The sequence below is a fragment of the Gastrolobium bilobum genome, unplaced genomic scaffold (genome assembly GCF_033153095.1).
Source record: "Gastrolobium bilobum isolate Gb01-03AN ecotype WA unplaced genomic scaffold, APGP_CSIRO_Gbil_v1 utg2193, whole genome shotgun sequence".
Classification (NCBI taxonomy): domain Eukaryota; kingdom Viridiplantae; phylum Streptophyta; class Magnoliopsida; order Fabales; family Fabaceae; genus Gastrolobium; species Gastrolobium bilobum.
This window is the reverse complement of record NW_026897609.1, coordinates 1,506-73,594: the sequence shown is the minus strand read 5'-3', so window position 1 is coordinate 73,594 and position 72,089 is coordinate 1,506. Positions and strand designations below refer to the sequence as shown.

General features: G+C 36.0%; 5 protein-coding genes across 5 annotated transcripts; all 5 read left to right on the top strand.

The window, feature by feature from the left end:
* The first annotated feature begins 8,375 nt into the window (after positions 1–8,375).
* On the top strand, positions 8,376–9,686 carry LOC133308549 (protein SHORT-ROOT-like). Its single transcript, XM_061509184.1, has one exon. The coding sequence runs from the start codon at positions 8,376–8,378 to the stop codon at positions 9,684–9,686; it is 1,311 nt and encodes a 436-aa protein (XP_061365168.1).
* A 4,935-nt stretch (positions 9,687–14,621) lies between these two features.
* Positions 14,622–16,200, top strand: LOC133308543 (large ribosomal subunit protein eL38z/eL38y). Its single transcript, XM_061509173.1, has 3 exons — positions 14,622–14,748; positions 15,370–15,553; positions 15,920–16,200. The coding sequence occupies exons 1-3, from the start codon at positions 14,746–14,748 to the stop codon at positions 15,940–15,942; spliced, it is 210 nt and encodes a 69-aa protein (XP_061365157.1). The 5' UTR covers positions 14,622–14,745; the 3' UTR covers positions 15,943–16,200.
* A 21,788-nt stretch (positions 16,201–37,988) lies between these two features.
* Positions 37,989–43,593, top strand: LOC133308529 (uncharacterized). The gene is made up of 4 exons (XM_061509155.1): positions 37,989–39,815; positions 40,043–40,351; positions 40,744–40,835; positions 42,441–43,593. Exons 1-4 carry the CDS (start codon positions 38,814–38,816, stop codon positions 43,306–43,308), a joined length of 2,271 nt encoding a protein of 756 aa, XP_061365139.1. The 5' UTR covers positions 37,989–38,813; the 3' UTR covers positions 43,309–43,593.
* A 1,850-nt stretch (positions 43,594–45,443) lies between these two features.
* Positions 45,444–62,884, top strand: LOC133308540 (eukaryotic translation initiation factor 5B-like). Its single transcript, XM_061509171.1, has 7 exons — positions 45,444–45,535; positions 54,958–55,023; positions 60,037–60,096; positions 60,220–60,777; positions 62,133–62,252; positions 62,643–62,762; positions 62,861–62,884. The coding sequence occupies exons 1-7, from the start codon at positions 45,527–45,529 to the stop codon at positions 62,882–62,884; spliced, it is 957 nt and encodes a 318-aa protein (XP_061365155.1). The 5' UTR covers positions 45,444–45,526.
* Positions 62,885–67,779: 4,895 nt separating this feature from the next.
* On the top strand, positions 67,780–68,517 carry LOC133308548 (uncharacterized). Its single transcript, XM_061509183.1, has one exon. It carries the CDS (start codon positions 67,780–67,782, stop codon positions 68,515–68,517), a length of 738 nt encoding a protein of 245 aa, XP_061365167.1.
* The last annotated feature ends 3,572 nt before the right edge of the window (positions 68,518–72,089 follow it).

Genomic DNA, 72,089 nt, shown 5'->3' with positions numbered 1-72,089 from the left:
CAAAGAAAATACTAATTATAAAATATTTTAAGTTTGTCCGCATTCCGTGTTCGTTGAATGGTGAGTCCAGATAACGTCTCAATGACGTATGCATCTTTCTCAGTTTTACTCTGGATGCGATATGACCCTTCCCAATTTGCGGCCAATTTACCTTGTCACACGTTCTTATTTCCAATATCTGCTCTTCGTAAGACTAATTCTCCTACGTTGAAACTATGTTTAACAACTTTTGAGTTATAGTGCGCCACTACCATTTGTTTCAAAGCTGCCTCTTTAACGTGACCAATTTCGCGCATTTCATCTATTGTATCTAAATTATGCAGTAATGCCTGCGAGTTGCCTTCTTCATTTGTGTACATCCTTCTCCAAGATGGTTAGCCAATCTCGACTGGGATCATTGCTTCACTCCCATAAACCATGCGAAATAGAGCTTCACCAGTAGTAGAATGTGGGGTTGTTCGATAGCCCCAAAGTACGTAGTCCAATTGTTCAGGTCATTCTCCTTTAGCTGCTTCTAATCTTCTTTCCAGTCCTCGCTTCAAGACTCTATTTGCGGCTTCTACCAAACCATTCGTTTGTGGATGTTCAACAGATGTATATCTGTGTTTGATGCGTAGATCCTGAAGTATTTGATTGAATCTTTTGTCCACAAATTGTGTACCATTATCAGTTATAATGGTTTTAGGAACACCAAATCTGCACATGATTTTTCGATAGAAGAATCGTCGGATTTTGTTGGCTGATATCGCGGCCAAAGCCTCTGCCTCAATCCATTTGGTGAAATAATCAATCGCGATTACTAACCATTTTACTCCTCCTTTTGCGACTGGAAATGGTCCTAAAATATCCATTCCTCATTGATAAAATGGGCATGGAGATACGAGTGAAGATAACTCTTCAGGAAGAACGTGGTGTATATCTGCGTGCTCTTGACACTTGATACAATGTCGCACGTGTTGCTTTGAATCTTCTTCCATTGTGGGCCAAAATTATCCTGCGCGAAGCAGCTTTCTGGAGAGAGATTTATCTCCCTAGAACCGGTGCCAAAACTGATACTGGCTATGAAAAGCGCGTACCGGAAAGGTGCTGCGAGAAATATAAGGAAAATATGTTAATTCTTGTAAAATTGAGTAGGTTAAGAATCCTGAGTTTGGGATTAAAATGCTAAGCATAAAAATTAAAGTTAATATTGTGTGTTTAATGACTTAAGTGGCCTATATATACTCTTGTGATGGCTCAAAACCCTAGGCACATCAGTTTTCTACGTGAGACACTTGGAGGCTGAGTGGTTATCACTGTTCCACTGCTCTTCCTTCATCATTTGTGATCAAACCACCATTTTCTATTGATTTTCCTTCTCTTTAACCTTGCAAACACTTGGGTGTGTGATGAGTGAGGGTAAAGAAACCATCTTCTGAGTGTGGGTGTACTGTGTTGGTAGTTTAGGGGATGTGTTCTTTGCTCTTGTGGAGTGTGGCCTTGTATATGGTGTTTTGAAGCTCCAAGGAGCTTTCTTGTTGAGTTTAAGAGCCACCTTCATGCTCATTTTCGTGGTCTTGGGTTGCTGCACAGTTAAAGGGCTTAGAAACCATCAAGACACCTTCCTTGTTGTTGTCTTGAGCTTGTGGTATGATCACCACCCTTAAACCTGAGTTTTTATGCTTAAAAATGGAACCTTGATGCAAGTAACAAGATAAGATGAAAACCTAACATTGGGTAATGCTTAACACACTTAGAAATGCAAGTGTAAGCTTCTGTAATCGATAAAAGTTGGACCTTTGGTTTGGATTTTCGCGAAATGCAGAATCTGGATTCTGACTTCCAATATCCGGATATGGATATCCGGATATTGGAAGAGAGATATCCGGATATTGATATTCGGATATGCCCCCGACGAATATCCAGAAATTCTGGGATTTCGAAGAACAGTAGCTGCATTGTTCATGCAGTGGGCTATTGGGGGTTTGTGGACCCTAAATTGTTGAAGTTGAACTTTTGTTTTAATTGAACTAAGTCGGAATCAAGTGATTAAGGACTTATGGCTCTGTATGAAGCCTTAAGACGTAAAACGTGAAAGAAAAGGCGTTGTCTTTTGTCAAATGCTTGTAGAGTATGATTTTGATATATTATTGGTCCATAACAGATTGTGATACTGCTGTGTTTGGACTTTGAGATTGTGTGGACTCTTGGCTGTGATAGCTAGCTTGCAACGTAAGCTTTTGTGTTCTCGGTTTAGCCATGTTGTGGTTCCACCATGTCCCATGGGGGTATGGTTATATGCATGCTGTGTTACGATGCTTTTGATGTTTTGAAAATGCTATTGAGCTGTTTTATGCTAGTTCCTTTATGATATGCATGTGGTGTTCCACCTATACGGTAAGCCTGAGTATGTAGTACATCTAATATTGAGGCTGTGGGTGAGGTGTAAGCGGTGTTCCTTGTACTATCTGTAGGTAATAGACGTATTCCTATATTTCTCTGGCCAGTAGAATAGTTTAAACACACATGGGATGAATATCTGTTGCACTGCATAGTTTTGAGAACTTATATTGAATTTCTGCTTTTAGAACTTATATTGCACATGTAAGTGAGCTTAGGGTGGAAGATCCTTGAGGACCCCTTGTCTTACTGAGATTTCTGTTTAGAGATCTCACCCCACGTTGGGGCACCATTTCAGGTTCAGGTAATGCGGGGGTTGAGACCTCCAGCGGCAAGAGGCCGGAGCTTAGCTGATTATTTGTTGTTATGATGATTATGTTGGATGTTGGATCCTGTTTACTGTCTTATGCTCTTAGCTTCAGTTTATGGATTATTATGTTGAGACTTTGTTGGTTATGTTGTTGATTTGGTGAGCATGGGGATTGTCCATGCCACACAGACTTGATTATGTCTTGCTTTATTAAGAGTTGTAATAATGTATCAGGATATTGTCCGGACTACGTGTTGTAGATCCGTGATTTTAGTTACTCACTTTATCTATATTATGAGATATTTCAGTTAGATGTTTATTTGCAATTTACATACAGGCGATATTTTATGAAAATGATTAAGTAATCAACTCGGCTAAGTATAATGACGTCATAATTGAAAAGAAAAAGATATTCCGCATTTTTAATTAAGCGCAGCTTAATACGATGATATGTTAACAAACCGGGTATAAACGGGGTGTTACAGGTTTGGCTTTTGGATCAAGGGTTAGATGGTGGCATATTACACCAGGGTCTATTCCTGGCATATCAGCTGTTGTCCAAGCAAAAAAGGTCTTTATTTTTTAGTAATACTGCTACCAATTCTTTCTTTTCCATCTCCGGGAGATGTCGTCAAATTTTGGTAACATTTTCAGGTAACGGACCCAGTTGGAGGTCTTCTAATTCCCCATCTGGTTGAGGTCTTGTATCGCGTAGATATTCGCGCATGTCCAAATCTTTCATATTGATGGATGTTTTTCCTTTGCCATCGCGCGGGACGACAGACTTGGTGCGCAAACTAGTGTTATAACAACTGTGCGTTGCCTTTTGATCGCTTCCAAGGGCAACGATAGCGCCAGAAGAATCGCGAAATTTCATCAAGAGATGAGGCATGGAAATGATTGCCTTTAAAGAGGCAATGGTTGGTATTTCTAAGATAACATTATATGCTGATGCATATTCAATAACGTAAAAATGTACTTTGATAGTACGTGCCAATGGCATGACACCAAAAGTTACCCACATTTCAATGGTACCTTTGGATTGCACGCACTCTCCAGAAAAACCAATTAAATCCGAACATCCAGAAATTAGATATTCTTCTGGGATATTCATCGCGCGAAAAGCATCCCAGAAAATAATGTCGGCAGAACTGCCGTTATCAATCATAATATGTTTTACCTGGAGATTGGCCATGCAAGCAGAGATCACTAGTGGGTCGTCATGATTAGGAATGATGTCGCCATAGTCATCGTCATCAAAGCTTATGGACTGCCATTTGAAATTGGATGTGGAAGGTTCTGCATGATCACGAACTGTCATTACGGACTTCAAGTGCTTTTTGCGTTGTGAACTAGTCGCGCCACCTCTCGCAATTCCGCCAACAATGATAGCTAATACTCCTGCCGCGTTATTGGGCAATTGGCGCTGCAGCTGTTGTGCGCCGTGCTGTCTATTCCGTGGTGGAGTTCCTTGGCGTCTATCCGTAGGATCGTCACGCGCGTTCCTACGATCATTATTTTGGGCGATATTATAATCTCTCCTGGGATATGCCCTTAACCGGTTAGGATTTTGATCGTGATCTGAGCTTCTATCACGCCTTCTTTGTGCTTTATATTCCCTGCAACTAGAAATAAATCCCTGGAGCTTCCCAGCTCTGATAAGTGTTTCGATTGTATTTTTCAAATCAAAACACTCATCAGTGGTATGTCCTGTATCACTATGAAATTCGCAGAATTTGGTTTCATCGCGCAGGTCTCCTTTTTTCAATGGTGGAGGTTTGTTAACGCGTACGTAACCCGTTTGAAAGACTTCCTTCAAAATTCGTCTTCGGGATGTGTTCAAGGGAGTATAATTATTGAACCTCTCCCAATTTCTCTTGTCGCAGAATTTTCTTTGAAAATTCTTTTGAACATCCCTCTCAAAGTTATCTACCTCCATTTTAATGTTGGAAATATCCTGCGACCGTTTATAATCCTCTAGATTAATGAATTTTTCTGATTGCGCTCGTAGTTCTTATATGGTCCGCGAACGTTGTTTGGCCAACGACATAGAGAAAGGACCTTCCAATAATCCTTCAATGATGAGATGTAAGGAGACTTGTGGATCTAGGTCCCGCGCTTCATCAAAGAATCTGTTGAGGTAATCGCGCAATGTTTCGTGTGGTCCTTGTCATACAGTTTTCAATGCATGTGTGGATTTGTATTGCGCTTTACTTGTTGCAAACCGGATAAGGAATTGGCTAGTTAAATCTTTCCAACTTTGGACTGAATTGGGTGGTAACGCGGAGTACCACCTAAGTGCTACCTTTTTCAGGGTTGTTGGGATTAACCGACATGCTATTGAGTCGGCTACATCTTGTGCCATCATGTTGGTCTGGAATTGCTCCAGATGCTCTTGCGGGTCTCCCTTCCCGGTGTACTTCTCAGTTGTAATTTTTACGTCTCTAAGAATAGGGAGGTTCATGATACATGGGGTAAATGGATGAAAAATTCGAGAAACTGTTCTAGAATTCCCATGAGAGTTTTCGTTCTCGTTAGTGTCTTTCATTTCTTCACCTTTTTTATTTTTGTGACCTGATGGTTCAGGATCTCCTGTTGAATGTTCCTGCATCGGCTCGCTTTCACCGGAAATTTCAAGATCTTTTTCTTTCTCGAGCTCTTTTTCTTTTTCTTTTCCTTTTCCCTGTTTTTTCTTTAGCCTTTTGTGCTTTTTTCAATCGAGCTAAATCTCGATTCTGTTGGGCAATCTTTTTATTCTGCTGCGTGATAAGGTTTAGCAAGTGTTGGGTCGTTGGAGGGTTATCTTGATGCACAGAAAGTGGTGCCACCGACGAGGCTGATTTTTCGCGGGAGGCAGGGGTCTCCTTCTGCTTTCCTTTGGAGCCATTCTGGGATTTGCTTCCGGTATCAATCATGTTTTTAAATTGAGAAAGGATGGGTTCTAAATGATAGATCCCACAGACGGCACCAATGATCAGATCAAATACAATATGGACTAGCCAATGTATATCAGGCCTAATCACACACGGTTGATGTGGTGAAGATACTTCTTCTTCTTGGGCTTGAGGTTGCTGATAATAAAATCTGGACTTTGATCCTTCGTTAGCGTGATCCTTGAGCCTTGATAGGGGGTACCTGCGATGACACTCCGATGCTTAAATCAGTATCAGTTGCAGGTGTAAGTATATTCTTTATGAATTAGATGATCTGGGCTGGTACCCCTTGCTTATATAGTAGTTGTGATGCCGCCTTGAGAAGGAGGTATGGCCTCTAATTGGCCATTTTCGAGCTGCAGGTTTGGCTAGAGCGTTAATAGCCTTATCTCTTACTGCCAAGCTACCCTGCTAGACTAGCGGCAAGCTGGTGCTGTCCTCTACGTATTTGTACAAAGACGCAGTGGGTTCGTATTAGTTCTTGAGGTTACTTCCTTACTTATATTTGGGTGGTTTCGTGCGCGATGGGTGCACCACATCACGCTATGCGCGATAGTGGTCATCGCGCTTTGTTCTGGGTCTTCATGAGATTGGGCTTCGCCGTAAGTTTTTGGGGCTTCAATGAATCTACTATATTTTATCCAGATCAGGTACCATATAATTTTAAGCTATTACTTTGATAAATTCATCTTAATGTAAACACGCATGGATGCTAAAGTGCATAATATCAAACATCTTCAAGAATTGAAGTATTTTTATTTATTTTTTAATTGATGATGAAAAATCATTCTTTTATCTAGAATGAATACATTAAAGCCTAACAGTTTAATTGGCTGTATGTCTACTTACATAAACAAGACATGTCTCTTGCAAGCTCCTCGCTTTGTCTTTTGCCATTTGACATTTAGTAATAGGATCATAGTTTTTGCAGATTAGGCAGTGATAACTTATTTGGTGTTTTAAAGTACAATAAGATAAAAGGATAACATCATACCTGAATTGTAAGCATTTAATTTCTAGACTAATTTTGGATGCATGCAATCAATTTATTTTGATATCTGAACTTTACAAGGTGATATATACCCTCAAGATGCCAATCCAAGCGAGAGGGGGAGGAGGGGTCATCGTCAGGCATCTCTGTCATTATCATCATCATCATCTTATAGCATCATGTAATTAATAAGTAAGCAACTACCAATATATATAAGAACATATATTAATGCTTAAGGTAAAAAAATAAACATAGTGATTCCTAAAATAAAAGTGAGACAATGAGAGAAGATACAATTAATTAGTACCAGCATGGAGTATATATATCTATAAATTAAGATTAATAGCAAAGTCAACAAAGTTTTAATAATCTAACAACTCAAGTCACATTATAATACAGTATTTATCTATATCCTTTACCATCATCTCTTTGTTTTCATTCCCTAAAAAAATATTTTGTTTGTTATCTTTCTTTTAGAATGATCTGATTGCCATTCAGTGACTGAGGATTCCTCACCCACATATTTTATGTGTGGGAATTTATGTTCTATCCTTTCCAAAGCAACTTATGCGATTAAACTAGACACATATGCCTGGCTTTTGCATAAAAACTCATAAGGGAATAATAATTCATTGGAAATATGGAGCCGCAATAAGCTTTGTCGGTGTCAGTTCATAGATATTTACTGAATTGATTTCTTAAGTTTATAAACAACCAATTCAAACTATATTAATGATTTTATATTTCTTTAATATATTCCCTTAGACAAGAGTTCAATGAATTTGAAGGATAAAAAAACTCTATAATACTTAATTATTAATTAAATAGGAAATAATAAGAATCGAACTTGTGACCACTTAATTATTAAGGTTCTAATTCTATGGAAAGAACCATTTCAACCAAAAGCTTAAGCTGCGTAATGCTACATTAATAATTTTATATTTCTTTAACATAACTCTTTCTTTTTTATTAACATTATTTTAATATTATCCACCGAACTCTATTATGCACAAACAACTATATATGTAAGTCTATTTGAGTTAAAGTCGTTCGTTTATATCACTTCAAAATTATATATAAAATTTTCGTATGAGTCATAAGTTCTGTACTGATCTGTCTTGGGGTTCAGTATATAATTATATCAAATATTGTTTATTTGAAAAAAATATATTTATTTTCTTACTTTGATATTTATAGAAATAAATAATACAAAAGCCGTACACTGAAAAAGAAAAATAAGCATAATTCTTTAAATAATAGAATTTTCAAAGTGTGTATATACTAATATTCGAAGTAAAGAAAATAAATGCATTTTCCAAATAAAAATAAAATATCAAATGTAATTATGGAAAACCTAAGAAAATATAACTGTAATTACCCTTAAAAAATAAGAACAGCTCGATCACACCTTTTATTGGAATGTGTCAACCATTTTGTGCAGGCTATAAGAGAAGGTAAATAAACAATAGATATATAAAATCTCTAACACAACCACACAAAGTCTCTGTACTCCAATATACATATATATATATATATACATATGCTGTAATACACAAGCAAAGTAATTAAAAATACTAGAGATGACAAGTTAAGACAATGACCCCATATAAAATTTCCAAATCATGGTTTTGTGTTGGCCATTTCTGAGAGCAAAAGAGATATGAATTTCTCTTATCACAGGTTCCTTTTGAGTTCAAAGAGTGTCCCAGAGTCAAAGGGGACCAAGTCCATTGATTGTTCACAATCCACACCATAAGAAAATATGGACATTAGTCCTTACATTTCAAAGAAAAAACACTTCAATATTGGTCATATTGAAGCAGCAGCCATAGACATGCACCGAGGCAACCATCCCCAACACAGTAGTCACACGTCAACAAGCCGTTCTTCTGATTCCAGCGAGCCATGTGAGGATGGAAAATGGGCCTCAAAACTTCTGAGGGAGTGTGCTAAAGCAATATCAGAGAGAGACTCAAGCAAAATCCAACATCTTCTATGGATGTTAAACGAGCTCTCTTCTCCCTATGGTGACAGTGATCAGAAATTAGCTTATTACTTCTTGCAAGCTCTATTTTGCAAGGCCACAGAATCTGGCCTAAGATGCTATAAGACTCTCTCCTCAGTTGCTGAGAAAAACAACAACTTCGATTCAGCAAGAAAGTTAATACTCAAGTTTCAAGAGGTAAGTCCTTGGACAACTTTTGGACATGTGGCTTCAAATGGTGCCATATTAGAAGCCTTAGAAGGAGAGACTAAACTTCACATAATTGATATTAGCAACACCCTTTGCACTCAGTGGCCTACTCTTTTGGAAGCCTTGGCCACAAGAAATGATGAAACTCCTCACTTGAAGCTCACGGTTGTTGTTGTAACTGCCAACATAGTAGGATCCGTCATGAATGAAGTTGGACAAAGAATGGAGAAGTTTGCAAGGCTAATGGGTGTTCCCTTTGAATTTAATGTGATTAGTGGGTTGAATCATCTAGGAGAGCTCACAAAAGAAGGGTTAGGAGTTCAAGAAGATGAGGCTATTGCTGTGAATTGTATTGGGGCATTGAGAAGAGTTGAAGTTGAAGACAGAGAAGCTGTGATTAGCATGTTCAAATCTCTTAGTCCAAGAGTGGTGACAGTTGTTGAGGAAGAAGCTGATTTTTGCAGCTCAAGAGATGACTTTGTGAAGAGTTTTGATGAGTGTCTTAAGTTTTACACACTCTACTTTGAGACGCTAGAGGAAAGCTTTCCCCCAACAAGTAATGAGAGATTGATGTTAGAAAGGGAGTGTTCAAGGAGCATAGTTAGGGTTTTGGCTTGTAGTAGTGATGAATTTGAAGATGGTGAAGGTGATTATTATTGTGAGAGAAGGGAGAGAGGAATCCAATGGTTTGAAAGGCTTAAGAATGCATTCACCTCAATTGGATTCAGTGATGATGTTGTTGATGATGTCAAAGCATTGCTCAAGAGGTACCGAGGAGGGTGGTCACTTGTGGTGCCTCAAGGAGATGATCATCTCTCAGGAATTTACTTGACATGGAAGGAGGAACCAGTAGTTTGGGCATCAGCATGGAAACCCTAGCTATTCCTATTTGAATTGAATAATATATGTATATCTACTGTTTGTTTCTGTTAAAGTGCCATTGATATACATATATATATATATATATATATATATATATATATATATATATATATATATATATATATGATCATATATGGTAGCTAGCTAGCTAGCTATATAAGCCTTATACCCAAGGGACTTATGAGTAGTACACTAGCTAGCTAGAAATGAAGGATATGGCTTGCTTTGTGGATAGAAATTAGCAATGGATGTATATGGAAACCGATCTGGATTTTCCTTTTAACTTTCTCTCCTGATTCTTGCATACTTTGTAATCTTTCTACTGTCCAATTTCACTAAATAGCCAGCTTTTTGCTTGGGAATTTGTGTTGTTATATGGGGCTCTTTGCACTTTTATTATAATTATAAGTTCGTTGTTCTTGTTTGAAGGTGTTTGCACTTGTGCTCTTTTTATGAATTCCATGGCTTCTCCTTTTTGCACTTTTATTACTTTCTTTTATTTCAGTGCATTGGTGCCTTGTCAGATTTTAAAGTGATCATATCTCAATAATGTGTTTTTTGCGCAAAGTATTTTATGCATAAACTTTACAAAGTTTAAGATAGGTACCATTGGAGGGATTAGAGGAGGAAAAAAGAAGAAGAAATAAATGTTAGTGATGAAAAATTTGTGATGATTAATAAGAAAACTTCTTATATTAAGTTCCTTTATCATAAAAATTGTGTTTATCTCTTTACCTCTACCATAGGTAATGGTCCTATTATTAGAAAGTGTCCTATCATACGAAATTGCACTATTATTTTTTGACCGATCAATTATATTAACATGGATGAAATGGTTAGAAAAATACAATTGTCTCTCTACTTTTTTAATTTGTTCTTCTGATTATATTAGTAACATCTGAAAAAATTGAAAAAATGGTAAGAAAGGTGCAACAACTTTCTCTCTATTTTTAAAATTATTTTTCTAAAGAAATTTAAATTTTATAACAAGATGTGTTGTGGGCAATAAAATTTTATTTTATTTTATTGGTAGAAATGGGCAATAATTTTAATAATGTTACACTATCGTTTCAATTAAGTATGCATTTTAAATTTGTTTATTTTGTGTTTAAAATAACTCATAATTAAAAAAAATTCTTAAAATAAAAGTACTTTTTTACTAAAAAACAAACAAATCCAAACATGTATAGTATATAAGTCGATTGCTATCCGGTTCAAAAAAGAATAAAGTATAAATAAAAAAAATGAGTTTATTTTTTATACTGCACTTTGAAAACACACAATGCTCTCTACAGAAAGCATCATTCTCTTTATTTTTTTTCAAATAAAGGAAATAAATAATCGAAAGATTATGTATAATTACATCACGACATTAATATTATATTCAATCACTATCTCGTCATAGTAAATTAGTTTATGTTCTAAAAAGAACAAAACACGAAGATAAGCTAAAATCGCAATTAACATGAGATGTAGATTCTATTGATCATGATATATAGAAATTAATGGTTCCCGCGAGAGCACAACTCAGGCTTATGCAGTGACCTAATAACAAGAATAATATAAACACTTGCTGAATATGATAGCCATTATACATGGCATATTATATGGATACTTAGCTACTTATTATAAGATTTTAAAATGAAATGAAGGAGAAGGGGTAAGACATAGAGACAAGAACACATATGTAATGAATAAATGGTGATAGTTCAGTTGGTGCATGTGAGCTCAGTAGTGGAAAAGAAAGGATTTCGGTTCGATCTCTACATGTTACCTTTGGGAGAGACTTAAAATTGTTATCTCTAACCTGACTCAAAAAGTCGAAATTTGTGGAGATATCGATAAAGATAATTAGAGTATATATATATATATATATATATATATATATATATATATATATATAGGATCCGTTTACAATTTTTTTTTGCAAATTATACTAAGTACAACCGGTCGTACACTGCATGATTAAAGTATGACCGGTCATACTTAATGTAGTTTGTAAACAAAAAAGTTTGTAAATATAACCTGTCATACATATATATATATATATATATATATATGAGTGAGGATATTCTAACTACCAAAAAATTTTACTACTAACTTACTACCCATCACATCACCATTGGATCAAAGAGAGAGAATGTTAAAAAGTTTTTGAAGAGAGAGAAAATGTTAATCTAATGGTGATTAGATAGGTAGTAAGTTAATAGTAAAAAAATTTAGTAGTGAGAATATCCCTCCTCTATATCTATATATATATATATAGGGGTAGGATATTCTTACACCAGTGTAAGAGTTATAAGTCTTACACTCAATCTTGACCATTGATCCATTTGTATCAAATGGCTCACATTACTAAAAAAATTTGAACCCTTAGATATAAGTGGAATCAGTGGACAAGATTGAGAATGTAAGTTACACTGGTATAAAATGATCCTGATACATATATATATATATATATATATATATATATATATACATATATATAATGTGTGTTGGTACATGAATATATTCGAGATAGGCTCGAAAGAGTTCCGGATGTACCGTACAGTGACTCTAGCACCCTACCAAAGGCTTTCGCTTTAAAGGAAAGAAAGCAACTTGGTGGAAAGAGAGAACTCAGTGGCAAACATGGAAACGTACAAGTGCTATAACTTTCTAAAGTTATCACCGTCTCGAATTTTTTCCGTGGCCCACTTACCCATAGTTTTCCGTCCCTTATAATTTCACTTTGTTTAGCTAGCCTAATGGGATTGCTTTTCTAGCTGCAATTATATGATCAGTATATGATTATATGAATGATCTCTATACAATTTTTTTTTTTATTTCTCTTATGATTTATCAATTACTTGATTAATTCGGTTCAAATAAGATAAAATTAAAAGAAAGGAAAGTTCTTCCCTTACTGAATTTTGAACACAACTACATTTTTGACAGTATATATGTCCATTCTTTTTATTTTCAGTTATTATTATTTTTTGATGCATGATATTTTCCACCAAAAAAAACAAATTAAGTTAAATTGTCCAAATTAATTACTTGTTTACAATTGGGAGGTAGAATGAAAATAAAGAAGGGGGCCCATGAGAGACCTTGGTGGCTAGCAAGAGGGCTACCGACTGAATAGTAAGAGTGTGCCATTTGGTCCAATGATTTGAATAGCATATTTGCCTTTGATGACAGTGCTCTTGCCTTGCCTTGCTCTTTAATTTTTTATAGGCCAACATTATATAGTGGCAAGCAACTTTTTGGATTTAGATTGGACTTGTTGGTACTATTAGTACTCTTTTAAACTTACTTGCTTAACACACCCGTGGAATCACTTATATTCTTGGTTTCTCTCTTTCGTACACATAGATATATACATGCACAAGAACGCAAAACATAGCATTCACAAATTACATGCATGACAAGGAATGCATATTTACATATTTTCCGATCACTTATAACATTGCTTATTACCATGATTGCGTCAAATTAATGGTCTAGAAGAAGAACCTGAAGTAGCTTCGAAGGAGCATACTTACACAATTCAAACAATCAATAGAAGCCACGTGGGTGGGCGTGATGGTTCAGCATCTCGTCCCTTAAACAAGTTGTTGGGGGTTCGAACCCCAACTCTTGTGAATGGAAAGCATTCTGTGGCCAGCTCTTTACCGCTTTGTGCGCTGACCCGGGGCGAGGGATTAGTCTCATGACTATCGGCTGTGGGGATACTCGGATGTAATCCAAAAAACAATCAATAGAAGGAAGAACAATGTCAAAGGGATGGAGGATGCTTATAAAGAACTTGGATCCGGGGGGGGATGCAACTTTTAACACTGAATCAACTTTATTTATATAGTTCTTTTAATCGGTTCAATCAGCAATCTACTATTGATATAGTGATCCATTAAGTTAGTATTTTGGCCATGTTAATAACGCTGATCTTTTGTGTTCTTTGTCTAGTGATTGATATAGTTTTGTATCTTAAAAGTTTGAAGAAGAAAAAAAATCATGCTCTATCTTTTTTTTTTTTTTTTTTTTGGAGGTTTGCTCTATCTTCTATTCCTTTCTTTTAGAGTTATAAAAAAGGGTTTCAATTACTTGAGAGAATTTTCTCATGCTATAATAAACACATTTTGTGTGAGCCCACTTCTATTAAAAAATATATATATATTGTACAAAAATCAAAAGGTCACTAGTAGTTATGAAGCACCGACATTTCAAAAATTCTGACGTGTCGTGTCCGACACTCCCCGATACTCCGACAATCCTACACGCATTCTAGAGACTTAAAAAAGAATTCAAATGTTGCGTTGCATTGCATTTTTAGTACCAACTATTAGATTCATTGAATTACGATTACCATTTTATTGAGTTTAATATAAATATTTAGAATATCTTATGTTTTTTACAAAATTGATTGGTATTATAAGTCTAGCTTCACTTTTTTGTTAAATTATTGAATATTAAATATAATATACAGTACATAAATTAAAAATGTTATTTAATATCAAAACGTATCCTAACGTGTCAAAATCTAACCTTTTTTAAAATTAACGTGTCGGAGTGTTGTGTCGTATCGTATCCCGTGTCCTGTGTCGGTGTCGGTGTAACATAGACTAATAGGAGAAAATAATTCTCTTATAACATGAACAAAATTTTTTCCTATAAACAAATACATGAAAATTAAATAATTACAGCGTATGATTATTCGGTTAAATATTTTTATTTGCTTCCCCTTTTAGTGTGTGTGCGCGCGTGTGTATGTAAGTCCAATATCAAATAACAACAGCCTCGAAAGTTACGCGGAACAACGAGTGAAAAGAGCCCATATATTTCTAAGCTTAGCCCAGATTAACAGACCCCGAATTGTGACCAGAAGAGGCCCATTTTAGTGAAGGATATCATCGTCATTTTGTTAATACTTCAGGGTAGAAATGGGTAAGAGAAATTTCTAATCTAGGGTTTAGGTTATGAACCCTAACAAGGAGGATTCTGAATCTAAAGTGGGAGAGTGAAGTTGAGAGGCTGAGATCGAGCCTTTGAGGAGGGAATCGCAACGAACTCCAAAATGGTATTTCTTTCTATTCCGATTATCTTCATCAATTGCTGTAGCCTTTTGCAGTATATATATATATATATATATATATATATATATATATATCTCTCTCTCTGTAATTGATGCGCATTGTGCGATGTGAAAATAGAGGGCTTTGGCATTCTCCTCTTTCAATTTCTCAATAACCAGACAACGTAGATCTCTATTTGGCTTTTGGATTTTCATCTGTTTCGATGTTCCACCAATTATAAGCTATTAGGGTAACGAGATGGCATGGCAAGCCCCTTGATAATTTTTATGATTAAATTATTATCATTAAATTTTTTTTGGCGGAAGATTGAAATCTTTTGTATAGGTACAACTGTGATTACGAAGGTGAAACAAAGTTTTTGAATTTACTCACCAGAGGTTAAACCGTTTTGCTTGTGCAATTCTTTCAGCAGTAAAGATTAGACAAATTTTTGAATGTCTTAATTTTTATATTTTCTGTGTGTTTTGCTTTAGGTTTCTGTGTTTTATTGTCACTGTTTCTGCATGTTTGTTCAGATGATGCCTTCTCTTTGTATCTATATACTATGTTTTTCTATGTTGTTTTGGTAGTTGCTGATCACCTGTGTTCTCTGGTGTTTTATGCAGCCTAAGCAAATTCATGAGATTAAAGATTTCCTTCTCACTGCAAGGAGGAAGGATGCACGCTCTGTGAAAATCAAGAGGAGCAAAGATGTGGTCAAGTTCAAGGTCCGTTGCTCCAAGTACCTATACACACTATGTGTGTTTGACTCTGATAAGGCTGATAAGTTGAAGCAATCACTTCCTCCTGGTTAGTTATTCATAACTATTTCTGCTGATTTGTTTGACTTTTTTTCTTATAAAGCTCTTGTGGTGCTACATGTTAAGATGTAAAAAAATGTAAAACTTTAGATAGGTGAATTGCATAAATGGTATATTTCTGCTTTTGGCCATAAATTGAAACTTTCGAAGTTTTTAGGTGTAATTTATCAAAATGGGAAAGCAAAGGATAAGCTTATGACCAGGAAAATAAAACGGATTACATTGAATGTCTCAACTATATCTTTTATCTTTCTTTCTTAGTTTTAGACGATGTTCTTTGATGAGGAAGATCTATTGGAGATTTGAGTATTTTGTCATTGTCTACTCCTCACATATATATGTAACACCTTTGCAGGTTTAAGTGTGCAGGACCTGTGATTCTGACTGAAAGTAGGTGAAGATCAAGTTTTGCTTTGGAGTTCAGATTCATATTTAGTAAATCGGCTTAGAGATTGTTGTTCTTTTTGTTGCTTATGATTGGGATTATGTTTATGGCGGATTCAACTTGCTTCTGGGTTATGTGGAGTTGATTAAACCTCGTTAATGTTACATTAAAACATTTCCAGTTGTTTCTTCGTTTTGGTTTTGAGCTGAACTATTATGCTGTTGCTATATACAGTTATGAAGAGAAATTAAAACACCATTTTCTCGAGCGTTGCTATTTGTCACGAAGAAAATCATACAAATTTGACTATAAAAGCAAGAATGCATATGAATACATGTGTGGTCAAACCAAGAAATGCGATTTTGAAATAACTGTACACAAAACTATCATCTATTACCAAGTCGCCAACTCAGATTGTAACACTTCCTACTGAAACTTATCGTAGAAATTAGTATTTTCATTTTTTCTTATGATTCATTTCCTTCCTGCACCATTAGTTTCTCCAGCCAAAAGAGCTCGTGCATGACATATTCATATGCATAGATTGAAGCATTTGATGCTCACTGTGGCGGACCCAGATTTTTTACGAGAGGGGGCAAAAATAAATATTAAAATTATAAATATTATTAAGATTAATAAAAGAACTAATTATTATGAATATTTTCTAGTGAGGGACTAACTATTAAGACTTGTCAACTATTATTATTACAAAAATATAATTATATATATATATATATATATATATATATATATATATATATATAATATCAAAGTTAGGAAGGGGTGACCGTCGGCCCACGTCCCTCCCTTGGGTCTGCCCTTGATGCTCACTAGGGCGGACCTAGAATTTTTTACGAGGGGGCAAAAATAAATATTAAAGTTATAAATATTATTAAGATTAATAAAAAGAATTAATTATTTCGAATATTTTCTAAGAAGGAGCTAACTATTAAGACGTACAAACTATTATTATTATAAAAATATAATTATATATATATATATAATATCAAAGTTTAGGGAGGGGCTACAGCCGATCCACGCCCCTCCCCTCGGTCCGCCGTAATAATCCACATACGTGTTGCAATAAACTGTTCAAAAAACAAATTATGGAATTATAAAATTATGGAGAAGTTGTACATAGGGTTGTTCCGTGTATTGCTGCTTAGCAAGTCAAACCATGCTGACAAAAAATCTCTTAGGCATGTTTGATATCTAGTATAGAATAAGGTCTAAAAGTATAAGATTTGATTATATAAGATTTGATTAAATTTTAATACTATTTAGTGTTTGGCATGATATTGTATAAGATAATATATTGTATAAGATAATATCATTCAATATTTGGTAATACACTGTATAATATTAGATAGATTAAAAATAAATATTTTTGTCAAAAATACCTTTTAATAATAAATTTACATAATTCTTCCAAATATATCAGATGATATTATTTTTTATAGAAATATATTGATCAGTGTGTCTAAAAAATATATTAATTTTTATAAAAATAAGAATCTCCAAGATTTTAAAAAATTATATGAAAAATTATTTTTTATTTTAATATACTAATATTAAAATAATATATTAATTCTTGAGAATTGCATTGGTTAATACATCAATCTCTTATTAGGTCTAATCCTACTCTCGTAGGCCTTATTAAGTTCTACATCATTTTGATGTATAAAATGATCATGCTATATAAGCTTATACTATACGATGGTTATACCAAACAATTAAAAATGTCGTAATATATAATATAAGCTTATACTATCAGATCTTATACATCACACCAAACACGCCCTTAAATAGTTATTGCAAATATGATTTGGGAAAAGTGTTTGTCCTTTTAAATGACACAACTTATATTATTTCACTCTTACAAAGAGATATGACCCACATCTTTATTTTTTTTGTTCAGTCTCTCTTACTTTATCTATCTTTTTCTCTCACTTAAAATGACATAACTTTACTTCCTTCGAAATAATACACACTTTTCTCATATGATTTAGTCAAAACAAAAAATAACATGACGCTGAGTGGCACTGGAAGATTCGGAGTTTTACGATATAAAACTCAAGACAAATACAGGTGGAGCTATAAAATCAATTGACAAGGCACAAAACACCTGAATGAAATAATTTCAAAATCCAGTAGGTCAGAAAATAAATGATAATTCAATGAACGAAAAATCACCTTCAAAATTTAGAGTACATATAATAATGAGACAAATGTTCATGGAATGGTCCTAAAGAAAACTGATATTGATTGTAACAAGAAATAAAGGAACAGTAACCAATATGTCATATTTTTGGAATTTATATATCAAATTGCCACGTAAACACTAAAATTTACTAGACTGTCATGCGTTAAAGTTCGCTACGACTATTAGCATATTTGGTAGTCAATGATTTCTTGACATGTGACACTTTCGCAGAAAAAGTTGACTGTCACGTATCTAAGTTCGCTACGACTGATAGTGAACTTGGTAACCAATGATTTCATGACACATGGCACACTTTTGCAGTAAAAGCTGACTGGACTAAGTTCGCTATCAGGGGTAGCGAACTTGGTGTACTATGTGGCACAATCTCGTTATCCGATCAGAATTAATGTACCAATCACAGTCGAAAAAAGAAAACAAAAAAAAGCTATTTAATTAATGTACCAATCATAATTAATGTACCAATCACCAATCACAATTAATATATCAATCACCAATCACAATTAATTTTGATTTTTACGTTAATTGTGATTGGTATATTAATTGTGATGGATAATTGGTACATTAATTGTTTGTGATACCATTGTTACAAATTCGAACGATGTTTGTTAGAGAAAAAATATGTCAAATGAGGTGTCATTGCATAGATCTCGAAAAGTTATATAAAATAAATAAAAAAACATATGATTTGGATATCTGAATCAAAAGTTATAGCCTTCCAAAGTGATTGGTAATTGATACATTAATTGTGATTGGTACGATCGAAAGTTAATCCCATTGTTACACAAATTGTGATTTGTGATTGGTACATTAATTGTGATTGATATATTAATTAAATAGTCATTTTTCTTCGTTTTCTTTTTTTTATTGCGATCGGTACATTAATTCTGATCGGGTAACAAGATTGTACCACATAGCAGACTAAGTTCGCTACCTCTGGTAGCGAACTTAGTCCAGTTAGTTTTTCCAGCAAAAGTGTGTCACGTGTCATGAAATCATTAGCTATCAAGTTCGCTACTAGTTGTAGCAAACTTGGACATGTGATAGTAAGCTTTTCATGCGAAAGTGTGACACGTGTCACGAAATTATTGGCTACCAAATTCGCTAACAGTCGTAGCGAACTTCAACGCGTGATAATCTGGTAAAAAATATTGTTCGCGTGGCAGATCAGTAAAAAATTGCCAAAAACATGGCAGTCTGGTCATTGTTCCAGAAATAAAGCTAAAGATTAAAAAAAAAGAGAAAAAAAACGCTAGGACACAAAACAATTAATTCCTTCTAGAATATTATAATTTTTGGGTTGTGTTATTTTAAGTAAAATCACCATGTTTTAGTATATATTTGTCTATATTTTTTCTTCCAGAAAATTAGGAGAGATAAAAAGAGAGTAGTATGGACTAGAAAAATATAAAAAAATCAATAAATATACCCCAAGATAATTTCCCTTTTAAAGTGATGATTACATTATTTAAATTTCGCAAATAAAATGTTTTGACCAATGTTAATAAAACCGGCCCGGTCCGGTTGACCCGGGAACCGGCCCATCAACCGGTTTTGGAAAAAATAATTTTCAATATTGCAGCCACAAGGATTGGAACTCAAGTCTCTTGAGGATACCTAACAACAGCTTACCACTAGTCTGTGTTAGTTTATTGGTAAATATGCACCATTTAATATATATATAACATATCATTTAATAGAATTATTTCAAAATTGCAACTAGTGGAAATCAAACTCTTGTTGTGAAGATATAAATTATAGTATTTGTCACTAAGCTATACTTGTTTCTTGGTTCTCTTGCACCATTTAAAATATATATTATATAATTACGTATAAAATATAAATTTATATACATATCCGGTTCATGCTGTTGAACCAGTTACCCACTGACTCGGTACCCCGATCGGATGGATCACCAGCCCAGATTTAATAACATTGGTTTTGACCGAAAATAATTAATGATTAAAACTAGATGGTATTTTTTTTAAAATTATTTTGGCATCTTTTACTAAATAAAATTGTCTTGGGCTCGCATTTAACTTTGAAAGGTTTACAAAGACCATGGCCTATATTTTAAATAGGCTTGACCTTGAAGCCCAAGCCTAGCTTGATAATTGTTTTAATGCAAGTATCTTCGAATAATATGTGGTCCGCTTTTGAGTTTTCACTTTTCACCCATATTCACGAGTGAAAAGAATTGTACTTTTATTATTAAATTTAAATAAAAATTAATACAAAAAAATAAATTTAACTATAAATTTACCATATCAACATAACTTTATGCAAATCGCGACTTTATGAATTAATATTTGTTTAAGGAATAGGATATTGTAACAACCAATTAGTGTTACTATCAATATTATTACCAATTAATTTCACTGTTAGATCGATTATGTTGACGCAACGATTATATTTATTTTCATTTTTGTATGATTATGATTTTTCATATTTAATATGAAAATATTAAATATGAAAAATTATGACCATATAAAAGTAAAAATAAATATAAAGTATTAAATATAGATAATCATAACTATACAAAGATAAAAATAAAAATAACCGTTGAATCAACATAAACGTTAAAATTGATTGATAATAAATTAATAGTAACACTAATTAATTGTTAGAATATCTTTATTCTTTGTTTAAACGCTAAAGTGATAAAACCAATATTAAAAAACAAAGTAGGTTGCGAAAAGGACGGCCACCAATTCTAGCATGAGGTGTCTTCCACAAGGAAGGATTTAAAGGTCGTGGTTTTTTTTTTTGTATACGTGACATTGTCAAGACTGAATACATGATCAGCAAACAGTAAAATTAAAACTTGTTAATGTAAGGAAGACTTTTGTTCTTGGACAGTTAAATGTCTCAATTTCCTCGCCCATTACATGACATGCATTAAATATATTTACTCTATCACTCTCTCCCATCCACCTCCACTGCACATAACCAGTAACCACCCATTAAACATATTATCACATCAATAATCACCTTCACTTATTATTACTCATCGGATTATTTGGCTGGAAATACTAATTCATCATTATCAGAGATCTCTACCATGTATCCGTGGAAAGAAACTAACTTCCTACTAGTTGGACATTACCGGTTCAACACAATTTAACAATCATCAAATTATATTTGATCAATTTAGATTCTTCAAAGTGACACAATTTAAGAATGCGTTGTCAGTTCTGACTGTGGAGAAATGGGGTTGCTTTCATTGTGACTCAAGTGACCCCTTTTAATCTTGACAGGCCTGGGCCTTCTACTTCATCAGTGGAAATGATGATCCTTATTGCAAAATTGGCAAAAATTAATACGTGGTCAGTTTTCCTTTGTTGATTTGTTTATGCTAGTGTCATTAAAATTGGCCCGATCGTTAGACTGATTTAACAGTGATCCGATCTCCTAATCGGTTCAATTCAGTTAATTAACAGATCATGTATCTAACTCGATTAAGAATTGATGAATCGGTCAAAAATAGGATTCAACCGGTGCTAACCTCGTACTGATTTTTTTGTTGAACCAATTTTTAAAGGGCTTTATTAGTCTCCTTTCACATAAGATATCTATATCATTAAGTGTTTTTCCCTGTTCTTCGTTGCAGACGATGTTGTCTGACCGTCGACAATGTGAGACTCGTGAATGTACGTTCCCTTAGTCCCCAAACCCGACGATGGTAACAACTGTCCAAACTCCTCGAGCTAGTGGTCCGCTGAATCTGGTGTTGCTAACGCTTCGTCTCTCCGAACCACGGTGTCTGATGGGTCCTGTTGCGACGGAGCTATCATGTCTTGGTCGCCGGTAGCATCTGTCAGGAGTTTTACCTCTGTTTCGTCTTCCCATGACGCCGCCTTTGGAGGGAGGTCCGTCCATTGGACTAGGACCTGGCAGATATGGCATCCTTGTCGCCAAATGGTTCTAGTGGACACAACCGCTACTGGTTTATGTTGCAGATCTGGCAAGGAAGGTAGTGTTGGCATCGTAATAGGAGTTTCATCCTTTCCTGAAAAATATGGTTGCAATAGTGAAACATGAAAGACCTGATGGATCTTGGCAGTTGGCGATAAAAGTAGACGGTAAGCAATGGACCCAATACGTTCCAGTATCTTCAAAGGGCCAAAGAAACGTGGTGCAAGCTTTTGGCATGAACGACAATAGAGGGATAGCTGTCGATAAGGTTGTAACCGAAGTAGGACCAAGTTACCCTCGTTAAAAGTTAAATCTCTAGTCCTTTTTCATTGCATGTTTTGCTCGTTTTAAGTTTTCACGTAATTTTTGCAGGATTGAGGTACGCTCAGCCAAAGTGGAATCAACAGCCTCCAAGGAAGAAAGACCCAGAGAGTAATGAAGTGTGCACGGAGGCGGTTTGCTAAAGGTTGCTTCATACGGAGACAGTCCAATGTTTTTGTTGAAGGCCGTGTTGTACTGGTATTCTGCTAAAGGTAACATCTTTACCCAACTGGTTGGTTTGTCAAATACAAAAGCCCGTAAATATTGTTCCAGCATTCTGTTAACTCTTTCTGTTTGCCCGTCTGTTTGAGGGTGATATGCAGATCTGAAGCATAACTGTGTGTCTTGTAGTTGAAAAGGGATTTCCAAATTGTGCTCAAAAAATTCGGATCTCTGTCAGATAGTAAGCTCTTTGGAGGACCATGCAACTTACCAACGGAATCCCAGAAGGCCTGTGCAACTTTGGAAGTTGTATATCGTGCTGGAAGAGGAATGAAATGGGCACCCTTGGTGAGCCGATCCACTACAACCAATATCAGGGAGAAACCCTGAACCAGATGAAGGTGTGTGATAAAATCCAAGGATAACTCAGACGAAATAGCAGCTGGTGGTGGCAGAGGTTGGAGTAACCCGTACGGTAAGTGGTTGTTGGGTTTAATCTTTTAACACGTATCACACTGTTGTATGAATTGTTGTACATCTTTTCTGACATTTTTCCATGTGTAAAAGGTGCAGAGTCGAGACAAGGTTCTATGGATTCTGGCATGTCCCCCTATTGGAGTGCTGTGGAATTCAACCAAGAGTTTGGGAATCAAGGTAGATGCTGCCGGCAAGAAAATGCGCCCTTTGTGTAGTAATAGGCCCCTTTTAATTCCAAGTTAGGTATCTTATTCTTGGATGACTGTAATTCCTGCATAATCGTAGATGCATAAAGATCATGTTGTAATTAGACTGCAATAGTGAAGAATACTTTGAGTGTGGCGCGGTGAGAACGGTGAGATGAGCTGAGGGGGACCCAACATCCGTTTGGAGTGTTCGTGAGAGACCATCAGCAGTTGCATTCGATTTACCAGATTTGAAAGTAATTGTGCAATGGTAGCCTAATAATTTAGCTAAAAATTGTTGTTGTTCTGGTGTCTGAATGACTTGGGACATCAGATTATGTAAGCTCTTATGGTCCGTTCTAATGATGAATTGGGACCCTGAGAGATACTGGTGCCACTTGGCTACTGCTGATGTAATGGCGAACATCTCACGGATATAAGTAGACTATTGTTGCATGCGTTTAGACAATTTTCTGCTGAAATAAGCAACTGCACGGCCTTCCTGTAGTAGAACTGCTCCAATTTCAGTGCCAGAGGTATCTGTTTCAATAACAAACAGTATATTAAAATTTGGGAGAACAAGAATAGGTGCTTCTGTTAGTTTCTGTTTTAGGCATTGAAATGCTTACAGAGAGTTGCTAGAACATGTTGTAAATGAGAGATGTGATCAGCCTAGGTTGGGCTGAAAATTAAGATGTCATCAAAGAAAATAACAACAAAGCGCCTGAGGAAGGCTGCAAAGACATCATTCATTGTAGCCTGAAAGGAAGAAGGAGCATTAGATAATCCAAAAGGCATGACAAGGAATTCAAAGTGTCCGTGATGTGTTCGGAAAGCGATTTTGTAGACATCATCTGGATGCATTCTGATTTGATGGTACCCGGAGTGTAGATCCAATTTGGAAAAGAATCGTGCTCCATGTAATTCATCTAATAACTCATCCACAGTTGGGATTGAGAAGTTATCCTTAATCGTGATGGAGTTTAGAGCGCGATAGTCTACACAAAATCGCCAAGTTTCATCTTTCTTTTTGACAAGTAAAACTGGGGAACTAAATGGTGAATGGCTAGGACGAATGACACCCGCCTCTAACATTTCCTTGCATAATTTTTCAATTTCATTCTTCTAGAAGTGGGGGTACACTGGTGACGAGAATATTAAGAATGAGATTCAGATGAAGACTGAAGCTAATAGAGGGAAGAATGGAACGTTGAGTAGAAAACAAAATGAAATAATAAAGAAATGGGAAAAGGGAAATGAAACTTCAGCTTTTGGGGATTTTGCTATGGACAAGACGCAAGGAATGGGTGGTCTTGAGACTGACTCTACATTTCCCAAAAACGCGTCTCAGACTGACTCTACATCTCTAGCTTCACCTCTTACACGAACCAATAGAAATGAAGAAGGCAGATCTCCAGCTAATCAGGGCGTTAATTGTGGGCTTACTCTATCCGCTTCTAGTACCTTCCCACATCACATAGGGACTGTCGATCAACCTTCCACCAAGTTAATCCCAACCATTCATAATGAAAATGGAATACCCAGCCCAAAAGCCTTGGACCTTGCGGACAAGGTTAATTCTCAAGGGGGGAAAATTGTAGCGGACTCAAGTAGCAGACCCAAAAGACATACTCATAAGCCCAAATTCTTAAACGATTATTTGAAGTGAAGTCTTTAGTAGATAGTCTATTAGCAAGCATTTTAAATTTGATAATTAGTTAGCCTACTTTATCTAGTTTTAGGATATATGTAGCAACTGTATGTTGTAGAGAGAAAATGGGTGGATCCCATAATTACAAGAAAAAAGAAAAGAAAAAGATGGGATACAAAATCGAAATAAAAGAACATGCAAATAGTTATCTTATGTAAAATGAGAGTAACATTTTTCATTTTTAAGAGTTGTGACAAAATATTCCACTAGAATTATATTCCTAGAATTTAAACTTCACACTTTTAAGGGAGGGAAAGTGACATGGTAAGCACTCAGCGAAATTACTTTAGTTACTTTGATTATTATATTGGTTTTATTTATGTATTTATTATATATTTTTATATAAATTCAATTTAAACGATTGAATCAGTAATTTACTGGTTGAACTAATAATTTATTGACTAAGTACCTCGACTAAATTAATGACCAATTCGAATTTAATAACATTGATTTTAGGCATTACCATTGAAACTATATTTTTCAACCAGTCATTTTTATGCCACTGGTTTTTCTATTTGTATTTATAATCATGCTTTGAATTTTTTTACTTTTGGGTTGAAGCATCAATTGTATTAGTTTATTTTGATTTCCTTAGACCATTTGACTTTTTCACTTCTAACCGCCGGACAGGATTTTCCACTTAAAAGTCTAAACAATTCAACATTCAAAGTATATTATTCATGCTCCAAAGTCTCCCATAAAAAAAAAAAAAAACATTCAGCAAATGAATTTGATGACTATGAAATGATAAAAGTAGAGCCCTAAACATATCAATTATACAAATTGGTTGTCTTGGTTTATTGACATTTGAGAGTTTGGCAAAAAAAGCAGACTCCTATATGATATATTTAATTGAGAAGATACAATTGGGTATACAATGAATAAGCAAAGTGTGGAACATTAGCTAGTTCGCGAGGAACTCGTGAAAATAGTGCTTGCACCCGCTTTTAATGCCACCCCCTTCGTTGAAGCCCATCAAATTAAATTAAATTCACATAGCCACCAACTTTGTCACAATAAAAAAAGCCAGATGCAGCGGTGAACTAATTGCACCCATCTATTTTATTTTTGGTACAATGCACCCATCTAATTTCATCTCGTATTCTTTTGTTCTTATTAAAATTTCAATATTTTTATAATTATTTACAAAAGAAATATAGCGCATAAATTATTTCTCAAACAAATTAAAAATATAATTAAAATAAAGGTTTCTCTTTTCTCATGTCACATGAGATATCATCTCTCATGTTATAAACATAATAAGTGATGAGACCACCACTTGTTAAAAACAAAAAACAAAAAGGATAACACAAATTTCGATATCTCATAACATGAGAAAACTATTTCCTATTACATGAGAAAATGATTTCCCTTAAAAATAATTGTTGTCATGTTTATCCACTAAAAAATATAAACTATATGTACCAAAAAAAATATATAAAACTATTTTTTATATGATCTAATAAATTTAACTGGAAGAAGATGGGTGGCATCTCAAGTGTAGAACTAGAAACTAGCTTAAAGCATGTGAAAAGTATGGAAAATAAAAAATAATAAAATGAAACGCATAAATTATAGACAAAACTATATAAATATAAAGAATAAAGAGAGATAAATAAAAAGAAGGATAAAAGATTTATTGAAAGATCATTTGTGAATCTTTGCAACCATTCTCCCTAGAACCTGACTTCTTCCCTCGTTGAAAGTGTCTTGTAAAGGATAAGACAAAATTAAAGTGAAAATTGAGAATAGAAATTAAGTTTTTTTTTTTATAAAAATAGAATATATATGTAGAATGTTATATCTACAATTTTTTTTGTTTACAAACTACATTATATCTAATCGGTAAGAGTAAGACACTCTTAAATAGAGTCTGACCGGTCAGACATAGTGTAATAAATTTATAAAATTTTTTTTATCAATATGACCCTACTATATATATATATATATATAATACGTTTATTAAAATCGGACCGGTTCGTGTGCACCAAAACCGATGTGGAGCCAGTGATTTGTCATCAAATTTAGGGTTAACCAGTCGGGTTTTCTGAATGAATCAGTGTTGAAATATTATGTAAAATATATACAAGAATAGCATACTTGGGATTCAACCATTAAATCACATAAGTTATTTTGTTAAAATTATTTTATTTTTAATTTAATAAATACATTTATATAAATTCAATTCAAGCCGTTGAACAAATAATTCATTAATCCAATTCTCTAACTGAGTTAATAACGATCCAAATTTAATAAAATTACATGACATTAAATCTACTTGCATGGACTAAAACTTGATTTCATTGATGTGGTGCTTATGCCGTGGAAGCTAAAACTCGTTACTTGATCTTTAACTTTCAGAGCAACTAATAATGACATCTACTTTAACATGATTAGTTATTTTACAAATTGCTGATAGCTGTCCCTCTTTTCACTGAAAGTGGATCAATTTAATCTCCAAAGAATAGTTAGGTAATCAATCACTTAACTCTAACCAATCTCCCACACCTATTGCTTTCAATTCAGTGCTTCTAGCATGCATCACCATCAAACGAAGAAAACACAAACTTTTTTAATGCTTCTAAATGACTTTATTTATCAAATTCTTTTCAGTATTTTTAATTGTTGAAACACTTCATTTTATTTATAAGATGATCAAATATTCAAACCAGCCTTGCAATAGTTATTCGATAAAGATAAGTTAAATTTGCAGTATCTTTCTTAATCAAAAGCAGTTAACCCAATTTTTAATAAGTTAGTTGTTCTGTCCTTGAGACAGAGATGTCTAGCCCAGCTAGGCTAGTACGTTAATATTGGATCTGATGTCCTCTCCAAAGTATCTACGAGAGAGATACCCTTGAGTCAAGGAGATCACTGTGCACAGAATACTATAACGGCGTTAGCCAATGGGGTGTGAGTGTGCACAGTGACAGCATAACAATAAGAGAGAGCATGTGTGTACCTTTAGGGTTTGCCCTTGTATTTATAGAGGTTACCTATAGGTAGTGTGGATGGGCCTTTGGTTCCTACGATGAGGGTCCAACCCTGATAGCCATGCTGTCACATTAAGATTAGTATGATTGATTAACATCAATCCATATATTGGATTGCCCCTTGTTGGGCTTGCTACTTAATGGGCCCATTATACGGGGCCATAACAGTTGCCCCTCAGTCGGGCTACCTGGGTATCCGGGTAGTCGGGATGACCTTATAAGTGCCTCTTTCCCAGTTTTTAACTCCCGAATGTGTTTGCGCTTTTGTAGACTTGCATGCTCTGCTTACGAGGGAATGAATCTTTTTCTCACGGGATGTTCTTTGCCCCCTTATGCCGACAGGGTGAGCATCAATTCAGTGAAATACTTTGTGTACCCCCCAATGTTTGGGCCAGGTACAATGTCGATCTGTCGGGTTGCCTCCCAATGTCGGCAGACATATTGCTTTCGGGTTCTTATCTTCCCTATGTGCAGCGCCATTTTCCTCGTTTTGCCTTGCTGGTTGAGCATCAACCATATTGCTACTCCGAGTTAGGAATACGCTTGAGTTGTTTGATCCTACTTGCGGGTTGCCCCCAAGAGGTATTCATCATCTCCGAATGTATCTGCATATTTATTTGGTCAACAGTTGTGCATGATCCCGCCGGTATTTTCATGAAGAACCCGCGTCGGCATTTTACCCGGGTTATTAGGGCATGCATGTATGCCTACTGCTTCCTTGTGTAACCGGGTAGAGGCTGTGCTGAAATAACCGTGAGTTGACTATTACCCCAGCGTCAGCTCCGAACTCGGTGAACAGCTGTATGTTCATATACATCTTGTCTCATATGTAGGTTTGCGAACTATACTCATTGCGTTGTGCCATGTGTTCCAGCCCGCGTACTTTAGCGTGCTGCAGCCATTCTTATGCTGTCATTGCGTTTCGTGCGCATTTATTGCAGCATCGCTTCAGCTGTCTAATCATCTTTTTTTTGTGAAGTGGCAGTTTTACCCTTGCCCCCTAGCCTCCTCTGCGCTGTGATTTTCGCGCATAATGATTGCGGTTTCCATCCACGATCGTGGCAGTTATGAGTTGAGGGTGAAAATACCTAAATAACCCTGACCTTTGTTATTCACACTTCAGTAGTCATTTGCTTGGCTATATAAGCCATCTTTCCCTCTCACATGCTTTCGTTTAGCTTTTGAGCATCGTGCACCAGCGTTAGTTGTTTGTTTTCGTGTGCGTGTTTTCTGAGTGTTGTGCCCCATTTCTGCTTCGGTTCTTCGCCTTCCTTCAACAGGTATTGCACATATTTTCAGTTTTTTGTCGATTCTGTTGTGCGAGTCTACACTTTAACATTTTCCTGCTAGTAAGCTTTTTAATTTTGAAGATGTGTATGTTCCATCGTCGAGTTTTGCTATTTTTCCAGAACCTGTAAAAAACTTCCATAGTGTCATATTTTCAGAAGTTGTATGTTCCCTCCTATCGTGCGGATGATCATCATCTTGCTCTTTTCCTCCTCCTCCCTTTGCTATTTGACATTTAGTATTTTCCAATTTTTGACCAAATGAGGGGGAAAAACTCTTTTTCTTCAGCTTTGTGTTTTAAAGGGCAGAGGGAGGAAACCCCTGATTTTTTCAAAAAGATTCCTCCAGGTGCTCGTTTTTGGCTTTGGGGGATTCCCAGGACTAAAGAAGAAGAGCAGGAAGCTATGCTTCGAGGCTGCCGTGGTGGTAGATCTCGGCGAAGGGCCGAGGTGTCGAATAGGGAGTTAGGGTCTCACCGGGGTAGAAGTTGCTCTTCCCGGAATAATTGTCTCAGAAAAAGTAGTCCTTCAATTCCGTCTTCTCTACCCATGACCACTTCGGGTTCACGTTCCAACATCCATGCTTTGCCATATCCTTCCTCTGTCTCAGGAGGTGTCCCATGTTACTCTTGCGTCTACCTGAGTTCTAAGCTTGTCGCGCAAGGATGTGACTCGTTGGCCGAGTCCACTTTGGAAAGTTACCGGCATGGAATTTCTGTTGAATCGATGTCGGCATCTGGTGGGGCCAATGATCCGATTACTCTTTCTGACGTGCCCAGCTCTTCATCTTCTAGTGACTCATCATCTTCTAGTATTTTTGATGCAGGTATATCCATTCTTTCCTTCTGATTTAAACTTTCTTGTCTTTCTAGGCATTTATGGCATCTCCCCCTCGAGAGGTAGTAGAGGAATCTGGTTCTACCGAGTCACGTTGTGGGTCTCCGCCAGCCTCATTGACATCCCAGTTTCCCTGGGTGACTCATGAGGTTTTGAATACCACGTCCGAGCTTTCTGCAGAGGACGTGGCTAGACTTTCTGTCGGGTCGGTTGAAAATTTTGACATCGTAGATCCTGTAGAAGATGAACCCGTATGTTCTGGCGGAACTGAAGAGGGTCCTTGCTTCTTTTTCTTCTACCGAGATTTCATTACTCAACTCGGACTCCGATTTCCGTTGATCGAATTTCAAATAGAGATACTCAATCATCTTCACATATGCCCTACACAACTCCATCCCAACGGGTGGGGTTTCGTTAAGGCCTTTGAACAGTTTTGTGCCTACCTTGTTCTTCGTCCTTCCGTTATGGTTTTCTTTTTCTTCTTTCAAGTTATCTCTTGCCGAACTGGTCACGAACCACCAGAACTGAAAGGTTGGATCACTGTCCGAAGTGTTCCTGGTCGTAGACTCTTTAAGGTCTACACGGAGTCCTTTAAAGGTTTTAAAAACAAGTTCTTTAAGGTGTGCGCGCATCCCGGTAAGGAGATATGGTTTCTCCAATACTGTGGCACGAAGGAGGTAGAGGGAAAATTTCCCTTATGCTGGTCACCCGATCATTTCCATTTTCCTCCTTCCAGCTACCGCTTTAAAGAATCCCAGTTAGACTCCAATGATATTAATACTGTGATCGCCATCGGTACATAGCTTCAGACGCATCAACATGCTAGCGTTGCGTCTCTCATTTATAAATCTCAAGAGGAGCTTGATGCCGAATTAAGTATTGGAGAAACAGAGATGTCTAGCCCAGCTAGGCTAGTACGTTAATATTGGATCTGATGCCCTCTCCAAGGTATCTACGAGAGAGATACCATTGAGTCAAGGAGATCACTGTGCACAGAATACTATAACGGCGTTAGCCAATGGGGTGTGTGTGTGCACAGTGACAGCATAACAATAAGAGAGAATGTGTGTACCTTTAGGGTTTGCCCTTATATTTATAGAGATTACCTGTAGGTAGTGTGGATGGGCCTTTGGTTCCTGCGATGAGGGTCCAGCCCTGATAGCCATGCTGTCACATTAAGATTAGTATGATTGATTAGCATCAATTCATATCTTGAATTGTCCCTTGTTGGACTTGCTACTTAATAGACCCATGTCCATAACATTAGTATTACAAAAAAATGCGAACAGGAAAAACAGGAAATTAAAGCAGAACAATTTTTAAGGCAGGTTTGGAGAAAAGTGCAATCTTAGGAGACTTCAAAAATACTGAAGTGCCTTATATCCAAGTCATAATTAGGCATGACAACGCATGCTACTTTTTACGATGGAACTATAAATCACAAGATAAAAGGTATAGTGTGCCTAATTGGCTTAAATAAGCAATTGCTTATGTCCTTTATAAGCAGACAAAGGTTAGATGTCAAAATGAATTTTTGCAACTTAAAGACAAATACATAGTTCATGCTTGTATGCTTCATAAGCATCATGACAAAGTTATAGCTGCTCCGTTATATTTATTAAATTTAATTGCTATCTATTGTTCCTGTAAAATAAAATAAAATAAAATAAAATAAAAATCATACTTTTTGTATAAATATAAAAAAAATCATAATTTATTCTCATATTATTCAATAAATTTAAAATACAATACAATTTAGAGTTTTTGTCCACATATATAATATATTTCATTACACTCATTTATTTGTTCATGTCGAGTTGAATGTCATCAAATCATTGTTAGAATATTTAAATGTGACGAAATCTTATATTAATTGTTGAAATAATCACATATTGATTCATAATGAATTTAAACGAAGTACGTATAAAAAAACTCATAAATTCAATATCTTAAAATATTGAATTCAAATATGACGTGGAATTCATTACTATAATTGATATAACTTTGCCTATTAATAATCATCCTCTGGCATGACCTCAATCAGCCAAATAGTAATAATGAATATGTGTATGGATGCTCATAGTGATAGATGGTTGAGTGCACCTTTCTTGCAAATTTCCATATACCTTTTTTGGTAACTTTAGATCTATTTCTCCGGTTTTTTTTTCTCCCTTCCTGTTGACTTAAGAAATAGAGACCCGGTTTTAGCTTTAATAGCAAACCCTTTATTTAATTTTTTTAAAAAATAAACCTAGGATATATATATATATATATATATATATATATATATATATATATATATATATATATATATATATATATATATTTTTTGTTGAAATATTCAAATCAGTTACTCGCTTCGTGACTAATCCAATTCGGGGCGGGTCTCGGACTAAGAAAATTTAATATATGCTTAATTTAATTTGTTTAAAAAAATTATAATCAAAATATTTCAAATATATTATTTAGTTAAACATATTTCTCATAAAATATAATGAAGAAACTCATATTTAAAATTTAATAATTATATGATTTTTTTTTTATCAATATTTAGATGATTTAAACATAAAAAAGTCATTCAGAATTTTTTTTTGTCTTAATTGAGTCGTGGTTGATGTATGAAGATTATGTAAGCAAAAAATTTGTGTCTCTACCTTAGGATTCATCATATAAGAACACAACTGGGATCTTAGAAATTCATACTTTTCACATTCATAAATTTTAAATTAGAGATATTAACCTTTGACCATGATTATTGTATAGCGTACCTTGTTAGGTCATCACAAAATCAGAAGAAAGGAGAGAACTAAATGCCAAAAATTTTCTTTCTATCACTTATTCCGAAAATGGTAGCTTTCTAGCAATGGAGCATGATGGCTCATGGGGCTTAACCCAATATAAATAGGCTAGAAATGAGACATAACAAAATTTTAATCAACAATGTGTCTGAGGATCCACCTATCATAAAAGTCTAATCAAATATCAATGCCTACATTGTGTTGTCCAACTAAACCTGATTCCGATAGATGTCAAAAACTCAACTTAATATGATCATAATAAGCTTATCATAACAAATTAAATTAAAATATCCATTTTAGAAAATATAAAAATATTAATTAATATTACCTACCTATAAAAATTTCTAACAGATTATTGCCAATGCTAATGATGTTGGGAGTTGAAGTGGTGCTAATTAATTTTTTGGTTGACCGTAGTTGTAATTGTGCTTTGGCAAGAGAAATGAAAAATAAAAGAGAAGTGGCTGCTGATAACATAATATTATATTTGTTATACGAGTGCATGTTGGCCACGCAACAGCACTAATTTTCTGCATATGTAATATACATTACGCACGCAACAGCACTTATTTTTTGGTATGTAATGTCCATTATATTAATGATAAACTAAGGAAGACCAACAGGGGAAGCCAATATAGATGTAAATACGAATATACATGTCAGAACAACAGCCAACCAGGTAAAAATAATACAATATGATAAAAACAAAGGGACCCCAACTTAAAATCCACCTATATATTATGGGATACGGCAAGGGAGCAAGTTGAAAAAGTATAACAATTGAAGTAGCTCTGAAGCAAGGCTTGACATATCATGCTTTATGCTTACATAATTTTGTGTTTTGCTAAACTATGGAATCATATATATAGTTCCCCCCCCCCCCCCCCCCCCCACGTGTTATAGGAATTGATTCCATAGAATAAAACAAAATTAAAATAGGATACAGTAAAATTATCATCCGTAATTTACAGTTTGCTATAATACGTAGAGTATAATTAAATGATCATTTCATTTGTAATCTATACTTTGGTATATATGATACTCCGTTGCACGTACTCGTTAAAATTTTCAAAATTTACGTGTCGGATATGTGTTCGACACGGACACGCTCGGACACGCGATCAACATTTAGAGACATGCGGTCAACTTTCCGACACGTTCCGACACGCAGTCAACATTTGGGGACACGCTAGAACACATTTTTTTTGTTTTTTTAAATTTTAATTTTATTTTGTTAACTAAATATAAAAAAAAAATTTATAAATCAATTTTTTTCTGTTATGAAATTTGACATTAAAAATTAACAAAATACGAAAAATTATTTATATTTATATTTATGTTATGAAATTTAAATATTTGATTGGTTATATGACTTATTATGAACTCTTATATGTATTAAATATAAATCATATTATATATATTAAAAATTTTATTTAATATCAAAACGTGTTCCAACGTGTCGAAATATGACATTTTTAGAATTAGCGTGTCGGCGTGTCGTGTCGTGTCCGTGTCCGTGCATCATAGATATGATACACAGAATCAATGTTGAATATAATTACTAGGCGTTTGTTATATGATAAATTTTTTTATGTTCGAAAATGGCAAAAATATTATATATTACATTTTAAATAAAAAATTACAAATTTATAGCTGTTTTGGAAATATTTACAGGTATATAGTAGTGTGTCACGCTCTGATTTGGCGTCACTAGTCATGCCTAAGTTAGGCGTCACCCAAGAGGTAGTCATGCCTAATTTAGATATCACTCATCTGAGTTAATACATGGCACAAAAAATTAACAATTTAATCGTAAAACTTGTGAAGACCATAACTTTTGACTTGGGTATCCGAATCAGATATTTTTTTTGATTCCACATAATTTTTTGAGATCTACGCAATGACACCTCATTTGACATATTTTATCTCTCACAAACACAATTTGAATTTGCAACAATTAACCTTTATCTTAGAAGTCGTGGTCTGAAATTAATGATGGCATCAAATTGGATTATCAAATATGAAATTAACTACAAAATTATTTTTCAAAAGTCCCAAAACAATTTAACGAATACTCTAAACGAAATTTTATCATGAACTTTAGGTTCTATATGTAAACTTAGAATTATTTTAATAAATAAATAAAGATTGGATCTTATAATCATATATGCATAGCTCTGATACCAAATGAAGAAAATAATTTTTAACTCATTGGTCAAACCCAAGAGCATGAACGAGAAAATGCTAATGCATGGAGGACTAATATAATTTTAGATATGTGAAGAGTTGTTACTAAGTAATTTTGAATGTTTGTTAAAAATTATATTGTATTTTATTGATTGAGAAAATTATATTAGGTTTTACTTTTTTTCTTAATATCATTGCATTTCTTTGTTATTTTTTTATTGACTATTGTAATTTTGAATGTTTGTTAAAAATTCATATGGTTGTTTAAAATCTTATATATCCATATTGTCCTTTAAATATTATAAATTCTATTAAAATTCTTTAAAATCCAATATTATGAAATCTTGATTGTAAAAAATATCTTTTAAAAAAGCCTTTATAGTCCATCCAATTCTAAATAGTATTCTAAAATCTATAAAAAAATTTATCACAAAAAAGTATTTCAAAATCCTAATCCAATACATCCCCTAAATATTCTTATTTATAGATGGACTAATCCATTTTGGTACCATCATTAATTTCAAACCACGACTTAGTAAGATAAAGTCTCATTGTTAGAAATTCAAATTGTGTTTTTGAGAGATAAAATATGTCAAATGAGGTGTTATTACGTAGATCTCGAAAAGTTATGTGGAATAAAAAAAAAAATTACTTGATTCGGATATCCGAGTCAAAAGTTATGGCCTTCAGAAGTTTTACGATTAAATTGTTAATTTTTTGTGACACGTGTCAACACTAGACGAGTGACGCCTAAGAGTGATGCCCAAATTAGGTGTGATATTGTGCAATAAATGTGTAATTATTTTGAAAACAGCCATAAATTCGTAATTTTTATTTAAAAAATAATAAATTAATTTTTTTGCCACTTGAAAATCATAATTTTTAGAAATATGGTGGGAAAGTCATTTTTCCAGAAATGTTACCAAAAAACTATTTAGTAAGCCAAAATATTACTGCGATTTTGTTGCAAAAAAAATGTAAATTTTTTCCAATACCTAGGATTTCAAGAATACCACTTCTTTGGTGATATTTTTGGATAATATTTTGGAATTAAATTATACACAAAATAAAATCCTAGGATAAATAGATTCGCGGAAAATTTTTAAAAAACCTTGTATCAAATGCGGGAAAATAGAATTACCATTATCACTTTTCCGGAAATCTCAAAAAAAAATTCCTACCAAACACCCCCTTAAATTTTACTTAAAGGGAATATTGTTTTTCATGTTTCATGAGATGAATTTGGATCCTCTCATGTGAAAAAATAGACATGTGATCATGTTATTTGATCACAATCATTCATTTAAAAATCATACATTTTTTTCTCTCTTATCTCATCATCAATGAGTGATTGTGATTAAATAACATGATCACATTACCGTTTTTCTATATGAGAGGATCCAAATCATATTCATGTTGGATTTGAATCCTCTCATGTGAAAAAATGGTCATGTTATTTAATCACAATCGTTCATTTAAAAATCATACATTTTTCTCTTTCTTATCTCATCATCAATGTGTGATTGTGATTAAATAACGTGATTATATGATCACTTTTCTACATGAGAGAATCTAAATACATTCATGTTTCCCTATATTAAAAACGGTTTCTTTACCTTTATTATTTTAATATTTTATTACATTCTTTTATATTTCGATATTTAATTAAAAAATATATTTTTGCAGTTGTTGAATTTTTTTTTATCTACCACATATAATGTACTCCCAGAAGTATATAAGCAAATTTTTTTAAACAAACTCTATTGCATGGGATCCATTCCTTTTTTTGGGACCCACTACTTTATTTGTGAGAGTGGTAGACAAACTTTTATTTTTATCTCCTATGCACACATAAAAGTGTGTAAAGCCCATGTAAAAAGAAGAGAGAGAAAAAAAAATATGAATCTCATATATTTTTACGTGTGTGTAAGAGATAAAATTACATCCTACAACATAAGAAACATTAATCCCTTTAATTAATTGTTATTATTGAGTTAATTATTGAATATAATGTGATTTTAATTGCAGTTAATTTATGAATAAATGATTAAGATATTTTCAATAATAAAACTACATTAACATAAGACATATTAGAATACGTATTCCTGAATTATGTTACTTTTATGATAATTTAACCTTATTAATTTATTAACTATGCAAATATTTTCGATAATAAAGTTAGTAATTTATTTAATCCAAATTTTGTTAACAAGTTAAACAATTAGCTAATAATTATCCTAATTTATACATCTGGAATCTTGATAGCTGAATGAAAATGAAAATTAGGCACAATCCAAATTTTATAGAATAAATTGAAATGCTCTTTTTTTATTAGGTTATTATTATATCCCAACAGGGCAACTCAACCTGGTCACGGCATTCCTACTCCTAAGTCTTTATCCGCTACAACCAATGAACAAACCAGAGCCGGAAAAAAAGAAAGAAGAAAAATTCATTATTTATTATTATTAGCCATTGGATAAAGGACACATTTCTTTCACACTATAATATGATGATGATGTGACTCATTTTTTCATGGCAGCCGACACACCATTACCTTGGTCCTAACACCAACATTACCTCGCACATGCACCCATTTAATCATTCTACATTATAAAAATCAAAATGTTCCGAATTTTTTTTTTCTTTTTCTTTTCCCCGTAGAATTAGTAAACATGATAAAAATAGAATTATATTTTTGGAATAGGATACTCTGATAATCAAATAATGTTACTATCACATCTTAACTATTGATTTCCGCCAATCAACGGTTATCATTTATTGCGAATTAACAATTAATTAATGAGTTTAATTTGAAAAATAATTGATTGACAAAAATCAATGATTAAGATATGATAATAAAACTTGATTGTGACAATATCCTATCCATTATATTTTTAGCCTTCTCAGAGCATGTCCTTTTGTCCTTCTTAGAATTGAATTTGTCTCACACACTCTTCTTCTAATTCACACGATTCAACAGCCCCACAATTCTCTCTGGGTCAGGTTCCTCATATTGTATATGAAATTGAAGTGCACTGCATGTGTTTGTATGACACAAAACAGCTCTTTGCGTATCAATCATGCAATAAGATTGGCGTCAATTATAAACCTGTAAACTTTTCAGCACCTTCCCAAGTCCACGGAGAAAATGGGCAACAGTGAAAGGACTTGGTTCTAAAAGTGAATTGAGTTTCATCCATTCTAAATTTCACTTCTTTTTGTATACACACTATCTTATTGCAAAGTACAAACCAACCCCAAATCATTTCTATTTTCCAAGGGAGTTTATTCATTTTTCCCTTTCTGGAATTTGCATAAAAAATGCAAGAGCTTCTATGATTGTTACACTTGTGTTTTTAGGTTGTTGGGTTCTCCTTCCTTTCTCAAATCCTAGCTGTACCACTACCACCCACTGAAAAACCGGATTATAAAAATCTCTCAGTGCTGAGATTGGGAAATTATCTTATTTTGCTGTTTTGGTTATTTGATATTAATAATATACCTGATTGATTACTTCCTTATTTGTTGTTTTTGTTCTTAATTTTAAAATTTCTTCCTTTACTGGCTTTTCTAAATCTGAGTATTTATGAAATTGAAGATTTCTCTCCTTTTGGGATAACCTATGATTTTTGCCTTATTTGTTAAGAGAAATTTCACCTGGGTTTTCCATTGAGAAGAAGGAAAAAAAAAAAAAAAACGCTTCTTTTCTTTGTACCTATATAATATATTTCCTTTGGGGTATTGGGAGAGTGATGCCTGCTGGAAAAAATGGCGAATCTGGTTCCTGGGGTGCTTCTGAAGCTTCTGCAGCACATGAACACGGATGTGAAAGTTGGTGGGGAGCATAGGTCATCACTGTTACAAGTGGTGAGCATTGTTCCGGCACTTGCAGGTGGTGAACTGTTCCCAAATCAAGGTTTCTATCTCAAGGTCTCAGATTCCTCTCATGCTACCTATGTTTCTCTCCCTGATGAACATGATGATCTCATTCTCAGCGACAAGATTCAGTTGGGTCAGTTTGTTTTCGTTGATCGGTTTGAGGCTGCTTCTCCTGTCCCCATTCTTCGTGGGGTCAGGCCTGTTCCTGGGAGACACCCTTGTGTTGGAACCCCTGAAGACATTGTTGCAACTCATTCACTTGCCTTTCTTGATAACGCTGGAAACAAAAAGAACAGTGTTTTTTCTTCTGGTGCCAAGGGCATAGAGAGATCAAAGTCTCCGAGGAAAGTGATTGGCAATCATCCTGTTGCTGTTGGGGAGAAGGAGAAGAAATCAAGATCAAATGGTATTGCCAAGGAAGAAAAATCGGATAAGGCCAGTGCTGATTTTGGTAGAAGTAAATCTCTGTCTCAGGCGAGAAAGCCGGCACTCAAGGTTGATGTGAAGAAGGAATCTTTATCCCGATTGAAGTCTACCAATTCGCGGTCGATTCCTTCTTCCCCGAGTAGTGTCTATTCATTGCCTTGTTCTTTTGAAAAATTTGCCAATGGGGTCAGGCAGCATCAGGCAAAGATTACTGCTAAGGGAGTGGACAAGCTCACTGCTAAGGTGGGAGTTGTGGAGACAAGAGAGGCTGTCCGTGGTGGGGCTAGTCCTGGTGCCAAGAAAATTTCAGTGGGAAATCCAATCATAAATTTGGTGCAGGGCATTGAGATGGGGTCTAAGGCTCTGCGTAAGAGCTGGGAAGGGAATTTGGAGGTCAAGACTAGAGAGTCTTCCAAAATCAGGGCTGCTACAAAGTTTGATCCTAAGCCTGAAGTTCGTAGCTCAGTAAGTGTGATTCATCATTTCTCCTTTTGAGTAACTCGTGATATCAAACACCAAGGCTCATTGGATTTGGTTGCATCTTCATTTTTTATTTTCCTTTTCAAATTTTATATGGAATACTCTGCTATGTAGTTTAGTTGTTGTTAATCTGAGATACCTGGACTTCATAGCCTCTATCTTTTGAGTCAATCAAACAATTATTTTCTTCCTTTCATTTTATTGTCTACCAGACTCCCAGGAGAAGCATTTCAAGTGAAAAGTTGCCGTCTAAAGAGGAGGGCAGGAACCAAGCACCAACTAAACCCTCTAAAGAAGAACATAAGAATCAAATGTCTATAAAAAAAGCTACTGCTAATGGAACTATGGAGGAACAAGAAAAGTCAAGTAAGCAAAGAACTTCCATTGGAAAAAAATCAGCAGAAGTTTCTAACAACGGACTCCCTGGAAACTTGGTCAAAGTTTCTCTAAATAGTAGAAAAGCGACAGATGCAAGTGTTCAATGGGCTTCACTCCCGTCATCTATTTCAAAACTTGGAAGGGTATATCCGTTGAAAACTCCTTGACTTTTACATTTGACTTCTTTGATTCTTGGCTGTCAAAGTATAAATAGCTAAGTGACAATTGTAATAGAAAAAAGGAAGGCAGAGTCTTATAAAAAAATGTCCGAAAAGTTTTATTAAAAAGACTCAAACGAGTATATGTTAGATTCATAGTTACATATATAATAAGTATGCTACAAGTATAATGTTGGATCGTATGATTGGATTACACTTACTTGGGTAAATATTCTCTGTCTGCGTTCCCAACTCATGTCCTTACCCACTGGATGCATTATTCACAAGATTATATGGTCTACTGAATCCTTCTGCTCAGATGAGAAATTCTGTAACTGTTATGTTTCGTTCTTATTCTATGTTCACATTTGTGACAGGAAGTAATGAAGCAGAGAGATGCGGCACAGATGGCTGCAACTGAGGCTATGCAAGAAGCTGCTGCTGCAGAGAGTTTGCTGCAATGTCTAAGGTATGAATATTCAGGAGAAAAACTTTAGGCAATTAAATACAAATAATTCTTCTGGACTGCTGAAATGTTTAGATCAGGTTTTAAGTGTTAATATGGTCAAGAATGCGAACTGTGCACTCCTGGAAATTGCAACCTTGATTTAACCAAGATATATTACTGATATATGTTCTTTTGAGTAATTTTTTCATCTAGTGAAGCAAAGCACCTCTAGAAGATATGCAAAACATTGCTTTTTACTCAGTTCACTGAAGATTTAGTAAAACTGTCATTCCAAAAGAGTAATGTTGATACTTTACAATGAATTATGTTTTCCATCACTTCTGTAATATTCTATGTAATCATCAGATAATACTGGAAAGAATGTTGAATTTGAAGCGTTTGGGTTAATGGCACAAATCCTAAACTTTATTATTAGCAAGGCTATATAGAGATTTTCTTCACCATTTTGTCCTGTTTGGAGTTGCATTTTCTGTTATCTATTACCAGTCATTTTTGGTTAACAGTTAAATGTTGAATCATTTCTTTGGTGCCTCTTAACATGCTCCTAGACAGTTGGATAGACTGACATTATAAATTCCTGCTATTATATTTGTTCAATTTATTAAAGCCCAGATCTGATGAACGTTCTATTTGCACTTGAATTATGTGTTGGAACAATATAGCATCTAGTCAATCCATTGGCCTTACCCATTGTTCTTGAGTACAAGTAGTTCATACTAAGTAGGCTCGGAAATACCTGACTTATCCTGGATCTTTGTACTTATTTCATTCCAAATATTTCCTCTTTCTTTGTCATTTGATTAGCCTCCAATCCAAATATTTTCCTACAACAGGCCTTAGCTTATTAATCCTGTTCTTACTCCCATGCTTTACAACACTCCTACAAGGCTGCAACCACATGCTAAATAAATTGGAACTTTATTTCTCTTTATTGAAAACATTGTACGTCACTTTAACTGTCCAACTGGATCTTCTTTACACTCCCTGACATTATCTATCCTCTGTCATTCATGATGCTAATTTTAGCCATACATGACCCTTATGTGGTTTAGGGGTTATTCTTTTTGCACACCTGTGGTTTCTCCATTACACATTTCCATCAATTTAATGGTAAAAGTGTAAGAGGTGGGTAAATGAAGTGGGTAATTTGAATTGACTTGTAGAAAGGAGAAACCACGGGCGGACAATGTGACACTTTTTAAATCAAAAGTAGGGCAAAGTGAACAAACTCTACATGACATGTAGGTCATGTGTAATTTACCCACTAACAATTATGTGTAAATCAAGACACAGATTTCTTGACCCTTGTTGGGATATTTGGATAATAAGTGAAGAACAATGTTTGTGAATGCAATCCATGTTAAATGTTAATCAGGATAGGCCTATGGTTTGATTTGAAGGGATAATTTTGATAGACGTGTATATATTTCACCGTACTACTGAGAACATTGTAATTTAACCCAGGGTAAGATGCCGAACATACAGCAGGTTTTCAGGTTTCATAGATGTAATTAACCCATTTTGATAGACTATTATGTTGGAATATTCTAATTCAATGCTACATACCAAGCCGTAGCTGACACTTTTTTGTGACATTTCTGGCAGTATGTATTCGGAGCTAACTAATTCTGCTAAGGAACATAACCCACAGCCAGCTGTAGAGCGGTTTTTAACTCTTCATGCTAGCCTGAATAGTACCCTGAAGATTGCGGAATCCTTATCTGAACCCATTCCGGATGGTTCATCTCCAGATTATGAAAAGAGCAAAGTGGAAGAAGCACTAAAAGTAAAATCAGATAGACAAAAACACGCGGCTTCTTGGGTCCAGGCAGCCTTGGCCACCAATCTGTCATCCTTTGCTGTTTTTACAAGAGAACCTCAATCATCCAAGCTTCCAGCTTCAAGTAATTCTCAAAGTCAAAAAACTGTAGTGGGAAGTCAACCCATGTTAGTCCTTCACAATTCAAGTGAAGATGCCTCATCAAAAGTTCATGTAAAAACGCGTCTGACAGCTAATTCCAGGCATGCCTCACAAGGAACTCATCGAAAACCAGGTGATGGGTTAGCAAATGGGCACAAGCAGCTAGTCCAACCGCTTCCAGAGTGGGTTAGAGGAAATGGCCTCAATGAGGTGGTTAATTTGACTGGAATGTTGCAATTACAGTCCAGAGACTGGTTTTTGGGATTTGTTGAGAGATTCTTGGACACTGATGGAGACACTATCTTGTCAGATAATGGCCAAATAGCAGGTATGCTCACTCAACTAAAGAGTGTAAACGATTGGTTAGATGAGATAGGGTCAAGCAAGGATGAGGGGGAATCATGCCAGATATCAGCAGAGATAACTGACAGATTGAGGAAGAAGATATATGAATATCTTCTTACACACGTTGAATCTGCTGCTGCTGCACTCAGTGGAGGGTCACAATCATCACCTCAAATCCAAACAACACAGATTAAAGCCAAAAGGTGAATGAGTACATAGCTTAGCTTAAGGATGCATAAGTAGGGCGAAGTGGGACTAACCTTGGTCCCTAAAAGTGGTCCAAGAAGCTATGTCCCCTAAGCAAAATTCATTTTTCTCTCTCTCTCTCTGGTCTGTTTGTACATAAATCCTACATGGGATTTGAGGTATAGATGGAATACTAATTATTTGTCAGGGTAGGTGGCAAATATGATTTGTGAGGATATTTTCTTTCTTTCATTTTTCTATATATTGTTCAGATGAAATTATACAAATTGAAACAATGGAAGATATAGGCAGACATTTTCTTTTCTAATCCCCTGCACTGAATGTGGTTCTTTTATAGTTCCCCAAATACGCACGTATGGTTATTAGGGGTGTTCATCAACCGATCCAAACCGATTCAAACCGCGGTAACCGAACCGAAAAATCGATAACCGAATAAATCGAAAATTGAAAAACCGAAAATCGATTAAAAACCGCAAATTTTAATTGGATTGAATCGGTTTTTGGATGGGTTGATGAAAACCGATCTAATTCAAACCAATCAAATATATTAATTTTCCTCTACCTACTTGGGTATTTCCCTAATCATAGCCTAAAAATTTCTAAACCCAAGACCCATTAACCCATCAACTAAACCCAAGAAAAAATCTAGCCATATCTCATCAACAAAATTTTATCTTTGTAGAGCTTCATATCTCATTGCCAAACTTAAAAAATTTATATTATAGTTTACTAATGCTTTTATATTTTAAAAAAATAAAAAATTACAAAGGCAATATATACAAAAGATGTTATTTGCACAATAATCATGAAATAAATTTTAGGGTTTTCAAAAAACCGAAAACCGATCCAATCCAAACCGAAAAAAATTGGATTGGATCGGATCGGATTTGAAAAAAAATCAAAACCGAATGAATGATTACATGATCAAACCGAAGGGATTGGATCGGATGATTTTTGTTTCTAAAATCGATTCAATCCAGACCGCGAACACCCCTAATGGTTATCAAGGCAGATATAAAAACTTGTGGTGCCAAAGTATGAAGCCTGAAACATACTCATTTCAGATTTCAGTTGTCAATTCTTAATACGTGGCACAACCATGAATGACATTTTTCATGAAATGAAAAAAAAAAAAAAAAAAGTACCAATCTTCTAGTTTCATCAGAGCAGAAAAAGAAACATAAGATTGTGACCTTGTTAAGGAATATATAAATGAAGGGTTTAATTTCAGCTCATTCAGTTCATACGGACAGAAAGTGTACAAACTTTTCCGAAGTGAAGGATGGTTATTGGATGCAGGACAAGTCCTACCTTGGAAGAATGAAACATAATTTTGCAAAACAAACTTGATTAGATGATACTGTGAAGCTCCAAATTAAAGGATGACAAGAATGTAAGCAACCCAATTTTGTGAGGCTGATCCAATTTTCAGTGAAATAATAATACTAGGGTCAGTCTGTTCATTTTTTAATTTCTGTCGAGTCTATAAAATATTAATCATTTCCAGATTAATAAATGAATAATGGCCGAACAACATTTAAGTATAATGCGAATCTTACGTTGTTATTTTAAGGCAACTTTAGCGGTGGATTATGTTCGCTGTTTGTATGTTAGTGGCAGCGAAGAAGTGAAGTAAAGGAAGTAAAGTTTAATGCTTCCTCAACTTGTTAAGCTCTTTCTTTTCTTTCTAATTCTTCACTCTTTCTTTCTCTTTCATTTTGCCTTCTCTGAGATCTTTTTTGAGGAGAGGTTCCAAGGTAATTCCTATTCCTAACACAACTTCCCAAAACTTATTGCTGCCTTTAACTAGTCTCCTTCACTTGATCGTGTTATTGGCCAATGGAAATTTTTGTTTTGGCCCTTTTGATTTTATGTTGCTTTTTTCATGTATCAGCAAAGTTATATCTGTTTTTATGATCCTGGCCAACTTAGAATTCTGAATTTGATGTATGACCTGATCAGGGATTTCTTCAGGTCCTGAATTTTTTGTTTTACATTTTTGGTTTTCCTGATGATATCTTGTACTGCCATATTCTACTTGCTTCGGTTTTTGTTAGTTTAGTTGATTCAACAACAGAGGCTAGTTTTCTAACCGGTTAATATGGTTTATATGAAAAAGATGGATGGAAGAGCCGTTGGGTCTTGTCTGATTGGAAAAGGAGTGAAGGAAAGGCGGGTACCTTCAAGCACACATCAGGAAAATGGTCTGGAGATCCTGATGACAAAGGTATCCCAATCATCTCTAAAACTCACGCTCAAGTGCTCAATTTCTATTTTGGTGAATCTTAGGGTTTAGGGTTAATGCAATGTCACATTGGATTACAATCTATGTAGCACCGATACCGATACAGGATACGTGACACGACACGACACAATAGTCCGACACGATAATTCTAAAAAATGTTAGATTTCGCCACGGTTTGATATTAAATAATATTTTGAATTTATGTAGTGTATATTATATTTAATATTCAATAATTTAATAAAAAAATGAAACTAAACATATAATATTCATCAATTTTGCAAAGAAACATAAGATATCCCAATATTTATATTAAACTCAATAAAATGGTAATTGTAATCTAACAAATCTAATAGTTGGAACTAAAAACTCAACGCAACGCAACATTTGAACTTTTTTTTGAATTTAGTGTCAGGGAGTATCGGAGTGTCGAGAAGTGTCGGACACGACACGTAAGAGTTTTTGAAGTGTCGTGCTTCATAGATTACAATTCTTTGGAAATTCAGGTACATGGAAAGGGAAAAAAGAACAGGAAAAAGAAAGAGGGAAAAAAATGATGTATGCTTAACCCCTTTTCCAAACATTTTGCAATATCTGCAAAAATACCAGTATTGAGCAATAAGGACAGAACTCTAGTGGTCCAGTATTCTATCAAATTTGAGCAGTACATAGAATGTGGGGTGGTTACATCAAACTTCTTTCTTCCTATGTCAATCAGAAGAAATTTGGCGGTAAGGTCTGTGCGAAACCAAAAAAAATAAAATTGGATTGTTAATTGATACAATGGCTGGTTTTGGAGCCCATTAATTGGGCATTCACCATTTCTTTTATGTGGTGAAAGTTTCCATGAGATCAAGTTATTCCTTGGTATGATGAATGATAATGTCTCCTTTGTCATTAAGAACAAGCCTAAACGGATGGGTCATGCTTTTGAGACCCAAGGGATATTTAATTAAATATTGAATTGTATTTACATAAGGAAAAGGAAAAAGAGAAGTAGGCGGCGGCTGCAGTGTAACGCCTGACAACTTGCAAGGATCAACGACTGTCCCCACACACTAACACGAGACTTTTCAGCGTGCTTTGTCCTCACTCGCACACTTCTCGGAAAAACTTCCCAGGTGGTCACCCATCCCAGAATTGCTCCAAGTCAAGCACGCTTAACTATGGAGTTCTTTCGTTCCAGGCTACCGAAAAGCAGATGCATCTTGTTAGTATAGGTAGTACCAATTAATTCTTATAAGTCATTCCCAACTGCACCGTCCCATACTAGAACAGTCTCTGGAATCCCTCTCTTTCGGGTGTTGATTTGATTCATTCATGTACCCCCGTCCCTAGAAGCCTGCCAGGAGCCGCTCCTTGTTTGTGCCCTTTCGCACCATGCCCTTTCGCACCGGCGATCACTCCCCGCCCTCGTCAGCGCCCGGGATGTTACATGCCCACCAGCTTCCGCCTTGTTCGTCCTCGAACCACACAGTACTGGAAGAGAGGCCCTGCTCTGATACCATAAAATTACATGTGATTAAATAATTAAGCATGTAATAGTGAGTAAAATTAAGTATAAGACTTAATTAAATGAATTGGAGTCACTTTGGAGGTAAAAAGTGTACTCAGTGAAAATTAAGGGGTATTAATGGGTGCAGGCAAAAGTACCCAAAATATAAAAATGGAAGTGAAAATATTCCTAGAAAAATATTCCAGACACTTGGGTAAAGTTTGGTAATTAATGGAGTTAAATAGATAGATGAGTCGATACCCGCTTAAAACCACTTAACATATGTTAAGTGACCCAAGCAACAATAGAACCCATTATTTCCCCCCATTCCCGTCGAGCTACTCACAGAGGAAGAAAAGAAGAGAGAAAGGAAGGGAGAAGGAAAATCCAAAGACCCACCATTCCTCAACCAAATTGGATGATGCCAAAGCCTAAACCACTCCAAATCTTCCCCTCTTTCATAACCCTAACTTAGTTTTGAGTGGGAATCATTGTGGAGGGAGATTTCTCTTGTTAAAGGTGGCGAAAATTAGGTATTTGTGGAGGTTGAAGTGAAGTTTTCCATGGTTGTGGGTTGGAACACCTCCATTGGGCCATTGTGGTGGTGATTGTGGTAAGAAACCCTTCTCTCTTTCATGGTTTTGTTGAGTTGGAAATTTTAGGGTTTTAATGATAATGTGAGTTAAATGGCTATGTCCTAGGAGGATTAATGCTTAATGTATGTAGTAAAAAATGTTAGTAATGACATTTAATCGGTGCAAATGAGCTTAGTTAGTCCTTGGTGTACACTTGGAAAATTGTAGGATTATATACTTGATTGTGGGTTTTCTTGCAATTGTGATAAATGGTTGGTTTGGTTGGATATTGATTGTGTCCATATGATGTCTAGGATTGAGGCATTTGGACCAACCTTGAGTGACCAACCGTTGGAGTAAGCTATGGAGCTTGATTAGCTCCTTGGAATTGGTAACCTCATACTTGTGTTGTGGTATGAATTGAGTAGTTGATTGATGATTATGAAATACTCTTGGATGCAATGTGTTGATTGCATTACACCATGTGTAGGTGTTGGTTTTGAAGAAGAGTATTGTTGAGATTGGTGAAGAACAAAGGGTGAATTGGAAGCTTGAGGTAAGCCTTCAGACCTTGGATATAATTCCCTTGATTGTTCCACCAAGCCCTGATTGGGTAGTGGTTGTGATAGTGTATATAAATGCAATGAAATAATTTAATGCTTTGTTATACGTATGTGTATGCTTTGGTGTGGCATATGATGGTGTTTCCCTATGTTGGTATGTTGCATGACGATGCGTAAATCATACTTGGTAGTTTAGCTGGCCAGTAGGACTATTTGCATCTGAGCATCCTTAGGACAGCTTGAGAGCTCGAGGAATTTCTCCTGGAGATGTTTGTTACACACTGCATGGATATGTATTTATTGCATTATTATTGCTATTGCTATTACACTGTTATTGAACTATGGGGTGGAGAGATGCTCCAAGGACCCCTGGTTTACTGTGATATATTCGTATATTTCACCCCGTGTTGTGGGGACCCCTTTTCAGGTAAAGATGTTGCACGAGCCTCCAATGGCAAGTGGCCATATTTGGATTAGTAGATGCATGAAGATGTTGCATTTTTTAGGATTATACATGAGATGTAGAAATACCATGTATAAGACTTATAGTTGAAAGCCGATTGTCATTCGTATATCATGCTTTATTGGATGGACTTAGCCTATGCTCACCTCCTTTGGTGCCTCTTTTGTTGTTGAGAGCCAAGGGGTTGATCATAGTTCTTTTGGTAGCTAAGTCCCCTGATTTTGTAATTAATACATGTTGTAATTAATGGAGATATATGTATGATGAAATGGTATGCATGCTTCTCTTAGTGTATGAGTACCTTGAAAGATTAGAATTCATGTATTGGTAAAGAGTTATAGAATGTAGGTGCCACATGGTGTGTGACCATGGTTGGTTTCTCCTTGTCAATTAGGTGTAATAACCCTTGAAGAATGAATGGGGAATGGAGTTTCCCCAAGTAATTCACCCAAAAACAGGGGAGACCAAGTCTGCCCCAGGTGGAGGGCGCTCAAACGCTGGTTTGGACGCTCAAGCGCGCTAGATACGTAAAAATGAGGGAAAGCCCCTGCCTCTCGGCGCTCAAGCGCTGTTTTGGGCGCCCAAGCGCGCTAGATACATGAAAATGAGTGAAAGCCCTTGCCTCTGGGCGCTCAAGCGCGCAGACACCCACCCAAGCGCTCTGAATGACCTGATGGTGACCAAAATTCTTCGCAGTGGGCGCTCGAGCGCCCATTTGAGCGCTCGGGCACGCATCCCGAGACAGTACCAACCCAATTTACTAAAATAGTCATAACTTGAGCTTCAGATCTCTGATCTGAGCGCGGTTTGAACCCACGCGAAGCTATCTATGAGATCTATAACATAGTATGAGATGAGAACTATAAAGTAAGTATAGAAATTCCAATTTAATAATATATTAAGAGAGTTTAGTATTGAACTCGAACAAAATAATGATATGATGTTAAGCTTAATTTATTTTATTCCGCAATGTAATAAGGTTATGGTCACACAATTGGGCATTATAAATTCGGCATGTTTTAAAAAAAGAAAAAAAAATTCGAGTTTTAATTGCACCAATGTGATTGTAACTGCGTTTAATATCATAATGCGATGTTAACAAACCGGTTCTAGAACGGGGTGTTACAAGCAGCCGCTGGAAGTGTACCAGAAAATGAAACAGAAGAAATTAAAAATGAGACGATTGAATCAAAGAAGAATGAGTCGAAGACTAAAGCAACTGACAAGAAAGTGCCAAAGCATGTTATGGAGATGCAGGAGGCACTGGCTCGAAGAAAAGAGGCTGAAGAAAGGAAGAAAAAAGAAGAGGAGGAGAGATAAAGGAAGGAAGAAGAGGAACAGAGTAGGCAAGAGGAACTTGAGAGACAGGCTGAAGAGGCTAGACGCAGAAAGAAGGAAAGAGAAAAGGAGAAACTCCAGAAAAAGAAACAAGAAGGTAAACTGTTAACTGGTAAGCAAAAAGAAGAAGCCCGTCATTTGGAGGCAATGAGGAGGCAGATTCTCAATAGCACAGGGGGCGTGACTCTTCCTGGGACTCCAATGCTCCAGCCAAAAAAACCCATATATCAGACAAATAAGTCAAAACCAACCCATCGTAATCAGAATGGTGCTGCTGCTGTTCAGACAACTGAAAGTGTAGAAGCAAAGGAGGCTACCACTGATGTGGTTCCAGAGGAACCAGAAAAGGTTGAAGAAGTGGAGTCAGTGCAGGTGGAGGATGTTGGCACCAGAATCCTGCACGAGTAAATGAGATCCAGCAAACACCTTTCAAATAACAAACATAACAGAACAATGTATCATAAAGAAATACTTCTATTATATCAGTGCAATCACACAAGGATCAGCTCCTCAATTACACTGAATAAGAGACTACTGACACAAAATAAATCTCCTCCCTCTATGAAATATCCGATTGAGGAAGAAACACTGGTATTCCTGATGCAATGACTGAGACACTCATGCTCAGTACCATTGCTCCACTACCCCTAACCAATTTCTCCTTACCCTCTACCATGCCAAAATAACCAACTTATATCCTGATCCCTCTCTTTGCTCACTACACATTGCTCTCCCCATGTGCAGCCTCCCACGTGTCTATCATCCTAACTAACTTCAATTTGTATAATGCCACCCTTCTTTTTGCCCTCCTAACTGACTTGCGTGTGGGCACCTCATCAAAGAACCTGTGAGGACCTTTCAGCACAACCCTTCCAACATTCAGTCCTTGCCTATTAACATTAGATCCCTGCCCATTACTAACAGGATCAGCCATAGGCCCAACTACTTCAACAGGTCCATCAACCGATGTTGCAATCGACCCATCAACAGATATAGGCCCAATTACCCCAACCGGTCCATCAACCCCAGGTCCATCAACATCCCCCTCTCCAAAATTCACCTTGTCCTCAAGGTGAAAAGAAGGAAATTGGGACTGAAAATCTGCTACCCCTTCCCACGTACAGTCACAGTCCGGAAGCTCCTCCCAACGGACCAGAACCTCCCATTGACCATCCAACGTCCTACGAGACTGGAGAAATGCTGCTGGCTGCACCTGTAACTCTAAGGAATCCGACAAGCAACTTAGCAGATCCCAGATCGTCAAGCTTGGATGAACAACCCTCTTTAATTGTGACACATGAAAAACCGGGTGAACCTTTGAATATAAAGGCAGCTCTAACTTGTAGGCAACTGGCCCCACCTTCTCCACTATAGGGAAAGGTCCATAGTATCTTGGACTTAATTTTTGATTGACACGGTTGGCCAGAGATCGTAACTTATATGGCTGAATCTTCAAAAAAACCATATCCCCCACAGTAAATTCCTCCTCACGTCTTTTCTTGTCAGCCTGAACCTTCATTCTCAATTGAGCTTGGCTTAAGTTCCCCTTGAGATCCTGCAGAATTGCATCTCGGGCTTGCATCCAAGTCTCCACTGCAGCTACTGATGTAGTGGCCGAAGGAAATGCTATGATGGTGGGTGGATCCCTCCCATATAATGCCCGAAATGGAGTCATTTGGATTGAGCGGTTATAAGATGTGTTGAACCAAAACTCCGCCCATGACAACCACTTAGCCCAAGCTTTGGGATGCCCATTAGTAAAACAACGCAAATAAGCTTCCAAGGTACGGTTGACCACCTCGGTTTGTCCATCCGTTTGGGGATGATAGGCCGAACTAAATCGCAGCTTTGTGCCCGTCAACTTAAATAAGGCAGACCAAAACTTACTCACAAATACCCGATCACGGTCCGAAACAAAGGTATCCTGATGACAAAGGTGTCCTAATCATCTCTAAAACTCACGCTCAAGTGCTCAATTTCTATTTTGGTGAATCTTAGGGTTTAGGGTTAATGTAATGTCATATTGGATTACAATCTATGTAGCACCGATACCAACACGGGATACGTGACACGACACGACACAATACTCCGACACGATAATTCTAAAAAATGTTACATTTCGACACGTTAGGACACATTTTGATATTAAATAATATTTTGAATTTATGTAGTGTATATTATATTTAATATTCAATAATTTAACAAAAAAATGAAACTAAACATATAATATTCATCAATTTTGCAAAGAAACATAAGATATCCCAATATTTATATTAAACTCAATAAAATGGTAATTGTGATCCAACGAATCTAATAGTTCGAACTAAAAACTAAACGCAACGCAACATTTGAACCTTTTTTTGAATTTCTATAACGCGTGTTGGAGTGAGTATCGGAGTGTCGGAGAGTGTCGAGAAGTGTCGGACACGACACATAAGAGTTTTTGAAGTGTCAGTGCTTCATAGATTACAATTCTTTGGAAATTCAGGTACATGGAAAGGGAAAAAAGAACAGGAAAAAGAAAGAGAGAAAAAAATGATGTATGCTTAACCCCTTTTCCAAACATTTTGCAATATCTGCAAAAATACCAGTATTGAGCAATAAGGACAGAACTCTAGTGGTCCAGTATTCTATCAAATTTGAGCAGGACATAGAATGTGGGGGTGGTTACATCAAACTTCTTTCTTCCTATGTCAATCAGAAGAAATTTGGCGGTAAGGTCTGTGCGAAACCAATCAAAAAAAAATTGGATTGTTAATTGATACAATGGCTGGTTACATCAAACTTACTTTTAATAGTTCTGTCGTTAATATAGATAATATTATACAATATCTCTTCATTTTAAAGGTGCCCAAATTTTAAGTCAACATGTTTTGTTGGTTTCAGAAGAGTTTCGTTCCATTTGCTTTCAGCATTTTCTTCATTATTACAAAGCATCTTTTACTGTTTCAAACATTTTGTTGGGATGTTTCAAAATGGGTTCACCCTTTATGAGCTCTCGCTGAAATTATGCAAAAAATGTTGATTTGGTGGGAACTTAGGGAGAAGACAGGGGCGTGTGTGTGGAAAGTGGGGGGCACATCTCCATTTATTTTGGGTGCTAGTATGCCTGGAAGATTGTTAAATCTTTGCCTTAGGACGAAAACCATCTTTTTTATTGTTGCATAAGACTGTTGTATAATCTGCTTAATGCTCCTCATATGGGTGTTGTTGTATTGATATTGAGTCTTTCATGTTGTAGTGGTGAAGGAATCCCAGATATGTTATTATTATTTGTAACGCTCGACCGCTTTAAGAATCAATGACTATCCTCACATACTAACACGAGACTTTTCAGTGTGTTTTTTCCTCACTCACACACTTCCCGGGAAAACTTCCCAGGAGGTCACCCATCCCAGAATTGCTCCAAGTCAAGCACGCTTAACTATGGAGTTCTTCCAATCCGGGCTATCGAAAATCAGATGCATCTTGTTAGAATAGGTAGTACCAATTAATTCTTATATGCTATCCCAAACTGTGCAGCCTTATACCTGCATAGCCATTGGAATCCCTCTCTTTCGGGTGTCGATTCGATTCGTTCATGCATGTAACCCCCCGCTGGAAGCCTGTCAGGAGCCGCTCCTTGTCTGTGCCTCTTTGCACTGGCGATCACTCCCTGCCTCTTTGTTACATGCCCACCAGCTTCCGCCTGGTTCGTCCTCGAACCACACCGTACTGAATGAGAGGCCCTGCTCTGATACCACTTGTAACGCCCGGCCGCTTCAAGAATCAATGACTATCCTCACATACTAACACGAGACTTTTCAGTGTGCTTTTTCCTCACTCGCACACTTCCCGGGAAAACTTCCCAGGAGGTCACCCATCCTAGAATTGCTCCAAGTCAAGCACGCTTAACTATGGAGTTCTTCCGTTCCGGGCTACCGAAAAGAAGATGCATCTTGTTAGTATAGGTAGTACCAATTAGTTCTTACAAGCTATACCAAACTGTGCAGTCGCACACCTACACAGTCTTTGGAATCCCTCTCTTTCGGGTGTCGATTCGATTCATTCATGCATGTAACCCCCCGCTGGAAGCCTGTCAGGAGCCGCTCCTTGTCCGTGCCTCTTTGCACCGGCGATCACTCCCCGCCCTCGTCAGCGCTCGGGATGTTACATGCCCACCAGCTTCTGCCTGGTTCGTCCTCGAACCACACCGTACTGATGAGAGGCCCTGCTCTGATACCACTTGTAACGCCTGACCGCTTCAAGAATCAATGACTATCCCCACATACTAACACGAGACTTTTCAGTGTGTTTTTCCTCACTCGCACACTTCCCGGGAAAACTTCCCAGGAGGTCACCCATCCTAGAATTGCTCCAAGTCAAGCACGCTTAACTATGGAGTTCTTCCGATCCGGGCTACCGAAAAGCAGATGCATCTTGTTAGCATAGGTAGTACCAATTAATTCTTATAAGCTATCCCAAACTGAGTAGCCTTATACCTGCACAGCCTTTGGAATCCCTCTCTTTCGGGTGTCGATTCGATTCATTCATGCATGTAACCCCCGCTGGAAGCATGTCAGGAGTCGCTCCTTGTCCGTGCCTCTTTGCACCGGCGATCACTCCCCGCCTTCGTCAGTGCTCGGGATGTTACACTAATGGTTCAGTGGACCCAAAAAACAATGGTTGAGAAACTTACATACGGTGAAGAAGTGCAGGTTAGCTTTATTGCCACATAATATTCAAATTGGTTTAGTGCTTTACAAGCGTTTAACTTTAGGGACCTAATTGTTATTTGATTGTGGCTACCAGTGTACTGTTTTGGAGGTCAAAGTTATTGAAGGCCATGGAACTACTATTGATGTTGTTTTAGTTAATGGTGTTCTTCATGAAGGAGATCAAATAGTTGTCTGTGGAATGCAGGCAAGCATCTTGCACTGCATCATTTCTTACTACTTGCCCTCTACTTCTGACTGATGAAATTTCTATTACAGGTGCCAATTGTTACCACAATTCGAGCTTTATTGACACCTCATCCAATGAAAGAGCTCCGTGTTAAGGTATGGTTTTCAGTTGTTACTTGATAGGAAAATTAGAACTTTGCTACATAACTTTCTAGTATGCACATGAACAAGATTCTTTTTTGATGAGTTGAAAATCCCCCCCCCTTCCCCTTTATTGTTGATTTCATACACAAATGAGTGCATGTGATCCCTTCAGTGTTGGAAGCTAGGGAAAGGATTGTGAGATTCTGACCATTATGCTTAACATGAAAAATATTGACTGGTGATTCACTGATTCTTAACATAAATTTTATCAGTAATGACTCAAATCAAACCCTTGGAAAGATATGCATTCCCTTTTAGAGGGCTCTAACCCTGCAACGTAAGCTTGTGGCCAAGTTTTATCAGTACACGTCTCTTGTTGCTAAGTTTGTGGCCAAGGTTGCCAACCTTGAGAGTTAAGGTTAACTCAGCTAGTAAGCTTGACTAGTAAATTCTTCCCATAAGAGTTTTCACTCTTCAAAAATATTATTTAAAAAAAATATCCCGGTACCCCAAACATAATATCATATCCATAATTAATGTTTAAAGTTCAAATCCATAACAAAGTAAACAAAAGTAATAAAGTGAAAACTTTTATATTATACTTAGTCAGCACTTACAACTGCATTCTGAGGTCAAATCCATGTGTAAATCTAGTTGTAGGTTAAAGGGTGTTCGCGGTCTAGATTGGATTGGTTTTGAAGGAAAAATTTCTGATCCAATTCCTTTGGTTTGATCATTTAATCATCCATTCGGTTTGTATTTCTTTTTTCAAATCCGATCCAAGCCAATTTTATTCGGTTTGTATAATGACATAATTGGTAAATCTTAGTTAGAGATTTAATTTAAGGATTTAAATTCCATAATTAGATCCATGGAGCGATTTCGAGTATTTTGACTGTAATCATGACTATGTTATGAACAGTGCGTTCTGCCGGAGAATTTACAGTTTTATGAATTAATCGGTAGAGCTTAAATGAGCAAAATGATTTTAGAAACATAATTTGACAATTCTGACAACAAATATGAGTACAGAACGAAAAATTGTATAGTCTGGCACTTTCCGTGAAAATCTCGTGAATAGTGTTTCTACCGGGTATTTTGTACTGCTGTTGAAGCAACTGGTAGAGTCCAGAAGCAAATAATTGATGAAATAAGAATAAGAAAGTCCAATATATGCCAAGCAAGTCAATATGGGCCCAAAGAAATGATAAGTTAATTTTTAAGTTCAGAAGTAAACGAAGTACAGTTAGTGGTTAACAGTGCATTTCGTCAAAAACGGTGCAGAAACCATACTGTAAATTAAGAATATTGTTCCTTAGGAAATAAAAATTAATGTAAATGATTTTAGAAAAATAAAAATATGTTTGTAGCCTTAAGTGAGTTCCGAGTCAGTTTAAGTTAAAATACGCGATAGAAAAACATCCGATGAAAAGGGCCACGTGTGCCTATATAGCGTTGTCACTTAAATGAATCACTATTCATTTCAGAATTTTTTCTTCTCTCTCTTGGATGGCCGAGCTGCACATGGAGGAGAAGGGCTAGGGTTTCAAAATTTCTTTCTTTGATTTCTTCATCCTCCATTCTCCAAATTCAAAGACCCACCACATGAAATCGATTAGGAACTACTCAATGAATCCATTCCACCTATCAATTTGAGCTATAGTTCAGTGTGTGAAGAGTTCTTCCTCCCCCCCATTTTCGAGTTACTATTCATTGGAGGAAGAAAAATGAGTTTTTGAGTGAGCAAAGCTGGGGGTTTGTTCTTTGGAGCTTGGAATAGCAACTATAGGTGAGAAACCTCTAATCCTATGCTTTTATTTTTGTGATTTATGTCTTGAAATTTATGAGCATGTTTTGAGTGAGAAATAAATTAGTTTAAAATTTGAATTGATGATGGATTGATGATGTGTTGGATATAGGAATGTGGAATAAGCATATGAACATGTATAAAAATTGGAAAAAAATCCCATGGTGACATACCCTAGATTTCGGCCTTGATAGGGTAATTAGGGGTGATGTGCAAAGATTTATTGTATGTGTTGGGAAGGTTTAATGTGCTTGAATAAGAGGAAATTTGATGAGTTAGTAAGAATGTTAAATTTGAAAGAAAATCCTTTGAAACATACCCTTGATGTTTCGGCTTTGAAGGATTTAAAGGGCTTGAGATTCCCAAAAATTAAATTGGAACTTGGTATATATATATATATATATATATATTTATGTACGTGTAGTTGTTAAATTAAGTGAGGAAAATGTATTGTAAAAGAGAAGGATCTTTGGAAATTCCCTTAAAGGATTCGACATATAGGATGTTTAGGGAAAGATGTTGTCATATTTTATTTTAATAAAATATGTGTATTTCAAAGTATGAAAATGATAAGTCATGAAGTGAAATGGTTTGAAAAGAAAGCATGGAAAAATATATTGATTTCCTAATTTTAGGCCCACAGTCCTTTAAAGTAAAATGCTATGATTATGTTGGAAATTCTTAACGGAATACTTGATCAAATTAAAGAACACCAACGATTATAAAGAGGTCTAGACTTGTGTATTGGCATAGCATTAGCAAAAACGTAAAGAAACGAAAAGAAGCGATAAAATGTATGCCTTATGTGAAAGCTAGGCATGATGGCATTTTATTAATTTGTATTTATGGATCCTTGCTCTAGGTGTACCTAGGGACTAAAAAGGAATTGGAATCTCTTGAAGATATATAAGTAACTTGAGCCACAAGTAAGCGGATTGATAAAGCTTCAAGAGGTAAGCTCTATGTTTAAGGAGTCTTTTCCTGCTTAAGTGCTCCACCATGGTTAGTGAACTATGGTTGGACTGTATGACTGTTATTTAGATGCTTTGTATAAATGCATTCATATAGAGTTATTTGATAACATGATATGTTTTGCTCTGATATGACTTCTGTAATATGATTTCTGTAACAATCTCTGGCCATTGATTGTATAGTACTCGGATGTCCGCTTTGGGGTCCTCCCTCGGGACTGATGGTGTACGCCTCTGATATGTCTGGTTCCGCTTTGGGGTCCTCCCTCGGGAACACGTGCGTTGATTTCCGCTTGGGGTCCTCCCTTGGAAACGACTACGTACGCCTCTGTAATATATGTTATATGCTCTGTTCAGTAAAGATATCTGTTATATGTGCATTGTATACTCTGTATCTGACTTTTGTGCAGGAGTGAGCCAGGGGTATGGAGAATTCTCTATAAACCTGGAGCTTATTGAGATATGTAATCTCACCCCTCGTTGGGGACATATTTTCAGGTGCGCAGATTCCCGGTGAGTCCTCACTAGGCAGGGACACGACACGTGGCTGAGGCAGTTGACGGATCGAATTTTGAGTGGATGTAGGCTACTACTTTTTTGAAGTAAATTCATGTCATTTTGTATTTTCGCCTTTGATGGATCATGACATTGATCCTTTATTTTGTATATGGCCTGTATATGTTTACATGTCTGTCAGTTTGATGCATGTACATTTGAGTATTCAGGCACGTTATATGATGATGTAGTATTCAGATATGTTTACGTTTTGGATTGCATGCTGTTAGATATAGCGGCACTGAGCCAAGTTATGCATGCGCCCATGGATGGGTATCTGATTATATCTGCATGACTGGTACTTCTGGATTGATGTGCTGTATAAACTGTTTATCAGGAAATGCTTTTGAGTGGGATTGGAAAATCCCCAGTTGTCCGATTTATAAAGGAAACTCTGCCCGATTTTCGTTTACGCCGAGTAAGAATTAAAGTAAAAAAAGAAAAAGTTAGCTCGTATTTTTCGTAAGTTAAGTCTTCCGTTGTTTCTATTTATATCATATGCATGTTAATTGAACCTGCTCGAGACGGGGATGTTACAATTTGGATTGGAATGGTTTTCGGTTTTTCGAAAAGTCTAAAATTTCAGCCATACAAGTCACTAGCTATGTTAAAATGAAGCCATACAAAGTTATAAACTACTAGAAAATTCAAGTCTTCAAACTAAAACAAGTTTTAAATTTCATGGAGTTAAAATAGAATAATAGACAAAAAAAAACTAAAACAAGGTAGTTTGCTATCAATAACATCCAAGATTCCATATCTACAAAACAAGTAGCGGAATTTCAAAAACAATAAACACGTAATATATTGGATCGGTTTTCACCAACCAAACCGAAAACCGATCCAATCCAATTAAAATATGCATTTTTTTTCGGGTTTTTGGTTAATTCGGTTTTTCGGTTTTTCAATTCGGTCATCGCGGTTTGAATCGGTTTGGATTGGTTGATGAATACCCCTAATTCTGCACTCAAGTCCATCTGTAAATCCAGGCTTGCAAGTAGAATCGAGTGTTTAGCTCGTAAACTAGTACAAGTTTGACAACAAGAGAGTTTACATGTGATTTAACTTGCTTTTTGTGCCCTTGGATCTTTAACTCTGTTTGAAAACCATGCTTATAGTTGTAGCCTATGTACAACTCTTCCGGTGTGTGAGTGCGTGCAGGTGTGCTTCTGGCTATGAAAGAGCATGTTATTTTTAGAAATGTGTTTAGAGCTTTGAAATCAACTTTGTTGTTGGTGAATGAAAGGATTACCCATATACTATTACTCGTATTAATTACTAAATGGATGTATTTGAAGGGCTTATTGGGCTTCAAGTTCTTAAAATTCTGTAACTTCCGTCTCTTTTTTTAAAATAATTTTGAGACTTCCATAAGCTAGAACTTGGAAGTGTTCTGGCAAATATATGTGTTTATACTTCATATTGTTATGCTAATATGAATCAACAGTTGGGAGAGGTCATAAAATATTGGGAGACACCCACTTGGTGGAGAGGGTTCTTGGATTATTTGTTTCTTATACCAGACAAATTTTATTTTATTGGATTGAATAAATGAACTTCTCATCCATGTATATCAAACGTCAACAGTTTGTTTGCTGTAATACATTCTTAATCAATAAATTTCATCCTGGCAGAGGGAGTGTTTTATTCAGTATGTGTCATAATAACTAAGTGATGGTGGTCTAATTTCAGGGAACTTATCTCCATCACAAACAAATCAAAGCTGCAATGGGTATAAAGATTACTGCCCAGGTACTTCTCGGTGATATTGATCTGACTTCTTTTTAATCAAGCTTTTATCCAATCATGTCTTTCTTAATCCTCATGTCTATGAATGTGTAGAGATTTGGTTTTATTGTGGCTTTTTTTTTCCAGGGGCTTGAACATGCTATAGCTGGCACTGGTTTATATGTGGTGAACCCTGATGATGACTTGGAAGATGTTAAAGAAGCAACAATGGAAGATATGCGGTCAGTCATGAGCAGGATTGACAGGAGCGGAGAGGGTGTTTGTGTACAGGCATCTACCCTTGGCTCCTTGGAGGCATTACTGGAATTTTTGAAAACTCCTGAAGTGAATATTCCTGTTAGTGGTATAAGCATAGGCCCTGTACATAAAAAGGATGTAATGAAGGCCAGTGTAATGCTTGAAAAGACACGAGAGTATGCTACTATATTGGCATTTGATGTCAAAGTCACTCCTGAGGCTAGAGAACTTGCAGATGAATTGGGTGTGAAAATTTTCATCGCTGATATCATTTATCATCTGTTTGATCAATTTAAGGCTTATATTGACAACATTAAGGAGGAGAAAAAGAGAGAAGTTGCTGATGAGGCAGTCTTCCCATGTGTTCTGAAAATCTTACCGAATTGCATTTTCAACAATAAGGATCCAATTGTTTTGGGAGTTGATATACTTGAAGGCATTGCAAAGGTATTATTTTTTAATTTAATACGGCTGCAATGTATATGATGAATAACAGTTTTCTAGAGATAAGGTGCTTTGCTTTTGCCTGGAGTAAATTCAACAGTTGTATTTTTGTTTACGATCCATATTTGACAAAGGGATTAGCAATCATATTTCTCTGTCCCTTGTATAACTTTAGGCTGCAGTTGTTCTACTAGTTAGAAAATTGGGAGGTGAAAATGTTGGAATGAAAACATTTTACACTTGCTTGGTACAACAGAAATGTTGGAAGATTGAAAGTGGAGTGCAACTTACTTACATTCCACCCCTCAAATTGTGGTTCTTAGTATGAAAGTGAGCTTAAAGTGAATTTTTATCCGTCTAACCAACAATTAGTGAAAATAAACCTTTGCATTCTGCTGTCCTGCTCCATTCTCACATTTATCCTCATTTTCCACCTTCTCAAACAATAATAGCCTTAGTCTGTTGATCAACATCTGGAAGACTTTAGACACTAGTTTGAGCTTGGTTTTGTTTCCAAACTAATTAATTGATTTCAATATGGAGTCTTTAAGTTGGGGGAAGATCTTCCACTCTTAGAACTGTCTGTCTTTAGTCATGGCACATTTGAAAAAATGGATGAGTTGTATATAGACTTGTATAAAATTAAGTGTAGAAGTGAAATATTGTGCTTGACTCTCATCGTCAAGCTACATAATTTATCAGCCGAGTCTTTTATATCCATTCCCTATGGGAAAATGCCAGAGCTTGAATTTTTTGTTGCCAAAATGGCTCCTACCACTAGATTTCATCCAATAATCACCCTTAAATAATAATAATAATAATATTTTATAATTATTATTATTATCATCATTATCATTATTGTTATTATTATTATTGTCATTATCATTATTTTTATTTTTATTATTATTGAAGGGCCGGCCTGGCTCAGCGGTAAGCTTGCTTACCGTGGTGTTCCAGGTAAGGGGTTTGACTCGGCCCCCCGCAAAGCAGGGGTGAGGCTTAACTCAAATTTCCCTTCCCCAGACACTCACGGAGTGGGTCTTGAACTGGGTCGACCTTTTTTTTTTTGTTATCATTATCATTATTGTTATGATTATAAATTTTTGTGTTTATTTAATATATGCTTGCTCAGTTCTGATGATTCTCCCATTATGTGTGTTTTTACATTTTGTGCATCATTAATTTTCAGATTGGTCTCAGCGAAGCCCAGTTGCTGACCATTTAAGATCCACCTTATTTTTTTGGGCTATGGTGTCAACGAGAGTCATGTCACGTTATGAAGTCTGTTGTGTGCAATGCGCAAAAATTAATTGTCGTGTTTTTTCTTAAATTTGCATCTGATATTGTCTACTTGACAGGTTGGGACTCCTATTTGTATTCCTTCCAGAGAGTTCATTGATATTGGCCGCATTGCCTCGATTGAGAACAACCATAAACCTGTTGATTATGCGAAGAAGGGGCAGAAAGTAGCCATTAAGGTAATGTGCTTGAACTGAAACTAGATTCTTTATAACAAGCATCTCTGAATTCACCAAGTTTGCCCAATGAAAAATGGAATTTGAATTATGGACTTAAAACCTCCCTTGTTCTGGAGAAGAAGGAAAAGCTTATATCTTTGAGTTTTTGAATGATGTTGAAAAAGAAAAAAAAGTGAAGAGGTGAAGTGGATCATTTTTATATTTGAGGAAATGGTTTTATTACAATGAGAGAAACTGTCATGGTACATTTACGTAATTTACATGTGGTCAATTTTTAGACTTAGTTATTGAGAAAGAGAAACTAAAGTGAAGAGGTGAAGTGGATCATTTTTATATTTGTTGAGCACTCTTAGTTTCAGTCTTACTGTTGCGTTTCAATTTGGTTTACAGATTGTTGGCAGCAACTCCGAGGAGCAACAAAAAATGTATGGGAGGCATTTTGAGATTGATGATGAACTTGTAAACCATGTTTCACGGAGATCTATTGATATACTCAACACTAATTATCGGGTAAGTTATTAATAATAAGCATCAGGAGCAACGTGTATTTAAATATTTATGGATTTTGTTGAACTGTCTCTTAAAATTTACATTATTGATTGATATAGGATGATCTTAATAGGGAGGAATAGAGGTTGGTTGTGAAATTGAAGAATCTTTTCAAGATACAATGAGGAGATTTGATGCGTAAGCACTCGAGTATTCATTTCAGAAAAAAAAGGTTTCAGTGAAATGTTTGTTCTATGCAAAACTTGGAAGGTTTGCGCAGGGATGCGGTTGGATCCAACATGGTGACCAATAAGTTGATGAAATGATTCACAGATAGAAGGCGTTGTATGTCATGGAGAGGCAAAGTAACTTGCACAAGAAACTCATTCTGTGTCAGCTGGGAAGCTCCAGGCCAGAAGGTTGAGAAAAGGGAAATTGGCTAGGTGCAAATTTTGTGAGTTACTATTAATATACATATCTGGTATAACATGGAAGCAAATAAGGGTTCTAAATTGCATTTTTTTTCCATGAGGGAAAGCAAAATTTCACGGGAGTAATTCTTAATATGACAAAAAATTGTTCACTTTTGGTTTCCGTGGTACTTGTGTACAATTTTTTTTTCCATTTTGTAGCTTAGAGGCACGTTACTTTTCGCGAGTTATTTATCCGTTTGGTTTGTTTCCTTCCAATCATTTGTTACGGAAACCGGCATGAGTAATGCATGGCAAGGGAGCATGAAATATATTTGTATTTGAATGTTTTGGTATATTCTGCTCTCATAGAGATCCAAAACTTTTATCTACTATTCTGCTATATATAATTTAGTTTTTTGAGATTAACTTTTATCTGACCAGCTCTTTGGACTTTGGTGTACATTTGCTATGAACTCCACTGATACGAAGAAGGAAGGGGATAAGGGAGCTCCAAGGCGTGGAATCAGATTGAAGGGATATCAAACTTGGGCTAAAGACTATATGCAGTAGAAGATGTAAGAATAGTTTTTGATATAGTCATATTGTATAGGTGCCACACGTGGGTAGTGGCTTTGTAATAACCCGATACGTGTTGAGTATAGCTGAGTAGGAAAATACGTGTAAAGCATATGTGAGTATAAATAGATACAATTGTGTAATGGACAACATTGATTGAGAAATAAGAAATTGGTTACGTGTTGTTATTCAGTTACTCTACTTGTAGTGTATCATTGGTGCTTTCATTCTGGTGAATTCCAGCCATGAAGATTCAGGATCTTGCAGATGAATTTCAGCAATATCGGGAGCAGAACAATCAAAACAACCTGCGTATCGAACAATTGTTGATCGCGATGGAGGCACGCGTGCAAGAATTGCATGGTAGTTTTAAGGAGGTTCTGACCAACATACCCAAATGTTCCATGGAGACAAATCCTCCAGGGTTTCATCAGCAACCGGCGCAAAATTTTCCTCATCAGAGTGGGAACGTGGATGATCCTCAGAATATGTTGAAATTTGTGAAACCAGAAATTCCCAAATTCGATGGGAAGGAACCGAATCCTTGGCTATTCAAAACAGAGCTTTCTTCAAGATTCAACAGGTACCAGAACATATGAAGGTGGAACTTGCATGGTTGAGAATGGAGGGAGTTGCTGCCGATTGGTTTCAATGGATTTTCAGCGGAGGTACGATTCATTCTTGGGAAGACTTTAATCGAGCAGTTCGTGAGCGTTTTGGCCCATCCAATTAAGAATATTTGAGGGGTACTTGCCAAACTCATGCAAACTGGATCACTAGCGAATTACATGGCTGAATTCCAGCGCCTGATGATTCAGGTATCAAATGTCAGTGATGATTTGTTAAAAAAAAATTTTGTTGCTGGTTTACAACCCGAATTGCAAGGAGCAATTCAGCTGCGTTGGCCATCCTCGTTACATCAGGCCATGCAATTGGTAATTGCCTATGATAGCCATCATGGGGAATTACGGTCTTCATTCAACAATCAACCAAAGAAATTTTTTCAGAAACCATATACTGTGGGCTTGACAGAGAAAGGTAATGCTACTGCACCACTTGCCTTACCTACTCCACAGTCTTCTTTACCAATTAAGAAATTGTCAAATGATGAATTACAAAAGAAAAGGGACTTAGGCATCTGTTATACGTGTGATGAGAAATGGACATCAAAACATCGTTGCAAATCTAAGATGCTTCTGATGATAGTCGATGACGGGTATTCGGATGAAGAACAAGAGGAAGAAATTGTATGGGGTCAGGAGGATGCTCAGGGCTCTCGAGTAGATGTTGCCTTGCATTCCTTATCTGGAAAGGTGGATACCAGATCCCTTATTCTGTTGGCTGAGGTAAAAGGAAAAGAGGTTCAAGTGCTTGTAGATTCGGGTAGCTCACATAGTTTCATTAGAAGACAGTTAGTCGAGGAGCTCCAATTACCTATTATGCGGGCTACCAAGATGCGAGTATTCTTGGGCAATGGAGAATTTTTGCTCTGTGACAAAAAAACATGAAGGTCCAATTTTGGATTCAGGGTCATTGTGTAACTACTGATCTTTATGTGGTGGATTTGGTCGATTTGAATGTGGTTTTGGGCATGCAGTGGCTAGTCACTTTGGGCAGGGTTACCCACAATTATGGGGAATCTATGATGGAATTTACTTGGGGAGAAAAGCTAATTACTTTGACAGGTGTGAGACCACACATAAAGATGCAGCATGTTATTACAAAAAAAAAAAAAAAAAGATGCAGCATGTATAGCTCGATGATGCCAATTGTAATGCTTTATCCATGGTAGAAGGGACAAACATGGCCTCAGAGGTAAATTCTGATCTTTACCTTTTACAAAATAAATTACCTGAAGTGCTGTGGAAGGTATTGCTTGCTTATCACCCAGTGTTTGATATTCCCAAATTACTACCTCCTTTTCGAGAGATGTCTCATGCTATTAACTTGGTGGACAATTCCAAACCGGTTAAGATAAAACCATATAGGTACCCGTATCACCAAAAGGAAGACATTGAAAGACAAATTTCGAACCTGCTTGCGAATGGCTGGATTCAACAAAGCCATAGTGCTTTTTCCTCTCCGGTTTTATTAGTCAGAAAGCAAGATAAAACATGGTGCATGTGTATTGACTATCGTGCCTTGAATGCGGTGACAGTGAAGGATGCTTTCCCCATCCCCACAATAGATGAGTTATTTGGGGCCAAGATATTCAGCAAGCTTGATTTACGCTCCGGTTACCACCAAATACGGATGCAACCCGAAGACATACACAAGACAACATTTAGAACTCATGAGGGTCACTATGAGTTTATAGTGATGCCTTTTGGCCTAACCAACGCGCCTGCAACTTTTCAAGCTGCCATGAATAGAATCTTTCATCCTTATTTGCGCAGGTTTATCGTGGTTTTTTTTTATGATGTCTTGATTTATAGTTCATCCTTAACTGAACATGTTAGCCATTTAGAAATTGCATTGCAATGTTTACTGCAAAACTCATTTTTTGTTAAATTGAGTAAATGTGAATTTGGTGTGGATGAGATAGCATATTTGGGGCATGTAGTCACAACCAATGGTGTAAAGGCCGACCCCAAGAAAATTTCAGCAATGATTGATTGGCCAGTACCTACATCAATTAAACAGCTGAGAGCTTTTTTGTGATTGACGGGGTATTATCATAGATTTGTTAAGGGTTATGCATCTATAGCTTATCCAATCGCTGAATTACTGAAGCATAAGAAACTGATTTGGAATCCTGCAGCAATGCAAGCTTTCACAGCATTGAAGGAAGTTGTATCATCAACTCTTGTGTTACAGCTACCCGATTTTGCTTCTTCATTTGTTGTTGAATCGGATGCATCGAATTTGGGGGCTGGGGCAGTGTTGTTGCAGCATGGGAAACCGTATCTTTCTTTAGAAAGAAATTTGGGCCAAGAATGGCAGCCTCTTCTGCTTATGTGTGTGAGCTGTATGCAGTGACAGAGGGCATTAAAAAGTGGCGTCATTACTTGCTTGGTTCTCATTTCATCCTCAGAACAGATCACCAGAGCTTAAGGGAGTTATTGACACAAGCAATTCAAACTCCTGAGCAGCAGAAATATGTGTACAAGTTGATGGGCTATAATTTCACAATTGAGTACAAATCTGGCATATCAAATGTAGTTGCAGATGCCCTTTCAAGGCAATTCTCAGATGAGGACACTGCAACTATTAATGCATTACGTTCAGAGCCAACCTTGGATATTTGGGAGAAAATCCGGGCAGAAAACAAAGTTGATCAGGAGTTATTGTTACTACACAAAGAACTCGAGCAGGGAACACATCAAGATAAGGCATTGTGCAGCAAGGATGGGATGTTTTTTCTTAATAATAAATGCCTGTTAGGATCAAATTCTGCTTTGAAGGAAACTTTGTTAATGGAGGCTAACTGTTCACAGCTTGGAGGACATGCAGGTGTGCACCGAACATTTTTACGTCTTTCTACTTCATTCATATGGAAGAATATGAGAAAGGATGTTAAGCAATTTGTAAAAGAATGTGTGGTTTGTCAACAAATTAAAAGCTCCACACAGTTACCTTTTGGATTGTTACAGCCACTCCAAATTCTTGATGCAATGTTTGATGACCTCACATTGGATTTTATTACTTCTCTTCCACGTTCCAATGGTTATACCACTGTTTTGGTTGTTGTGGATAGATTATCAAAATATGGCCATTTTGGAGCTTTACCATCGTCTTATACAGCTGCCACTGTTGCTCACCTTTTTTGTAACATGGTAGTTAAATTACATGGATTTCCAAAATCCTTGGTGTCAGACAGAGACCCAATTTTCATGAGTAAATTTTGGCGTCAGTTATTTACATTGAGTGGTACTACATTGCAAGCTACATCAGCTTACCACCCTCAATCGGATGGCCAGAGTGAGGTGACCAATCGGTATGTGGAGCAGTATCTCAGGGCATTTTGCTCAGTATAGAATCATAAATGGTTTACATTGTTGTGTTGGGCTGAGTTACATTACAATACCTCTGTCCATTCTTCTATTAATATGTCCCCGTTTCAAGCTTTATATGGGAAGGTACCTACCTTAGTACCCCAATATCAGAAAGGGGAAGTAAAGGTTGAGGTCGTTGACATGATGTTGTTCCAACGTCAACAAGTTCTCAATCTATTGAAAACTCAGCTGCAGCAAGCTCAGTTACGCATGAAAAATAATGCAGATAAGAAGAGACAGGAGAGAACGTTTCAGGTTGGAGACAAGGTTTTGCTAAAATTGCAACCTTACAGACAGTTGTCAGTAGCTAGGAGAGCTAATCATAAGCTTGCCAAAAGGTACTTTGGACCATTTCCAGTTGAAAAGGTAATCAGCCCTGTGGCTTATCTATTAACATTACCTAAAGGTAGCATGATTCATCCTACTTTCCACGTCTCCTTGTTGAAACCGTTTTTTGGTAAAGCTGAAGTTAGTTATGAGCCTCTCCCTGTATCGAGTATGGACAACAAGCCAATTCAACAACCGGTTGCAGTGTTGGCTACAAGACAGACAAAGGCTCGAGGAAGGTTCATAACAGAGTGTTTGGTTCAATGGTCTTCAATTGTTCCTGAAGATGCTTCTTGGGTGGAGCTGAGAGAGTTGAAGCAGGTTTACCCTGAACTCAACCTTGAGGACAAGGTTACTGTTTTAGGGGAGGCTGTTGATACGAAGAAGGAAGGGGATAAGGGAGCTCCAAGACGTGGAATCAGATTGAAGGGATGTCCAACTTGGGCTAAAGACTATATGCAGTAGAAGATGTAGGAATAGTTACTGATATAGTCATATTGTATAGGTTCCACACGTGGGTAGTGGCTTTGTAATAACCCGATACGTGTTGAGTATAGCTGAGTAGGAAAACACATGTAAAGCATATGTGAGTATAAATAGATACAATTGTGTAATGGACAGCATTGATTGAGAAATAAGTAATTGGTTACGTGTTGTTATTCAGTTACTCTACTTGTAGTGTATCATCCACCGCTGATGCGTGGAAGGTTACTACTAGGGGTGATAATAAGGCCAGGGGCCTTAGGCCAGGGGCCTTAGGCCAGGCCCGTTTCGGCTCGGCTCGGCTCGGCTCGTCTTTTTTTATTATTAAGCCCAGACTTATACTTATGCAAAAGTCTTTTTATTTAAAAGGCCTCATGCTTCCATAGCCAAGCCCGGCCTTGAAGCCTTGGAGGTTGGCCCGTATACATTAAATTTATTTATTTTTTATATTTTTATATTAATCATTTCAACATCCTTTTCTCAGTTTTCTGTCTCTGCTCTATCTCTTCTCCCCGATCTAAGTCATCGCCCCACCAACAGGTAAATGAAGTCATGTTCATCATCTATTTTTATAAGCCATGCGGATTCCACGACTTATAATGATGCTTATGGCGGCGACCGTGGAAGAAAATTTAATATCAAATATGGAAGAAAATTTATTGATGGGGTTCAAATCTAGTGTAAAAAATCTAGAATATTAAGGAATGTGGAAGAAAATTTAATGTAAAAAATCTAGAATGTGGAAGAAAATTAAGGAAAAGCAACGTAAAATAAAGTAAAGATGATGTTGTTATTTTGATTTTTTAATATTAATGTTTTTTTATTATAAAAGAAACAACTATTATTTTCTTACAAAAAAAATACATATCAGTGCATGATTAATGAGCTAAATACTGCTACAAATTGGAAGGTAAGATTTTTACTTTTAATAAATAAATAGGCCACAGGCTTGAGACATGCTTTTTTTTTGTAAACGAACCAGGCCACAAGCTAATATTATATTCATAACAGTTAACAGGCTAAGGCCAGTCTGACACGTTTAAATACAGGCTTGGCCCGTTAAGATCAAAGCTCGGCTCGGCTCGACCCGTTAACACCCCTAGTTACTACTATATGACTTAAGTGAGTGTTTCCCTAGTGTAGTGACCATTGGTCCCTCTTTGTAAGAAAAAAAAGTAGGACACTTTCTATAATCAAATGATGACACTCTCAATCGAGGACTTGAACAAAACCGGGACAGTGTGTTGAAGCAACCATGTTGGGTTCTATTATTGAGTTGCTTAAATGGCAAAGGAGAATGAAATGCTTCAAGGGTCTTATATTAATAACAGAATTGAGGATTGAGAAAGAGGAATTATTGGTTACGTTTACATACCAAGCTGAGTATCGTTGAGTCTGGTTGTATCCGCGATATTGATCTGGATATGGCTGCGAAGGGATTTACTACTATAAAAAATACATTAAAACTCTTCCTGAAGCCATTTGGCTTCTTTTGATGGATTGGCGGTGTTGTTTGTCAAGTGTTGTGAAGTTGATGGAGTTGTCTTCTTTGTGCTCATATGATAGTAAAGCGGGAATCAAAGTTTGTCGATGACAGAGCATTTATCATACTAACATCGAAATGGTTGTAAAAGATTATGCATTATGCCACACATCTAAACAGCCCAGCAAGGCAGAATTCATTTCCCTCTTTTTACAATGCAGATGCAACCACTATAATTATGAAATAAACTTTATCAATTTAGGGCAACCTGTTCATGTAAATAATTACGCAATTTTACAAGGTCCAGAATAAATTTTACCACACGACAATAATCAAATCAGATTGTGGATATAGCTAATACAATAATCATTGATTCGTAATATAACAAATCTAAAACAGCTCAACCAATTCATGCTAGGAAGCTTACTAGATCAAAAAATATGTTCTTTGATAAAAACTGGACTTACTCTAGTAAATCTTTTGTTTAACTCAGATAAGTTACTAATTGATACGAGAAAAATCTATTTCACAATAGTATTGCAGCGATATACAAGGTTATATGCAGTAGTAATGACTCTCATACCGCTTGTAAAAATATGCAACTTAAAACTAACCTCACTAAATGTAACTCAAGATTAGAGAAGTGGGTAAATTTCCAATCACAAGAAAGAATCAATAATGGATGTCTCAATTAGCCCCATATATGAAGAATTAAAAAAATGTCAATAGTTAACATGTATTTGGATATTAAGATGATTCACTATTATTGGTAGAAGTCTTACTTTGTCATAAAACTACAAGGGAAAGTGGAAGATTCCATGTATTGATAACACATGTAGACTTATGTGGGTATGTTTATAAGAAGGTGATATCCATCATTTGAATCTAGAAATAAGCTCCAAAACACTGATTGGGTGGTAAAGAAAAGTGAAATAACTTGCATGCATTTTAGGCTTTGTCATCTGAGCTTGAGTTAAAACTTGCACTGAAGCAGCTAATTTAACTTGTATTGGTTGCACATGTGGAGTTTTCAGATTATGTAATGTTATAAGAAATTATGTTCTTGATTTTTCTAAAGTTCTAGTGGGCTAGGGGAATTTGATTAGACCAAAAAAAGAAAGTGAAATGGTACTCTCACAGGTTTTAGTTTTTAGTATTTATTCACGGGCCAAATAATATAATCTTAAGATTACTAGCATATCCATTATTTCAGTATCCATTCTACTGCAGCCTCTTTATAAATTCATCAGAGCATATCAGCATATGTAAGCCTTTACATGAATCTTACGCACAACCTAGAGTGAAGTCTGGAATTACTTTGTGTGAACTTTAAACTATCTAAAATGTTTTGGGTATACCTAAAACAGATGGGCCAAACTTGACTTGTCCAGTATCTCTGGAGTCCGGACTGTTATTGTGCTTGAACTTGACTTTATGAATTTCAGCTCTAATTTATGAACTTTACATATGCTTTCCTGTTTCTTGCAGAATTTAAGGATGATCCTGATCTTTATGAGCTGAAACCTAAGAAGCAGGGACTCGGATATTTTTTAGAAAAATATGTGTCGAGTAGCGAGAGTAGCGACACGCGTCTGTCACGCAATCAAATTTTTTTTTTCGACACGCGATTAATGTTTCGACATGTATCCGACAACGGTCAATGTTTTCCAATATGCGGTCAACATTTTTCGTCACATTTTTTTAATCCAAATTTTATTTTATTTTATCTTTTTAACTAAATATGAAAAATTAATTTATAAATCAAATATTTTCTATTATGAAATTTGACATGAAAAATTAAAGATATGAAAAAATTTTGCTTTACATTTATGTTATGAAATTTGAATATTTAATTGGTTATATGACTTATTATGCACTGCTATATGTATTAAATATAAATTATATTATATATATTAAAAATTTTATTTAATATCAAAACATATCCTAATGTATTCAAATTTAACATTTTTTAGAATTAACGTGTCGTATCGTGTCGTGTCTTATGTTCCGTATTGGTGTCGGTGCATAATAGGTTGTGTATCGTTGGGATCTATAAGCCCATTATGTTCCC

Coding starts and splice junctions, on each gene's coding strand:
- LOC133308543 (XM_061509173.1), top strand. Junction 15,554..15,919: donor GAAGCAATCACTTCCTCCTG/GTTAGTTATTCA, acceptor ACACCTTTGCAG/GTTTAAGTGTGCAGGACCTG.
- LOC133308549 (XM_061509184.1), top strand. CDS start 8,376: ATGGACATTAGTCCTTACATTTCAAAGAAAAAACACTTCAATATTGGT.
- LOC133308548 (XM_061509183.1), top strand. CDS start 67,780: ATGTCCCCGTTTCAAGCTTTATATGGGAAGGTACCTACCTTAGTACCC.
- LOC133308540 (XM_061509171.1), top strand. Junction 60,778..62,132: donor TACTTGAAGGCATTGCAAAG/GTATTATTTTTT, acceptor TCTACTTGACAG/GTTGGGACTCCTATTTGTAT. Junction 62,763..62,860: donor TACTCAACACTAATTATCGG/GTAAGTTATTAA, acceptor TGATTGATATAG/GATGATCTTAATAGGGAGGA.
- LOC133308529 (XM_061509155.1), top strand. CDS start 38,814: ATGGCGAATCTGGTTCCTGGGGTGCTTCTGAAGCTTCTGCAGCACATG. Junction 39,816..40,042: donor AGCCTGAAGTTCGTAGCTCA/GTAAGTGTGATT, acceptor ATTGTCTACCAG/ACTCCCAGGAGAAGCATTTC. Junction 40,836..42,440: donor AGTTTGCTGCAATGTCTAAG/GTATGAATATTC, acceptor CATTTCTGGCAG/TATGTATTCGGAGCTAACTA.